Source organism: Natator depressus, chromosome 2 (genome assembly GCF_965152275.1).
Source record: "Natator depressus isolate rNatDep1 chromosome 2, rNatDep2.hap1, whole genome shotgun sequence".
NCBI lineage: Eukaryota > Metazoa > Chordata > Testudines > Cheloniidae > Natator > Natator depressus.
Window position 1 is genome coordinate 231,262,224 of NC_134235.1, and position 72,089 is coordinate 231,334,312.

General features: G+C 43.2%; 1 protein-coding gene across 1 annotated transcript; it reads left to right on the forward strand.

Annotated features, from left to right (window-relative positions):
- The first annotated feature begins 20,251 nt into the window (after positions 1-20,251).
- Positions 20,252-38,259, forward strand: LOC141981931 (phthioceranic/hydroxyphthioceranic acid synthase-like). Its single transcript, XM_074943551.1, has 8 exons — positions 20,252-20,344; positions 20,841-20,928; positions 21,812-21,890; positions 25,329-25,482; positions 30,082-30,242; positions 31,334-31,537; positions 32,207-32,388; positions 32,683-38,259. Exons 3-8 carry the CDS (start codon positions 21,833-21,835, stop codon positions 38,257-38,259), a joined length of 6,336 nt encoding a protein of 2,111 aa, XP_074799652.1. The 5' UTR covers positions 20,252-20,344; positions 20,841-20,928; positions 21,812-21,832.
- Positions 38,260-72,089: the final 33,830 nt, after the last annotated feature.

The following is a 72,089-nucleotide window of genomic DNA, read 5'->3' on the forward strand; positions in this document are numbered from 1 at the left end:
GTAAAGTTACTCAGGGATCCCCTCTGCTTGCATCCTCATATCTCCCCCCCACCCCGCGGGGACCTCCGAAGGGAGGGTGTGGCGTGTAGAAGAGGAGAAGATAGGAGGAAGACTCACCAGGCAGCAGCAGCAGCAATGGGAGCCTCAGGGAAGGGTCAGAGCAGGGAGGGGAAGAGGCGATGGAGGGGGGGTGGGCACCACAGCCCAGGTGTCAGGCAGCAGGGGCGGCCTCCCCTTGCCTATTATACAGATATTTCAGGTTCTTTCAGGGTGACCGATTGAACATTGTAATGAGAGCAAAAACCCATTGTATAGCCTTACTCACTTTCACATGTCCTTTGGATTAATTTTCCTGATATAATAATTTTCTCAGAGCATGATGGCTTTTAACAATTACTTTACTTGCTCCGATAATTGCCTGTGCCTTTTGTAGTGTGCAGTAGGCAGCAAGAGCAGATCCTAATTTGCTCACAGATTCCTAGTTTGCTTTCTGGAGATGTTAACTCCCTGCTATAGTATGCAACAGGTCTTTCCCCAGCACCAGTATCCTGTGTGATCATGTTGACAATACAGAAATTACACAACATGAAGGGGAACTCATTGTTAGGGGAGGCCAAAGTAGGAGCTTTCATTAGCCACTTTTTCAGAATTTTCCATGCACTAGCTGCTTCCTCCATCTAGGTCCATTGCAGTCTTTGAAGAGCTTCACACAAGGGATCTGCCTTTCTGTATATCCCATCATAAATTTTCGGCAAAAGTTACTGAGGCCTAAGAAAGACTGCAAGGATTTAGTATCTACTGGCATGGGAAGGTTAACAATGCATTTCACTCTCTTGTTATCTACTGCTCTTCCCTCTGCACTGAGTCTAATTCCAAGATACTGCACTTCTCTGTGTTTGATCTGGGATTTAGAAGGGTCAAGTTTCAAGCCATATGCCTGGCAGCAACCCAGTAACCTCTGCTCATGCTCCTCTTACTACCAAGATATCATCCACATACTGAACTATCTTTCCAACATGGAATATTGTGGGTGCATCGCAGTACCCCATAGGCAAAACGTTCAAGCAATACTGAGTACCCTGGATTAAAAAAGCCATTCGATACTGGGATTCTGGGCTGAAAGGTAAACTCCAGAAACCCTTTGCCACATCCAGTACAGAAAACCACTTCATTTCAGGGGATACCACCTCCAGCAGTTCAGGTTAAGCAGCTACTATGGGCCCCCCGTTTAGCAGTTTTGTTTAACCCTCGATAGTAAATAGTTAATCTCCATGTTCCATCTGGTTTTTTACTGGCCAGATTGGTGCCACGTTAGGGGCCGAGCACCTCCGGATTAATTTCCCTTTTTCCAGTTATTCTATTACTTGTCTTAGTGATTCCTTTGCTTCCTGGGTATTGTTTAATGTATGGAGGCACATCTCCTTCTAGTGTAACCAAAGTCTGTACCTTTCCTGTGTCTAACGAGTCTGTAGCCCATATATTTTGTATTTCAGTCCACCACATTTCCCAGCCTTTTGGTGTGGGAGGTGGCTTTTTCGGTTTTATTGCCTTTACAGTTTGAGTAGCAAGCCCCATGGGGATCAGATTAACATAGTCCTTCCCGTCTCCTACCATAAGGCCTTGTCTGATACACATATTTGGGAAATCTATGATTATTCCCAGTTGCTTTATTGTTTCAGCTTCAATTAAATTTTCTCTCTCTACGATGGCACACTTCTCCTGACTGGCATGTGCACCAAACTGGAGAGGTAGTGTTTTTACATTATATGTTTGCTTGTTTCCTGATATTCCCTGCATTTGTACAGAGTCTGTAACTGGGTACGCACTAAATATGCCTTTTACTATGGGAATTCCTGCCCTGTATCCAATAGAAAATCTACAAGCCCATCTCCGACTCGGATGCTTAAGTGGGGGCACCCCCAGACATCTATTGTCATGGGTTGCTGAAAAATGCATTCCGAGTCTCAGGGCTGGCTGTCCTATGCCACCTGATTGCTGACCACAGGATCATTCAATCCAGAACCCAAAGCAGTCACTTTAGCAACCTTTATTACAGCCTTATCTTCTCCTTCCTTAAAATGTCTATTAATTATGCATGCCTGCAACTGTGCCTGTAACTTCTCATTCTCTTCTTTAAGATCTTGATTCTCCTGCTTCAGTATTCCAAGCGACACCTATTCACTCTCTTTGTTCATTCCTCTGCCTCTATTCATTCCATGACCTCTCCGGCCTCTGTTTCCATTTCTGTCCCCATCCTTGAGGCACTATAAAATCACGTGAAGTCTGTTGTTGGGTAATAAGGGATGGGACCTCTTTCTTCTGCAGGCTTTCCACAGCCGTTTCCAATTGTTTATTCTCCTACTTTATTTGTGTGAGCATATCATGCGTCTGGACTGCCTGTTGACCTGCTAAAAGAGCTTGGGCTTTCCAGTGCTCGACAGCCTGGGATGCTTCTTCAAAAGCCTGGGTTACCTCTTCTACTTCCCTGTTTTTTTCCATTATTTGCATGGCCAGTATTGTGGCATGTTGTTTAAGCCATCTTACTGCCATGGCCATTAATTGCAATATTCTACATTTTTTTACTTTTGTTATTATTTTTCAAAGCTTCAGTTTATGCCATTGCTTTACATATTTCAGCCCATGTTTCCCCACTTCCTTTTAAAAATTCATATGGGCCCCCTTACTGGCAATCCAGCGGTCCAAATTTCATCAAACTCTGTGGGGATGTACAGGGAGGGGATAAGGGGGTTCCCTGACAAAGTTTTCTGCCATGTTAGATCACGATTCTTACAGAGGGCAGCTTGCTTACTTACCAGATCAGTGGTAGGGGGCCACCAGTGTCATCAGATGTTTGGCTATATGTGTGTTCTCTCTGTATGCCGTCCCAGTTCTGCGCAGGCAGTTGGCACAGCAGACCTTGATTGAACCACCCAATGACCACAAGATCCATTAAGGTAGGAAGGCACTTGGTCATGTTTATTGTCAACGAAGCACAGTCCTAGTTCCCCGGATCAATGTCTACAGTTATACTAGCAGATGTATGCCCATCACAATGGACACAGCTCAGTGAATGGTGGGATCTTCCATTCCCCCGCTACGTTGGCCAAAGACACTCTCTCTGAGATACCTCTTTATACACGATACAAATTACGTATTGCCCCTCTGACATGGCTAGGTGCCACCCATTGCCTTGTACCTGTTGGTTCAGTCAAAACATCTCTGTCCATCATGCTGTCATCCTGACCTTATCTTTAGCGTGTTCCTGTTATCTTTGGGAAATGTGTTGGTTTCGAAGTGTTCTGGTACCACCCTTCTGGAATGTGTTTGCATGAGTGCTCTGTCCTAGCACCTCTTAGGAATGTGTGTTTCTGCAATATCAGCCCTGTTCGTGCCAGGTTCGGTGAGCAGAGCCTGCCTCTTGCTCACAACCTGATTTTGCTTTATATCAGCAAAGCTTTGACCACTACTTTAGCCCAGGCCTCAGGCCTCTGATACAAGGACTTATGTTTCAGGCCCTCTTCCTACTACACTGCCCTCCAGCCAACTGTTGAGTTCCAGAGATTGGGGTTTCTGACCTAGACCCTTGTGCTATACCTGTTCTGATTAGTACATGTTTCCCTTCTGGGAGGCCCTGCAGGGGCTGAAACCCATGTCAATTGGTAAAGGATAAGTGGGATGAGTTCTAAGCGGGGTCACAGACGCCTCTTCCAAATGGGTCTCCCAAGCCCAGAACCTGCCCTTATTGGTCAAACCTGCTCTTAGGGAGGCCCTAAGCAACCCAGTAGAGGGTAGTTGAGGGAGTTCTTAGAGATGGTCACTTGCCAACTCTTGCTTCTAGTCATGTGTCAATCTTGGCCCCTCAAGTAGTACCCCAGGGCTAGCGGATTACAGTGACAGGTGTGTGGTCCTTAGGAGTCAGGGGGCAGTGTCAATATTTGATTGACTTAGACTGTGAGGGGGGAGGGGAGACTTCCTTAATCTTGGACACCCTTTTAACAACAAATTTATAAGCATGAGCAGAAACAAAAGCAACAAGATTTTGGAAGAGTCCAAAATGAGAACCCTTAAAGGGACCTTGGCTATCAGAGGGCATTCAGACACCCAGGATCAGTAGCCACTCTTGAAAATTTAAGCTCAGAAAAATTCTCCCCCTGCCATTATTAACCAACTTCTCTCTTCTTTCAAACCTTTAGTCTGTCAGGGTGCTTTTCTCCAAATGAGGCTACTGAATTTTTTATGATGTCTCATTTGAGACACTTTGGGGCCAGATGTCCCCAAAATGCCCAGGGCTGGATTTCCATGTGCTCAGAACCCATAATCTGAGCAGTGTGTGAAAATGAACTGTGTTCACTTGAAATTCTATGAGATGAGATGTTGTGATAGGATATGGGCTGATGGTAAGCCAACAGGTATGAAGGAGCACACGGTTCAGACAGAGACATCCTTTAGGGGAGGATGTATTAATGGGGATTCTCTATATCCTAGTAAAGAAGAGAGGATAAGAGCTAAAGAGAAATAATCAAATGAAAAAGTGTCCCATTCAGTTACATCACATGAAGGAAGAAAACAAAATATTGACAAATTTTATAAGTGCTTATATACAAATGCTAGAAGTCTAAATACTATGATGGGTGAACATGAGTGCCTGGTATTAAATGAGGATATTGATATAATAAGCATCACGGAAACTTGGAATTATGATAATCAACGATGCATGATATTACCAGAATACAAAATATATAGACATGACAGAGTAGGTTGTGCTGGTGCGGAGTGGCACTATATGTCAAAGAAAGCATAGAGTCAAACATAGTAAAAATCTTAAGTGAATCAAACTGTAGCATATAATCTCTATGGATAGAAATTACATGCTTAAATAATAAGAGTATAGCAGTAGGAATATACTATTGAAACCAACTGACCAGGATGGTGAAGGTAATTGTGAGATGCTCAGGGAGATTAGAGAGGCTATAAAAACAGAAAACTCAGTAATAATTGGGGGTTTCAACTATCCCCATATTGTCTGGGAACATGTCACTTCAGGACAGGATGCAGAGATAAAATTTTGAGACAGCATTAACGATGGCTTTTTGGAGCAGCTAATCTTGGAACCCACGAGGAGAGAGGCAATTCTTGATACAGTCCTAAGTGGCACGAGGATCTGGATCAAGAGTTGAATACAACTGAAACACTTGCCAATAGCAACCACAATGTAATTAAAAATAACATCCTTGGGACGGGGAGGGAGCATTTAACTTCAAAAAGGGAACTACACAAAATGAGGAAGCTAGTTAAACGAAAATTAAAAGGAACAGTCACAAGATTGAAAATGAGGAGTACTTGTGGCACCTTAGAGACTAACAAATTTATTTGGGCATAAGCTTTCGTGGGCTAAAACCCACTTCATCGGATGCATGGAGTGGAAAATACAGTAGGCAGATGATATATACACAGTACATGAAAAGATGGGAGTTGTCTTACCAAGTGGAGGTCAGTTCTAACGAGACAATTCAATTAAAGTGGAAGTGGGCTATTATCAACAGGAGGAAAAATCACTTTTGTAGTGGTACCAGAAGGGTACCCAGAAGTCACCTACTACAGGACGGGCCCAACAAAGAAAGTAACAGAACGCCACTAGCTGTCACCTTCAGCCCCCAACTAAAACCTCTCCAGCACATCATCAAGGATCTACAACCTATCCTGAAGGACAATCCCTCACTCTCACAGACCTTGGGAGACAGGCCAGTCCCCGCTTACAGACAGCCCCCCAACCTGAAGCAAATACTCACCAGCAACTACACACCACACACCAAAAACACTAACCCAGGAACCTATCCCTGCAACAAACCCCGTTGCCAACTCTGTCACATATCTATTCAAGGGACACCATCATAGGACCTAATCACATCAGCCACACCATCAGGGGCTCATTCACCTGCACATCTACCAATGTGATATATGCCATCATGTGCCAGCAATGCCCATCTGCCATGTACATTGGCCAAACTGGAGAGTCTCTGCGCATAAGAATAAATGGACACAAATCAGACGTTGAGAATTATAACATTCAAAAACCAGTGGGAGAACACTTCAATCTCCCTGGACACTCAGTAACAGACTTAAAAGTGGCAATTTAAAAAAAAAATCCTTCAAAAATAGACTCCAACGAGAAACTGCAGAACTGGAATTAATTTGCAAACTGGACATCATCAAATTAGGCCTGAATAAAGACTGGGAGTGGATGGGTCACTACAAAAACTAAAAGCTAAAAACTAATTTCCCCATGCTAATTTCCCCCTACTGTTACACATACCTTCTTGTCAACTATTTGAAATGGGCCACCCTGATTACCACTACAAAAGTGATTTTTCCTCCTGTTGATAATAGCCCACTTCCACCTTAATTGAATTGTCTCGTTAGAACTTATCCCTCACTTGGTAAGGGAACTCCCATCTTTTCATGTACTGTGTATATATCATCTGCCTACTGTATTTTCCACTCCATGCATCTGATCAAGTGGGTTTTAGCCCAAGAAAGCGTATGCCCAAATAAATTTGTTAGTCTTTAAGGTGCCAAAAGTACTTCTCATTGTTTCTGCTGATACAGACTAACACGGCTACCACTCTGAAACCAGTCACAAGAGTGAAATGCCTGAAAATTGCATGGAAACTATGTAAACTGCCTAAACCAGTTTTTCACAGACAATGATACAAAGGCACCCCAGCCAGGTATTAGAGAGCTATCACCTGCTTTAGCAGCCATTCTCCAATAACAGGAAGGTGTAAACAAGAAATGTACATTTCATCAAAGGGACAGTTCAAACCTCACATCCACAACAGACTGTGTGTAACCATGACTCAGCAAGGTTGTTTCTAGCACAAGAAATTGAATTATAAATAGGGGAGGAAAACACTTGACTGTGCTCCTTCTCCAATCTCTCTGCTCATGACATCACGTAATACCTGAAGAACATTGAACTAAAGGGACAGGGTACCAGGCTGAGAGGAGACCCAGACTGTGAAATTTACTCCAGCATATGGTGAGACAAAACTTTTTGCTTTTAAATTTACTTATCTTGTTAAATTAGGGCTTAGCTTGCATTTTACTCTTTTATTTTCTTTTGTAACCAATCCTGACTTTTATGCATCATCACTTGTAATCACTTAAAATCTATCTTTTTGTAGTGAATAAACTTACCTTATTGTTTTATCTTAACCACGGTGTTTGGTGAAAGTGTGTAGAAAACTCCATTGGGGATAAAAAGGTTGGTACATTATCATTTTTCTTTAATTGAATGATGGACTTTCTATGAACTTGTACTGTTCAGAAGGGTATTGAGCAGTACAAGATGCACATTTCTGGAGAGACAAGGCGGGGACTAAGAATTTGTGGGTTTCATCTTATATGTAATTCATGAGTGACTGATCAGAGTGCTCATGTATTTAGGTGGGAGTGAATTTGCATGCTGAAAACTGTGTGAACAGGCCAGGAGTGGATGTTCTGACAGCAAAGCAGTGTAAAAGGCACCTGAGGCTAAAGAGTTAACAGGACACCACTATTCAACAGTTCAGACTGTACCCTGGGTAATGTTACAGGATCTCACAAAACTGGAGGACTGGGCAACAAAATTGCAAATGAAATTCAGTGTTGATAAATGCTAAGTAATGCACATTGGAAAACATCTATCCCTACAAAATTATGGGGTCTAAATTAGCTGTTACCACTCAAGAAAGAGATCTTGGAGTCATTGTGGATAATACTCTAAAAACGTCTGCTCAATGTGCAGCAGAAGTTAAAAAAAGCTAACTGAATGTTAAGAACCATTAGGAAAGGGATAGATAACCAGACAGTAAATATTGTGATGCTGTACAGTGGCATTACAATATTTACTATCTGTTTATCTATCCCCATGATACACCCACACCTTGAATTCTGTGTGCAGTTCTGATTGCGCCATTTCATAAAAGATATTTTAGAAATGGAAAAGGTAGAGAGAAGGGCAACAACAGTTATTAGGGGCATGGAACAGCGTCCATATGAAGAGAGATTAAAAAGACTGGGACTATTCAGCTTGGAAAAGAGATGACTAATGGGGTGTGAGAGAGGTGTGTAAAATCATGAATAGCGTGGAGAAAGTGAATAGGGAAGCGTTATTTATGCCTTCACATAACACAAGATCCAGAAGTCACCTGATGAAATTAATAGGCTGCAGGTTTAAAAATAAAAGGAAGTACTTCTTCACACAGTGCACAGTCAACCTGTGGAATCGTTGCCAGGGGGTGTTGTGAAGGCGAAAGTTATAACTGGATTAAAAAAAGAATTAGATAAATCCATGGAGGATAGGTCCATCAACGGCTATTAGCCAAGATGGTCAGGGATGCAACCCCATGCTCTTGGTGTCCCTAAGCCTCTGACTGCCAGATGCTGGGACTGGACAACAGGGGATATCATTCAATTATCACTCGATAATTGCCCTGTTCCGTTAATTCCCTCGGAAGTATCTGACATTGGCCACTATTGGAAGACAGGATACTGGGTAGATGGGCCATTGATCTGACCCAGTATGGCCATTCTTATGTTCTTAAGTGTTGTCAAGTAGAATTGTAGAATCGGGTATGATACCAGATGAAGACCCAAAGAACACATATGATGTGGTGCCCAGGGCGCAGGGTATGTCTACATGGGGATAAAATCCACTTGGCATGGCTGCAGCCGGCCCAGATCAGCTGACTCAAGCTTGTGGTGCTCAGTCTCTGGGGCTAAAAATTACTGTGTGGATGTTTGGACTCAGGCCCAAATGTCTACTCAGCAATTTTTCAGCCCCGTAGCCCAAACCCCACAAGTGTGAGTCAGCTGATCCAGGTCAGCCGTGGGTTGTTTATTGCCATGTACACATACCCACAGAGCTTGGACTCCTGGATTAAAGCTCCATGCAGACTGCCCGGAAATAAGGCATAAATTTTTAAGAAAGAGTAAACAACTATTGGAACAATTTATCAAGGGTTATGGTGGAGTCTATCACTGACAACTTTTAAATCAAGATCCTGTGGGGAAAGGGGATGGTTTTTGAAAGATGCACTCAAGGTATTATGCTGGGGGGAAGTTCTCTGTCTTGTGTTATACAGGAGATCATCAGAACTGCTGTGTATACAATGTGTAGCCAATGACTTTAGTTTCTTGATCATTTATTGTGTGATGTTGTCAGGGTTCCCTCCCCACTCTGAATTCTGGGGTACAGATGTGGGGACCTGCATGAAGGACCCCCCTAAACTTATATTCAACCAGTTTAGGTTAAAAACTTCCCCAAGGCACCTTTTTTTGTCCTTGGACGGTATTGCTACCACCACCAAGTGATTTAAACAAAAATTCAGGGAAGGGTCACTTGGAGCCCTATCCCCCCAATATATCCCCCAAGCCCCTTCAACCCCTTTCCTGGGGAGGCATGAGAATAATAATCCAACCAATTGGTTGGCAATGTGAGCACAGACCAAATTTTCTATTTTTAGGACACTAAAATCAATCAGGTTCTTAAAAGAAGAACTTTATTGTAAAGAAAAATGTAAAAGAATCACACCTGCAAAATCAGGATGGAAGGTAACTTTACAGGGTAATAAAAAGATTTAAAACACAGAGGACTCCCCTTTGGACTCAACTTCACAGTTACAAAAACAGGAACAAAACTACCTCTTAGCATAGGGAAAATTCACAAGCTAAAACAAAAGATAATCTAACGCATTTCCTTGCCCTTACTTACAATTTTTGTAAGCTTCGATGGATCATTTCAGGAATGCTTTCAGGAGATGTTTTACCTGCGTGGTCTCTCTTTCTGTCCAGAGAGGGAACAACAAAGAGAGCACAAACAAAACCTCCCCCCCCCATAGATTTGAACGTATCTTCTTTTCTCATTGGCCCTTCTGGTCAGGTGCCAACTAGATTATCTGAGATTTTTAACCCCTTAAAGGTAAAGTGATTCAGAATAATTTCCCAGGAGGGATTTTATGTTACCCTTATCTCTATGTTTATGACAGATGTTATGATTAACTAACACGTTATGTCATATATAAACATTTTATGCTAAATAGAGTTAAATTGTAGGATTATAGAAGTATGAAATTGATCAGTAGTTAGAAGGGATAATTATGTATTAGGTATCTAAGTAAATAGGGCTGAAATACAAGGCCTGTAGGCGGAGGTCTGTGAGATTTTAGCTTAGCCTTTTAGGCCTTGGAGATAAGAAATGCTGATGTAAGTAAGTGACCAAAGAATGACATGATGCTCTAAGATTATGGGAAAAGATGTACCTGTAAGCAGAGTCAGGATGAGCTCCACCCTGACATCTGGTGGTGAGTTGTGGCAAGTTGTGGAAAAGAACTTCAGGGGCTGATCTCATTTGCATAGGCACACCCACCCCGCCTAGCATGAGCCCATAGCTGCCCAAATGGTCTGCTGTGGGATCCCCAGTTTCTCTATTATTGGGCCAGGAAGAATAAATTGTTATTATCCTGATTATGTGAATCAAGGACAGTGGAACTGTACTTGGTCTTTTGTTATGATGGAGGGACTCACCATCAACTAAGTAGCACTCACCAAGCAAGGGATATGGGTTCCAAAACTCAGTGAATGGAGAGAGGCTGAGGACAGGTATTAATACCTGGTGGTATAGGCTCCTGGTGAGGGCCTTACATGCTAATTGCACTTCATCCTTTCTCCACTGTGGAATATCAGAGCTAATTTTGATTCTATTAGGAGTCTAGTTACAGGCTGCTGAGCTGAATTCACTTTGGGCCAATGGTGCACCAGCACTGAGCTGAAATCACTGAGCTGAAATCACTGAAAGAGCTAAGCTTACTAAGAGCTGAAATCACTAAGAAATTACTAAGAAATTCTTAGTGAAATCACTAAGAAATTACTAAGAAATCACAAAAGAGCTAAGCTTACTAAGAGCTGAAATCACTGAGTGTTGCGTTAAGTAATGGGGGAACCTGACAATATATCGAGGAGCAGTTTGCAGGATGACTGGCAGAGCAGAGCGGCTCTTGGGATGGCTGGAGTGGCTCATGGGATGGCTGGCAGAGCAGAGCGGCTCTTGGAGCAGAGTGGTTTGCAGGATGGCTGGAGCAGCTCATGGGGGCGGCTGGCAGAGCGGGGCAATTTGTGGGACAGCTGTGGAGCAGAGCGGAGCCCTATGGAGAGGTTGGGGCAATCTGCTTTGGACCACGTAAGGTGCCCCTTAACCCTCTCTGCCCCATCTCCACCCAGGTTGCAGATAAACTTTTGAACTCTGGGGCTGCACTGACCAGGGACAGAGATTTTGGGTTGTTGGACTTTTGGGACTTTGGGTTGCTGGACTCAAGAACCAAAGGGAAAGGTCACGCCCCAATTTGCTTGGGGTGGGTTTTTTTGCTCATGGGTTGTGTTACGAATCCTGTTGGTGGTGTTTCCCCAACATAATGCCACATTGTTTCTCTCTGTTATTAAAAGGCTTTTGCTACACTCAGACTCTGTGCTTGCGAAAGGGGAAGTATTGCCTCTTGGAGGCGCCCAGCGGGGGTGGTATATATTTGTCCCAGGTCACTAGGTGGGGGCTCAAGCCGGTTTTGCATTGTGTTATTGGAATGAAACCCCTAGATACTGAACCCAGCCCTTGTTGCTGCCAACTCTGATGGGCAGAAGGGTTACATACCAATGGATGATATTGTGAAAAATTAACAGTAAGAGTAATTCTTTGTTTAAAAGATACCTGGTAGTCACATTTTTCTAACATATGCCCTAAGCACAGGATGCAGGATATGCAGAAATGCTAATGAGGTATAGTCAAAATCACATTATAAAAAGTGGGTGCCAAGAGCAGGAAAATTGAGCTTCTTATGGGAAACTCCAGCAGCAACCATCCCCCTACTAATGGCCAATACATGAGAGACCCATCAGCATGGGTGGCGGGTATTGTAGGCAGGGGGAGGCTGTGCCTCCCCAAACAGCCTAGTGTGTCCCCACACATGCTTCGGAGCACTGGGGCTGAGGCTGCCCTGAGTACTGGGGCTGGGACCTCGCCGCCTGGTGCTGGGGCTGGGAGGCGTGGTGGGGGTGCTCGGGGCTCCTGTGGGAGAGGGGGGAAGAAGGGGAGAGGAGAGGCCTCGGGTATGAGGGGAGGGGCCAGGGGCTAGCCTCCCCCAATGTCCAGGTCCCCAGCTGCCCATGCCCATTAGACCCTAATATTAGCTAGGAGGATGTGAGTATAACTATATTTGTAACTTGTGCATAGGTCTTTATAGACTTTCTATATGCTTGGGTAATCATAACTTTAATAGTAACTTCAATAAAATGTGTAAAACGCACTAGACCTTGTACTTGTAAATATATGTGTGTGGTCACTACTCTTGGTCTTTATGTGTTCCTAGAGACTCTAAATTTGAAGAAAGTAGCAAAGGTAACTTTCACTCTGTTAAGCTTGAAACTGTAATCACCAGAGCCAAACCCACAATGGTGTAATACCATATCACAAAATTCACTTTAAATAAAATAAAAGGCTACAGAATTGGCGTGGATCTAGGGAACACAGAAAAGACGACAGAAGAAAGACCTCTTTAGACCTTATTGGTGTAATTAATTGAAGACAAGTTATTTCATGTAGATAAAAAGAAAAGTGTAGTGCTTTCAGGAAGAGGGAACTTGCTGCTTTTGCTTATGCCTGCTGTTTCATTGTGTGGTTCTACATAGTAATAAATAAGTTCAGGAAAATTTCAAAGGGGAAGTATCCTCTTATTCATACTGAAAGTACTGAAAATAATTAAGATGTCTTATTCATGAGTAATATTTAAGGGGAAGATCATCACAGAGTGGTATCGAATAAAAAAATAGCAATTGCGTGTAAGGGTCCTGGCACTCACGTATAGGTAGAAACCTTCTCAGGCATGGCAGAGTGAGTCAGACGGTTCACCATCATCAATAAACTCCTGAAACTTTATTAATAAGCTCCTCAAACTTTGGACTTCTCTGGACGGCACCCCTGACAGAGGATCAAGTAAATCTTTGTGGAGTTACGTGGTCACCACCCCTCCTCTCCGTGTACTCCAGCTGTTAACAGTAGAAGAGGAAGGAAGCACCAGAAGCACTTCTCAGCAGGGGTAATACCTTACAGAATGTATATTTAAATTAGGAAGCAATTAAGGGAGGGATACCTTTCTAACAGAGAACTCTTAAGAGAGTCATTGAACAAGGTCAGGTGCCAATTCAGGCAGTCACCCTAATGGCCCCACAGAGAGTGGCATAATAGCCACTGAGCCGACGGGGCCCATGCCCAGGAGTCCTGGCCAATTGGGGGACCCCAGAAAAAACCTGCCGCTGGGTGGCGGAAGCCCAGAGCCCTGGCAAAAGTGGCAGACGGGGCAGGGCAGGGGAAGACCCCATGCCCCATCCCCGGTCCCTGGGCCCCATGCCTTCATCCTGGTAGCAGCGCCGGGCAGGTGGGGCGGGGGAAGCCCCTGCACCCTGACCCCACTCCCTGGCAGAAGCACCAGGTGGGGTGGGGCAGGGGAAGCCCCAGTGCCCAGACCCCACTCCCCAGCAGAAGCACCGGGTGGCAGGGGAAGCCCCAGCACCTGAACCCCTGGGACTTGATGCACTCTCGCTTCCTGCTGTGGCCTCAGGGCTGAGGGAGCTCTCAATCTCCGCTGCAGCCCTGAGGCCGTGCCAGGGGAGACAGAGCTTCTCCAGTCTTTGGGGGGCAGAAAGGAGCAAATGGGTTGTGGGCCGCAGCAGATGCAGGGGGACAGAATGAGGTGGGATCATGGGTGGAACGGGGTGGGGCTGCAGGCGGAAGGGGCGGAATGGGGTGGGATTGCAGGCGGAAGAGGTGGGGAGGGGCCCCACTTGCTCTGGCCGAGGGCTCCACAAAACCTCAATCTGCCTCTGCCCAAAGACACCCCTCAAGACTTTTGTCCAGGACTACACTGAAAGCTATGGAGAAGGGTCAGCAAAAATGTTGAATAATCATGTCCTTATAGATCACTCAGATCCGTGGAACTTAAGGTGTTCCATTTTTGAGAAAGAAAAATTAAAGAGAAAATCTCAGGAGGTGAAAGAAATGATTATGTATATATAGTGTATGTAACACTTTAGAGAGAAAATTAAGAAGGAAAATAAAGCAGCTGGCTTAGGCACAACAAGCCTTATCCCAGGAAAAAGAGATTAGTAAGAAGTTAAGAGAGCAGCTTATTCAGACACTGGAAATAAATTCAGTGTTCATTTATCAGAGAGATGGTCTTGCAAAAGAACTGACTTGCTTCAAGCAGCAATTACAAAGAGCTGATTATGAAATTACAATGTGGAGAGATCAATCAACAATGGGTCAGAAATGTTTATTTGGGCAAGAAGTGAAAATAGCAGAATTAGTTCAGAGAATTGAGGTGTTAGAACAAACCTGTAATATTCCAGAAAGCGTGTATCATCAGATAGTAAATATAAAAGGTAAGATTGGGCAGGAAATCCAAAGTGTCCCAAAGATAGAGCGTGAGAAAGATGTATGCACAGAGATGCAGTTGCCACCTGTAGATGTTGTTAATATAATACCAGGTAACACCACTTCCCATATCCCGGTTGCTATGGTGGAACCTGGGAAAGAACAACCAACGTTAGGACATAGACCCTCACCTAGACCCTCACCCCCACTTACCCGGGGGAAAGCTAAGAGCAGACAGGAAGAACAGAATAAACACTCTGGTGAGTTAGAAAAAGAGGCAGTTCTAGACACAGAAAATTCAGGGGGAGTGAAAAGGGGATTTGTCAGTAGTGAAGAAAGGGAAGGTCTGTTACAAAAAGTCTACCAAAAAAAGGAAAAATCAGGACATGCTTCAGGCCCTTTCACAATTGTGCCGCTTATTACAAGAAACCCAGGGATCTATAAAATTTGCTGTAAGTACATGGAAGGAGGCAGTCTTAGGTATTGATGCCTCCCATGAAACACCATCTCTGCAATTTGTGACAAACTGAGTCTAATACCTTTAAACCAATTGAGTCAGAAGCAATAATGAAAAGAACAAGTGGCATACTTCACTCTAATTCCCATATGACCACTTTACACCAAGAGGTTTGGCCAAAAACAGAATCCCCCCAGGAAAACATGCCAATGCCAGACTTTCACAAGATGCAGGTACCTACCCCAACCAAAAGAAAATGCAAAGGGTTAAAGCAAAAACTCCCCACCCAAATTGCCCACTGTGGAAGTGGTCCAAACATGGGAGACACCGGTTCCTTTGAAAAAAGAGGGAAAGGAAAAGCCCCAATATAATTATAAAGAAGGGAAAAGAGTCAGTTTCTAAACTGGAAGCTTCAGGCTTAAGTAGTCATGTCTCCTCAATAGCAGTGATAACAAATGTAAAAACATTAAATGCCATTGCAAAAATGGTAGGGCCAATGAAAAAGAGATCCAGTTGTAATACATGCAGCACATTTTGAATCATAGTAAAATTATCTCAGTTAGATAAAGAGGACTTTGTTAAGATTTTACAGCAAACTGTAGACAGAGCTTTGTGGAATACATTGCTACCAGAATTTCAAGAAGGGGAAAGATCATTTAAGGACACTGTATATCGGTTAAAATGGAATATGCACCCAGGACAGGCAGGGATCACGCTGGTAGCTAACATGAGACAATGGGAGGGAGAATCCCAATTTGCATTTCATAATAGACTCTGTGCAGCTTGGAAATTTAATGAAATGCTTGGAAAGGAAACAACCTGCCCAGTATATTAGTTTGCTAGTTAAGAATTCTTTGCCAGCAGTTCGGGGTAAGGTTATGATGCATACACACCCCAAAAGTACTCTTCCAGAAGTTTTGGACTTATTGTCTAAAATATGGTTTTAAAAATGGTTTATAAAATTTGAATATATGGTTATATTCAAATCCAACAGAAAAATTCCAAGAGAACTCCCCCTCCTGTAGCAACTGCTCAAAGAGCCTCAGGCGGGCCAGTAATTAAAATAAAAGGTCCACAGGGTATGGCACAAGGCCAACAAGCTAACTCAAGAGGGTTGGGTAATAATAGAAATCAATCAGATCCAAGGGGGGGCCATATCATGATGTCCCCAGATCAAAAATCCACAATATAACCATCAAAGGAATCCAAATGAAGGACCACGGTCACACTTCTTACTGTCTTCACCAACCACAATCGGAAACAATTCATGCCTGATATGAATCACTATTGCCCCCACCCGAGAAGCCCAACCTTTCAACCCCCTAGTACATCAATGGACATGATTGTCAAAGAACCTCACCAGATAGAAACAACACTAGACTCTCACAAGGGTGAAATGCAAGAAATGCAGCAGCAAATGAACTCCATGATATTGAATTGCTAACATACCTCACCTCAACCCATTGCAGTAGCTACTGGAACATCATCCTGGACTTCAACTCCACTTATGGAATATGAAAGCCAGGAACTGGGGTGGAGAGAATGAGGCGCCATAATGACAGATAGCATGAAGCCAACAGGCCCCGTGTAGTTTTTTTCCCCAAAGAAAAACAGTGCAAAGAGAAGGGCAAATGTGCAGTCATTAGTGACTAAATATATAGATGCTTTTGCTAAACGCAACATGAGTGTGAAAGGATGGCAGTGACTACTGTAATCACAGGAGTAAATTTTCCTCCACAGAAGTTTCTTTTTTAGGTATTACCTTGTTGTGAGAAGGTGGAACACCAGCCCAATGGAAAGCAGATGGAATTTTAGAATTGTCCATACACACTGACATAACTTCTTTATGATTTTTTTCCCCCTAGGATTGTCAGGACACCATCAAGACTTAATTCCTAACTTTGCTTCCTTTGCAGGTCAACTGTATGAACTTCTGAAAAAAGGGTGTCAAGGTTCCTTCCCCACTCTGAACTCTAGGGTACAGATGTGGGGACCTGCATGAAAACCTCCTAGGCTTACTTTTACCAGCTTAGGTTAAAACTTCCTCAAGGTACAAACTATTTTACCCTTTGCCCTTGTACTTCCACTGCCACCACCAAATGTTTATCTGGGTTTATTTTATTAGGAAAGCTTTGTTTGGAAATGTCTTTCCCCCCAAAATCCTCCCAACCCTTGCACCCCACTTTCTGGGGAAGGTTTGGTAAAAATCCTCACCAATTTGCATAGGTGACCACAGACCCAAACCCTTGGATCTTAAGAACAATGAAAAAGCATTCAGTTTCTGAAAAGAAGGATTTTAATAGAAGAAACAGTAAAAAAGAAGTAACAATAAAAAGAATCACCTCTGTAAAATCAGGGTGGTAAATACCTTACAGGGTAATTAGATTCAAAACATAGAGAATCCCTCTAGGCAAAACCTTAAGTTACAAAAAGACACACACACAGGAATATCCATTCTATTCAGCACAACTTAATTTCTCAGCCATTTAAAGAAATCATAGTCTAACGCATATCTAGCTAGATTACTTACTAAATTCTAAGACTCCATTCCTGTTCTGTCCCCGGCAAAAGCATTACACAGACAGACTCTTTGTTTTTACCTCCCCCCAGCTTTTGAAAGTATCTTGTCTCCTCATTGGTCATTTTGGTCAGGTGCCAGCGAGGTTATCCTAGCTTCTTAACCCTTTACAGGTGAGAGGATTTTTCCTCTGGCCAGGAGGGATTTTAACGGGGTTTACCCTTCCCTTTATATTTATGACAAAGGGGTTGCTTGGGCCAGGACAGAACCAGCATGTGAATGCATTTGTCAAATTGAAGCAAGCAGTAATGCAAGCACTTATGCTGATCACTCCAGATCTCAGCAGCCGTATCACTTAGCGGTATCTGTGAGTGCAACTGCACTTGCAACAGTCACTTCTAAAGAGAGGCATGAAAAATGTAGGCCAGTAGCCTAAGCTCTAAAAGAATGAGCCTAGTGGAAAAATATTTATTGGTCACCAGCTGGACTACCCAGCATTTTGCATTTTTAATTGGTTTAAACCCAATAGCTCTACATTCCACATACACTCCACTCCAGTTCTTGCTTTCTAATCGAATCAAAGATGGACAGGTGTTTAATGCTCGACTAGCACACTGGACTTTGTTGTTGCAGGACGAAGATGTAACAGTGATCCCAGTATGGACCCTATCTCCGTTGCCTGGTGCCCTGCTGTATTCTGGGAACCCTTATGTGTGCCCAGATGTTGATTAAGGGAAAACCTTAACCCAGTTTTTAATACCACTAATACCTCCCAAAATAAAAATCATAGAAGCATATTGCTTTTTCATAGATGAGTCCAACTGCTATGATGGGAAGAAACCAATATTTTCTTGTTATTGATCCATTCTCTAAATGGGTGGAAGCATGTCTCCTTAAGGCAAATGCTGCTTTAGCCACAACAAAAATCTTGGTGGAACTTGTCTTCTTTCATTGGAAACTCCCCACCAGGGTAGAGTCAGATAGAGGAACACATTTTATGGGGAAAGTATTCCAAAAATGTTTACAATTGTTGAGAGTGAAGCAAATTTGCACATTCCATATAGATCTCAATCATCAGGGATGGTAGAACGAATAAATTGCACCATCAAACTAATGCTGCGGAAACTGGTAGATGCCAATGGATCCAATTTGGATACCCTGATTCCACTCATTTGAATGATACTTGGGCAACTCCAGCTGCCTTCAAAGACCATACACCCTTTGAAGTGATGACTGGGCAAACCATGTGAATGCCGGAGCATCTTTTGTGGCATATCAGTGGCACCCAGGTAGAGGAAGTCAAACTGGATACCTATCTGCAAGCATTACAAAAACATTTGAATCAGATTCACTTGCAGGTAGCTATTAAATAGGGAAAATCCAAACAGAAGGCAAAAGCCTATTTTGATACAGGCCAAAAAGAGAATACTTGGAAAAATTGGAGATCAGGTGATGCTCCTATCATATGCTGTACCAGAACACAATTTATGTAACCAATGAATAAACTCAGTTCCTCGGTATACAGAATCAGAATAACACACACAAACTCACAAAAGGTAAATAACATGATTAGCATGATAGAATTAAAGTTGTACCGTAAAAGAAATATTTCTCCACAGACAGAGGAACCGGAGACATTGACTACAAAAGAGGAAGTAGAGGATCAGAGAGAGCCAGTCCAGTAGCAGGAAAAGAAAAAAATACGTTTTAAGAATATTGATGTCTTAATACTGCATTTCATACTGAACAACAGACTGGTTCCAATACAACAAAAAACAAGACTAGTCAAGGAAAATCAGGAGTTTATGTTGGGATTGAACTCCTGCTTGCCTATTGCTCAGGATGCAATTATAACAGCGATCTGGACGCAAGAACGAATAAAACCAGATCAAGGACTGAAAGATCAACGCTTTTCAACTGAGATTTTCTTCTAATGGAATTATCAACCAGCACAAGGACAATTTATAAAAAAGACTTGGGATAAAACATTGTTTTCCGCGTGGACTAATAGTACAATATTGAAAATACATAAAGTACAGAAAAACGAGGAGTCCGGTGGCACAGAGTACAGAGTCATATGTCAAGTCTGTATAAATTGGGCATTGAAGGATAAGTGAAAATTTGTATTGTGAAAGTATTTTCCATTAGAAGAAAGTATGTGCATTATTTAAAAATAATAAAATAAAATTAGGTTTCAGAGTAACAGCCGTGTTAGTCTGTATTCGCAAAAAGAAAAGGTGTACTTGTGTCACCTTAGAGACTAACCAATTTATTTGAGCATAAGCTTTCGTGAGCTACAGCTCACTTCATAAAATTAGTTGGTCAAATATTTCTTCCAACCACTCATAACAAATTTTATCAAAAGATGAAAATAGTAATATGTAAGAAACTTGTTCTTAAATATAATGTAAAAGCAAATAAGCAAACACCTTTTGTGTATTGGAAAAAAAAAGAGAAGTTGTAGAATTATAGAAGTATAAAATTGATCAGTAGTTAGAAGGGATAATTATGTATTAGGTATCTAAGTAAGTAGGACTGAAACACAAGGCTTGTAGACTGAGGTCTGCAAGATTTTAGCTGAGCTATTTTAGACTTTGGAGATAAGAAATACTGACATAAGTAAGATTATGGGAAAAGATGTACCAATGGGTGATATTGTGGCACAATTATCAGTAAGGTTAATTTTTTGCTTGCATAATACCCAGTAGTCACATTTTTCTAATACATGCCCTAACCACAGGGTGCAGGGTGTATGTAAATACTGATGACGTATAGTCAGGATCACATTATAAAAAGGGGTGCCCAGAGCAGGAAAATTGAGCTTCTTATGGGAAACTCCAACAGCAACCATCCCTCTACTGATGATCAATACAGGAGAGACCCATGAGACCCTAACACTATCTAGGAGGATGTGAGTATAGCTATATTTGTAACTTGTGTGTAGGTCTTTATAGCCACCAGAACTGATGCACGGTGGTGTAACATCACATCACAAAATTCACTTTAAATAAAATAAAAAACTATGTCTTTAAATAATATCTGAGATTTATTGAGATAAAGGGCAGACACCTTTGATCCATTACTTTGAAAACAGTTGTGCTTAGCTGATTTGTTAAGTTCAGAGCACTTTGAGGGTTAGTTTAATGTGAGGATAATATCTCCTATTTAGGACACTAATTACTGCAAAAGCATCATTTGATAGTATGTGGACTTTATTATGTATTTTAGCAATCTGATATTTTAGTCACTGTAAAACATGAACATGAAATCCATATTTACCAGTGCAAGAACATTCCACTTATAGAAAATGGTTGGAACTTCAGTCAAGGTCACTCCCTATTCCAGTTATTCATTTGGTTTCTTCTTCCTTAAAGCGTGTTAACATTTCTTTTCCCCATTTTACTAAGGTTTGTTGAATTTGAAACTTCTCAGATGACTATATAAAGGCTTTCAACAAAATCAACATTTAACACCATTCAGGAGAAATGAAACAAGGTAAAAACAACATATCTCATTTAAGAGAGAAGAATGCTATTTAATTTGAAATATGTTATGTTTAATTGTGACTGTTATTTTTCCGTTGGAATTGTTTATACACTACATAGGTTCTAGTTTAACAACAGCAATCAGTGATAAGTATCTTTGTGTTAGTGTCTATACTAGGCTTTCCAGCTTTAGGTTAAAAATGATATAACTCAACTGGATCAAAAAATTGAGGCCAGATTTTTATAGAATATTCTATAAACCAAAACCAACAAAACATTTACCATTTTTGTGATTGTAAAGTCTCTCTCTGTTTCCTGAGAGAGCATGTCCAGGCTTCATAAGGGGGCAATTATTGAAAGAATATGAAGAAAACAATATTTAAGATACAAATAAAGACAGATTTTTACTTCTGGAGGGCCACATTCTGACCCCCTTCCTCAAGGGTAGCACCTTACACAACAGTAGCAATGTGACTATTTGTGGGGCTACTCAGCATGAGTGAGTGTATTAAGTTAATTTTTAAACTTTAAACATACGAAAAAAGGAAACATCGGAAACTAACTATAAACAACCTACAGGGACCTAAAACAGCAGAGTCTGAGCTCAGTTACACCAGTGTCAATTTGAAATAATTCCACTGTAGACAGTGAGGTTTCTCTGGCTCTACACTGGTGTAATTCAGTTGCAAAAAAGTTTACTATCAGACAGACTGGGATAGTAGCAATCTGGTCACCATTTGGGGGTATGAATCCCACACAGCCCACACAGAATTAATCAAGCTTTGGCTGGATGCGTGTGATTATGGCAAATTCAGCTTCTGCAAGAATATTTATTTAATGAGAGAAATATACTTTCATTTGAATCATGTGACATCTAAAAGTGTATTTTGCAGTTTAAGAATAGATTTGAAAAAATGACAGCGACTGGAGATGAAATTGCCATTGTGGGAATAGGATGCAATTTTCCCGGAGGTAAGTTTTGAATAAATACAAATCACAATACTGATAGAATATCGAAGAGTGCTATCATTCAATCCCCTCTTTGTTTTACTATGTGAGAAGATATCTACAGTAATTTTGCGCTACTGTGCAATATGTAGTAATATATGGAAGGGATTGCATCATTAGTAGGTTCAAACTACAAAATGAGGATCTGGGTTTAGATTTGGAACACTCCCTGATGTTTTAAGTTCAGAGAAGACATTTAGAAGTTAATACTGTAAGTCTCACTGCTCCAGGAAGTAGTGTGACTGACTGTGTTACTTCCTGTTTATGATAAATAAAAGGCTTGATCCAAAGCCCATTGAAGTTACCAGGAATTCTCCCATTGACTTTATTGGCTTTGATTAGGCCCAAAGCATTAACCTCTGTGAGTACACATTCCTCTCTGTGCTCCTGGCTTCTACCTCCATCACAACAGGATGGGACCCAATCTCTACTAATTGTTTCTTCGCACCGGTAAACATGAGACAGATTTTCATTGCTTTGAGATTTAGAGCAAACCTAACCCAAAATGTTATTTAAGAACAGCTTGTAAAACTCATGAGTTTTTTAATATGACTGTCAAGAGTTGAGTTCAGAGCTCTGTGTAGCTTGAAAGCTTGGCTCTTTCACCATTGGAAGTTGGTCCAATAAAATATATCTCACCCACCTTATCTCTCTGATATCCTGGGACCAACACAGTTAAAACACTGCAAAGAACTGTTCACCTGGACTAAAAAGTGGGGTCATTTGTAGGCTACAGGCCATATTGAGACCCGGGGTAAGCAGGTTCAACCCACTGAGATCCATGCTTTATCCTGAGTCTGCATTTTCCTGTAAGCTGCTAACTGAAAAGAATGTGGTGGTGTTATTCTGTAGCTATTAGAGGAACAGAAATACTCCTGAAAATCTGAGATCTGTGGGGATTACTAGACAAGGTCATGCAGCAATCAAGAAGTATGTGTCAGCTTTCAGATAACGTGGTTGTTTTATGACATATTATCAGGGTTTGCCATTATTCTTTCTCTCATACACAAACTGTTCTGGCAACTTGAGGTATGGCAGAACTTTATAAACTATACTAGATTTATGGAGTACTTGAGAGCACTAGAAGGCTGGTATCTTAATCTAGGTGGACTTGTCACTACAGGAGAATGAGACATACACACTTTGCCAGTGGGTTTCACAGCTATTTGTGAGACAGCAAAGTAATGTTGAGACTCAGGAGTAATAGGTTCAAATCCAGTTTCTTTAGGGGAATGTTCTCTAGTGGTTATGGATCCTTCTGCCCTGCTTCCTGTCCCATTCCCATCCCCCACTCCCAGTTTGTGCACCTGTCTCCTCCCCCTCTGCTATCCCTTCGCTCCTGCATGTCCATCCCCCGCCCCATACAGATTCTTCTGCTTCTTTCCTCTCACTTCTATACTCTCATCCCTGGTTCCTGCATCCCCCCCTTTGTTCTTTTCTCCCTCATCTTCTGACCCCCCACCACTGCTCCTGCTCCTGTCCCCCCACTCCTAGCTATTAACTGCCTTCCCTCCCTGCCCTCCATCTCTTCTACCCCCACTTCCCATTCCTCTGCATTCAAGTCAGGCTGTTTTCTCTTTCTCCTTGCTGCCTGGCCACCAGAAGTGGGAGCATTGAGCACAGAAGAAAGACAGTCTCTTTACAGGTCTGCAGCAGCCAGAAGCAGCAATTGCAAGGGAAGTTCTGCTCATCCTTGCATCCCAGGATTGGAGCATGCTCAGTCACTTGGCAGGGATAGCGCATATGCCAGGGTGGCCAAACTGTGGCTCACGAGCCACATGCAGCTCTTTTATAGTTAAAGTACGGCTCGCGGAGCCCCCCCACATTCTTCACCTAGCAGACTGGGGGGGGAGGCGCTCGAGACCTCTGCCTTGCAACAGGGTGGTGGGATAGGGGCTTCTGTCCAGAGGGGAGGGGGGCCTTGAGACTTCAACCCCGTGGGGTGCTCCTGCCAGGCTCAGGTCTTCAGCAGGAGTGGGGCTGCAGCCCCGAGCCCTGGCAGGTGACTCCTGCAGGGCAGAAGCCCCGAGCCCTGGCAGGCACACCCAGCTTTTGAACTTCTGAAGATTGTTGTATGTGGCTCGGAGGGTCAGTAAATTTGGCCACCCTCAGAATGTGCAAACTGAGATTTTTCCGAAGGTTATACTTTGGCCAAGTTTGGGGCAAATTTTCATGGGGATGGGAAAAGGCACATACCTGTCTCCAGAGTGACCATGGTGTCTAATTTCAAGTCCTTTCTCCAAAGCATTGAGGTTCAAGAGCTTCTCCATTAAATGATTATAAGATTTTACATTATTGTTATTTGTATTATTGTAGTGCCTAGGAGCCCAGTCATGGACCAGGATCCCATTGTGCTAGGCACTGTACAAACACAGAATAACAAGGCAGTCCCTGCCCCAAGGAGGCTACAATCTAAGTATAAGGCAAGAAACAACAGATGGATACAGACAGACAGACGGGGGAGTAAAAGGAAACAGTGAGACAATATTGATCAGGATGATAGGTTGTGGTCTTAGCACACCAGCAGCCTAAGCGACAAAACATGGGCAAAGTTATAAATAACTGACAATAGAGGCTTACAATGGGAAGTGTCACTAGAGGAGTCACTTACCTGTGCAGCCTATCGTTTTATTAGCCCTCAAGAGATGGAAAGCACCGTGCAGTCAGTGAAAAGACAACTAAACCCTTTATAGATCATCTCTGTGCAACTGCAGCTCTATTTCTGGGAAGACAAAACTTGACCTCTACCCCCAATAAAACACCAAGGACCAATATTTCTAGAAACAAACCAGACAGTGTAACCTAGTGTATGAACATGAAACTTGCCTTTGAAAAGAACAAAGACTCTACATTACAACGAACAGCGACAGGCCACATCACAACAGTTTTACATCTGTGTAAATGCCATTGACTTCAAGGAAGTTAACTTATGTCAACACAACAGTGGACAGGATTACACATACCATGATGCAGGAAAGCAGGTAGTTTGTGCACACTGATAAATATCGAATTGTGATCGGTATATATTGTATATGCTTCATTGCAGACGTGAATGTCTCTGATGCCATTAATAGCTAGGAAAATAGATAGATAATTAATAGCTATGAAAAAATCCCAATGCTTCTCAAAATGGAGACGACAGGATTTTGTGGGGTTTGCTTTTTTGTTTTGTTATTTTGTAAATACTCGGCATGCAAGAAGTAACAGAAACACCGTTCATTTGCAGAACTTTGAATTCCTTGTCACTGCGGAATTTACATTTCCTTGTCTCCAGTCATTTTTTAAAAAAAGACACTATAAAATTTTACTTTTACAAGGTAGATCTAGAAGGGTTTCTATGTTGGTATGTGCTGTTGAGGGGGAAAACATTTAATCTAGTTTTAAAAAATATTGATGCAACAGGAGAAGGAATTGAAAATTTCTGGAAAGTACTGGTGGAGGGCAGAAACTGTACCGTAGAAATAACCCCAGAAAGATTCAATACCAGAGAATGGTATGATCCAGATGATAACAAACCAGGAAAAATATGTACGACGCGAGCTGCACTTCTTGATGGGTAAGCCTGTTTCCATGCTCCTAAACCATTAGTCAAATTTCTTACATTAGATGTTAAAGTGTAATCCTGTTCCCAGTGAAGTGATTAGCATTGGCTTGAAAAGAGCTACCAAAATGTACACCATCTGAGAATCTGGCCCCTTGTTCATAAGATGAGCTGGTTGAAACTCAGAATTTCCATTCCACAGGAAATGCTGACATTTCAAAATGTCTGAAATTCTGAAATTTTCTGTTCTGGAAAAATCAAACTGTTTCCATTCATGTTTTTTCTAAAAAACAAAAACAAAAACAGGGCAGTGGAGCCTGACTCTATGGGACACCCTAGGAATCCTCTGCCCGGGTTCCATTGGAACTTCATTGGTACCAAACTGTCTCTGCAGATCATTTTGATTTTCACAAATCAGCGAATTCTGACTAAAAAAAAGTTTCACTGGAATTTTTCTAACCACCTCTAGTGTGAAACCTGACAGTGTTATTTCGATATCTAATGTATATCTAGTTATATAGATATATTATTATTACTTATTATTTATTATTTATAAATGTGAATAATAATCTTATTTCTCTCGATTAGTGGTATAACATTTTAAAAAATATTTTTCTCTTAATATTTTTTTCTTCCATTATTTATTTCTTTATATAGTTGGTTTTTTAGTGAATCCCTCTGGCTATTTGGTAAATATATTGTTGTAAAGATAAATATTTTTGGAGGTAGTGCTTAACACAGATAGAAGAACAACACAAGAACAGCCAGGCTGGGTCAGACCAATGATTCATCTAGCCCAGTATCCTGTCTTCTGACAGTGACTGGTGCCAGATGCTTCAGAGGGAATGAACAGAACAGGGCAAATTTGAGTGACCCACCCCCTGTCGTCCTGTCCCAGCTTCTGGCAGTCAGAGGACTAGGAACACCAAGACAATCTTCACTAATAGCCTTTGATGGACCATGAACTTATTTAATTCTTTTTTCAACCCAGTTATAATCTTCACCTTCAACTACACCCCGGGCAATGAGTTCCATAAGTTAACTGTGCATTGTGTGAAGAAGTACTTCCTTATGTTTCTTCTAAACCTTCTGCCTATTCATTTCATTGGGTTATCCCTGGTTCTTGTGTTATGTGAATGAGTAAACAATGCTTCCTTATTCACTTTCTCCACACAATTCAAGATTTTATAGATCACTATCATATTCCTCCTTAGTCATCCCTTTTCTAAGACGAACATTCCCTAGGGTGACCAGATGTTTGGGACTGTCCCGATATTTAGTTTGTCCCATGTCCTGACCAATGTATGGTCGGGACGCCATTTGTCCCGATATTTTGCTTCAGTGGCACTCCAGCTTTTTTTTTTTTTTTTTTTTTGCTTGGGGCGGCAAAAATCCTAGAGCTGGCCCTGGGGGTGGGGTGGGTGAGCCTGTGGCTGCCCCCCCATGTGTCCCGATATTTTGTTCTTGTCATCTGGTCACCCTAACATTCCTAGTCTTTTTAGTCTCTCCTCATATAGAAGCTGGTCCATGCCCCTAATCATTTTTGTTGCCCCCTCAGTACTTTTCCAGTTCTAATATATATTTTTTTGAGATGGGTCGACCAGAACTGCACACAGTATTCAAGGTGTGGGCATACCATGGGTTTATATAGTGGCATTATGATATTTCTTGTCAATATTTTTCCCTTTCCTAATGGATCCTAACATTCTGTTACTGCTGCTGCACATTGAGCGGATGTTTTCAGAGAACTATTCATGATACCTCCAAGATCTCTTTCTTGCGTGGTAACAGCTACTTTAGATCCCATCATTTTGTATGTTTAATTGGGATTAGGTTTTCTAATGTGCATTACTTTGCACTAATCAACATTGAATTTCACCTGCCATTTTGTTGCCCAGTCGCCCAGTTTTGTGAGACCCCTTTGTAATTCTTCAGACAGCTTTGTACTCAAGTATCTTGAGTAATTTTGTATTGTCTGCAAACTTTGCCACCTCACTATTTATCCCCTTTTACAGCTCATTTATGAATATATTGAACAGCACAGTTCCCAGTACATATCCTCGGAGTCCCTGCTATTAACCTCTCTCCACTGTGAAAACTGACCCATTAGTCTTACTCTTTGTTTCCAATCGTTTAACAAATTACTGATACATGAGAGGACCTTCCTTCTTATCTCATGACTGCTTACTTTGCTGAAGAGCCTTTGGTGTGACATCTTGTCAAAGGGTTTCTGGCTCATCCTTGTCCACTTCCTACTAAACTCCCTCAAAGAATTATAATAAATTGATGAGGCATGATTTCCCTTTACAAAAGCCATGCTCAATCTTTCCCAACATACCTTGTTCATCTATGTGTCTGATGATTTTGTCCTTTTCTATAGTTTCAACCAATTTGCCTGATATGGAAGTTAAGCTTACTGGCCTTTCATTTCCAGGATCACTTCTAGAACCTTTTTTAAAAAATCAGCATTCTGTTTCCTGTCCTCCAGTCATCTGGTACAGAAGCTCGTTTAAGCGACAGGTTACATACCACAGTTAGTAGTTCTGCAATTTCATATCTGGGTTCTTTCAGAACTCCTGGGTGAATACCATCTGGTCCTGGTGACGTATTACTTTCTAATTTATCAGTTTGTTCCAAACCCTCCTCTTCTGACACCTCAATCTGGTACAATTCCTCAGATTTGTCACTTAAAAAGAATGGCTCAGGTGTGGGAATCGCCCTTACATCCTCTGCCGTGAAGACCAATGCAAAGAATTCATTTAACTTCTCCACAATGGTCTAGTCTTACTTTAATGCTCCGTTAGCACCTCAATCATCCAGTGGCCCCACTGATTGTTTTGCAGGCTTCCTGCTTCTGATGTACTTAAAATTTTTTTTGCTGTTAGTTTTTGTGTCTTTTGCTAGTTGCTCTTCAAATTCTTTTTTGGCCTCCCTCATTATACTTTTACTTGACTTGCCAGAGTTTATGCTCCTTTCTGTTTTCCTCAGTAAGATTTGACTTCCCCTTTTTAAAAGATATCATTTTTCTTCTAACCACCTCTTTTTGTCATGGTGGCATTTTTTTGGTCCTCTTACTTTTCTAAAATTTTGGATATACATTTAGTGTGAACCTTTATTCTGGTGTTTGCAGGCATTTCATTCTTATGACAAAAAGAAAAGGAGTACTTGTGGCACCTTAGAGACTAACAAATTTATTTGAGCATAAGCTTTCGTGAGCTACAGCTCACATCATCCGATGAAGTGCGCAGTAGCTCACGAAAGCTTATGCTCAAATAAATTTGTTCGTCTCTAAGGTGCCACAAGTACTCCTTTTCTTTTTGTGGATACAGACTAACACAGCTGCTACTCTGAAACCTATTCTTATGACCGTTTCTTTTAATTTCTCTTTAACTAGCTTCCTTTGTAATTTTCCCTGCTACAAGGATATTACATTTAATTACATTATGGTCACATTTGTACTTTGTACATTTGTAGCTTAACTGGCATGCTAGTTTCTGATGTGAAATTTTCCTGGAGGGATACAGAGGTTTGGCTTGTCATTTAATCACAATTGACTATGCAACACAATAAACTCTCTCATAGTGCATGCTGCATATATCATAGAATCATAAAAATGTAAGGCTGGAAGGGACCTTGAGAAATCATCAAGTCCCGTCCCCGGCACTGAGGCAGGACTTAGTAAACCTATACCATTCATGATAGGTATTTGTCTAACCTGTTCTTAATAACCTCGGTAATGGGGGTTTCACAACCTCCATTGGAACCCTATTCCAGAGTTTAACTATGTTTAGAGTTAGAAAGTTGGCAAGTAAAGCAGGGCAATTACTTCATGTGTGATGTATACTCATATTAATACACCGTAAAATGATATTAGCTTTTTTCACAACTGCTTCACATTGTTGACTCATATTAAATTTAGAGACTAACCAATTTATTTGAGCATGAGCTTTCGTGAGCTACAGCTCACTTCATCGGATGCATATGCATCCGATGAAGTGAGCTGTAGCTCACGAAAGCTCATGCTCAAATAAATTGGTTAGTCTCTAAGGTGCCACAAGTACTCCTTTTCTTTTTGCGAATACAGACTAACACGGCTGTTACTCTGAAACCTGTCATATTACATTTGTGATCCACGATAATTCCCAGATGCTTTTCAGCAGTACTACCATCTAGTCAGTTATTCCCCATTTTGTAGTTGTACATTTGTTTTTTTTTCCTAAGTGCAGGACTTTGCACTTGCCTTTACTGAATTTAATCTTGTTCATTTCAGACCCATCCTATAATTTATCAAGGTTGTTTTGAATTCTAATCCTGTCCTTCAGAGTGCTTACAGCTCCTCCCAGCTTGGTGTCATCCACAAATTTCATAAGCATACTTGCCACTTCATTATGCAAATCATTAATGAAAATATTGAATAGTACCGGACCCAGCACTGACCTACATGGGACCCCACTAGATATGTTGTCCCAGTTTGATAGCAAACCATTGCTAACTACTCTTGGATTACACTCATTCAACCAGTTATTCGCCCACCTTATAGTAATTTCACCTAGACCACATTTCCCTAGCTTCCTTATAAGAATCTCATGCCATTTCCTGATTTGTATGTCCTAGATTTAACACATTTGACAACAAGCTGTTTGGAATTAATGATCTGGAAGCGGAGCGCATGGATCCTCAACAAAAGTTACTCCTGGAATGCACGTACAGAGCACTGGAGGATGCAGGAGTCACGATGGAACATGTCAGTGGCAGCAAAACAGGGGTTTTTGTTGGTAAGCTCGCAGCCTAGTGGTGAACCAATTCATACATTTAGCATCTTGGAAAATAGTACACATTTTCATATACTTTACATAGTTATCTAACTTTATTCATCTAATGATGGAACATCTAAAGCTACCATGCTCTGAACAATGCTGCATGGTGTATGTTACGAACAGTTCACATTGTCTAATGAATTAATTGTATTGTTCATTGTTACATAAATGATATCCTAAGTCTAAATCACAAACAGCACTGCCTGGCTAAGGAGGGGGTGGACACTGTGCTCTCTGGATGCAGGTAGGGCTGTGGATGCTTCCCTTGCACTCCTGACGACTCTGGCAGCTTTTGTGCCTCCAGCTCCTGGTGCTCCAGCTGGACTGGTCCAGCTCCTCCCACTGCAGGGCTGCATGCCCACAGATTCAGTAACACGGCCCCTTTCCCCTCACCTATCTGCTCACAGGAAGTCTATTGGGAGTGCAGCTCCTCCTCTTGCCTCACTCAACCCAATGTCTCATAAGCCAGCTAAGCCCTGCATGGCCACATGGGATGGAGATGGTACTTATATGGCCTCACTGCCCTGCTCAGCTGCACAGGGCTGTGTCAATATCGAGCACTAAGGCCTGGGCTACCCAAGAAGGTTGTGCTGGTTTCACTAAAGGTGTGATTTTAAAACCCATTCAGTTAAAATAGTGCAAAAGTTCCATGGACTCTGTTTTAGTTTTAACCCAGGCTCATTTTGGTTTAGTTTAAGTTAATTAGGAATCCGTTTAAGCTAAATCAAAATAGGGGTTTGTCCCAGTGTCACTGAATCAATTTAGAATCACACCTTTAGTTAGACCTGTGCAACTTTCTCTTGCAGACAAGGCCTTCATGTCATTTAATACCTTCAGACAAATTTCAAGTGTCAAATATGTAGATAAGGAGTGAAATCCTGGCCCCACTGAAGTCAATGGGAGTTTTGCCATTGACTTCAATACAGCCAGGATTTCACTCTAGGTGTGGCACAGGATAAAACTACGAGAGCGAAGAACACCACTAGGTTTGGATCTGATCATCTATTTTAATCCCTCATGTTAACATGAAACATCTGCTGTTTTTACAGGTCTTATGAATCGAGACTATGAGATCATAACAAGCAGAGCAGTAACTGAAATAAATCATTACGATGGAACTGGGGTAGCAGTAAGCATAGCTGCTAACAGAATTTCATACACTTTTAATCTGACTGGACCATCACTTTCCATCGATACTGCATGCTCATCGTTTCTTTTTGCTTTGCATTACGCCTCACAAGCAGTTAAACAAGGTACTGGAACGAAAAGTAAATAAGCAAATAAATTAGGGTTGATACTGTAGTTAAGTTACTAAGGTATATATGTGCAGTGTCTCACTGGAATTTGACTAATGCCACAGCTGGTAAGGGCTAAAAGCATTTGTTTTTTACCGTTACCAAAATGAACAAAATGAAAGTTTGCACCCTCAATTCCACCAGTACGGGTTACAGGGCTTTATACCAGCTGTGACAGGCAGCAGCAACTGTCAAACATTATCACTGATTTTTGGTACCCATAGAAGATGTAGGCCTTTGTTTTTCAGGGAGCTGCTAAATTGTTAGTGACTGCCATTCTTCCAAATCACATGGTCATGATTCATGAAGGGGTGGATGTTTTTTGTTCTTATAAAAGACCAAGAGGTGTTTACTCTCTCAATGGCTCCTATTAATATGCTGCTGTCTACTCAGGCCCTTTCCAAACACTGAGAATTTTACCATCTGTTGGGTTTCAGGGCCTGAAAGTTTGAATATGTCTATGAACTTTCACTGGGTCAGTTCTGTTTTTATAATCTCTCTGCAAATTCTTTCATTTTATCACTAATGGGCAATGGTAACGATTCAATATATTACTGCAGTGTATTAATGGAAATCTGTAGAAACACACAGAAGATGGAAAACAGTCAGACATTTATTTTACTACAGGAGATTGTGAAGCGGCTCTGTGTGGAGGAGTGAACTGCATTATAGATCCCCGCACCTTCGTATCTCTGAGTAAAGCAAAAATGATCTCTCCTGAGGGGATGAGTAAGCCCTTTTCTAAAAAGGCAAATGGTTATGGAAGGGGAGAAGGCTGTGGTGTTCTTTTACTGAAGCCACTAAAAAAGGTAGGTTTATTTTCATAGAGCTTCCAAAAATAAGATTTCCAGGTAACCAGGACTGTATAATTCCCATTCTAATATGTCCTCCTATAGGAGGACATATTCACAGCTTTAGATGCAACTCTTCGACTGTGAAGTTAATATCCAGGGCTAAAATATTTAGGCACTTATCCTAGTGTAAGAAAGAAGAGTACACTGAACAGTTAAACAAAATGTTCTGTCTGCTCTTGCTTTTGTGGTCTTCTTTACATTGTAAAAATTCCAAATGATCCCATACCTTAATTCCTTCTTCTGAAACAGGCACTAGAAGACCACAACAGAATATGGGGAGTTATAAACATCAGTGCAGTAAATCAGAATGGCAGATCCGTGACTCCAATCACAAGACCATCTCAGACAGCACAGGAAAAGTTACTACGCAGCATTTATCTGACTCATGTTGACCCATCAGTTGTGCAGTATGTTGAAGCACATGGCACAGGAACTCCTGCTGGAGATCCTATAGAAGCAGAGAGCCTAGGTAGCATCATTGGTAATAACAGATCTCCTGAAATGCCTGTTCTAAAGATTGGTTCTCTTAAAGGGAATGTTGGCCATGCTGAATCAGCTGCTGGGGCAGCTGCGTTAATTAAAGTTCTTTTAATGATGCACCATGAAACAATTGTTCCATCTTTGCACTACAGAGAGGATATTAGTAGCATAAATACAGAGAAATTAAATCTATCAATTCCAACAACTGTAGAGAAATGGGAAGAGTCGAGAGAATTTGGAAGAGTAGCTGGTGTCAACTGTTTTGGATTTGGGGGAACGAATGCCCATGTTGTTGTCAGACAGTTCAAGCAAACACAGGTTCTTCCCTCTTTTAAACGACCGATTGAATTATTTGTACTCTCTGCGGCTTCAAGCAAATCCCTCAACTTGACAATGGAAGACACAGCTGAGCAGTTAAACAAAAGCACCTCAGTAACTCTCCCAAATCTGGCCTATACATCTGCCTGTAGAAGAAGCCATGTAAATTACAAGTACAGAAAAGCATTTGTTACAAACTCTCTTCGACATTTACAGCAACAAGTTGCATTAGCAGCTAAAACAGAAATAACTCCGTCAAAGACTATTCCACAACTAGTTTTTGTGTTCTGTGCTAATGGAGTAAATTTCAAAGGGATCTGCAAGACATTATTGAGTTCAGAGGCAGTATTCAGAGACAAATGTAAAGAAATAGAAATGTTATTTCAGCAATATGTACCCATCAGCCTCCTGGAATTAACAGAAAGTGAATGTGAGGATTTCTCAAGGCCAGAAATTGCTCAGCCATTGCTTTTTACTCTCCAAGTTGCCTTAACTTCTCTTCTGAAACACTGGGGAATTAAGCCAGTGGCTGCTGTTGGCCATTCAGTTGGAGAAGTTGCTGCTGCCCATTGTGGAGGGTTTCTTTCCCTTGAAGATGCCGTCAAAGTAATTTATCACAGGAGTAGGTTACAGGCGAAGGTTACCGGAGGCAGAATGTTGGTAGTTGGTAACATCCCTGTTCAAGAAGTATCAGAAGCCCTCGGCCCGTATTCTGGGAAGGTGTGCATTGCAGCTTTTAACAGCCCTTCTTCCTGTACCTTGTCTGGAGACGCAGACTCTGTGAGTGCCCTTCAGAAAGAACTAGCTCAACTATTCAGCAAGAGAGACATATTTCTTCGTGTTTTACATGTCCCAACTGCGTACCACAGCCACATGATGGATCCAATAGTAAAGGAGATGATGGAGCATTTACAGTATTTGGAAAAACAGAAGCCGGAAATTGAAGTGATTTCAACACTGACTGGGAAGGCTGCTTACGCCAATGATTTCACTACAGGCAAGTTCTGGGCCCGACACGCTCGAGATCCTGTTGCTTTCACACAGGCCATAGTGACTTCAGCTAGAGAAAAGGACAATGTTGTGTTTGTTGAAATAGGCCCTGAAAGAGCATTACAGAGGTATATAATGGAAACGCTAGGCAAACAAACTAGAGTTTTCTCCTCCTTACAAACTGATAAAGAACACCAGACGCTTCTTACTCTTGCAGGGAATCTGTTTGAACTGGGATATAATCCTGACTGGCATCACTTTTGTGAAGGGTATCAAAGCATTCCAGCAGCGTTTCCCAGGTACCAGTTTGATCATAAGAAGCTAAAGACCTATTTGGACATCCATCAACAAGCAAATCGAAGAGCTGTAAACTCAAATCATCCTTTGATTTACAGTTTGAACAACGACAACACCGAATTCAACTGCCCAGTGTCCCAGGCATCAGCACCCTATTTATATGAGCACAAGAACAACGGCGTTGCTTTAGTTCCAGGTGCATTTTTTGTAGAGCTCGCTTTGGCGTCTGTGATGAGTAGCTCGAGGCCGAAAGTGCCTTTAAGTACTTGTCAGATTAGTATCAATTTTTTGGCACCATGTGTTTTAAACCAGAATTCCCATGATTTAAAGATAGAATTGGCATCACAAAAAACAGTGACAGATTTCAAAGTACTGTCATCCTCAGCTGCAGTTTATGCATCAGGACAAATTACAAAGAAGTCTGAAGCTGCAGTGGAAGAAAATAGCATCTCCTTTCAAGACATCTTTCAGAGGTGTAAATCAGTAGTTACAGCAGATGCAGTTTATGAAACACTGTCTCAAGTTGGATTTCAATATGGTTCCATGTTCAGACAGTTAAGGGATGTATTTTATTGTGAAGAGCTAAAGGAAGCTATAACCAGCATAAAGGTGAACAGAGAGACCAGAGAAGAGATGTCTGACTATTGTATCCATCCAGTGCTGTTAGACTGTTTTCTACAGATGACCGCTGTCATGACGACAATAACTTTCCAAACCAGAGCAGGCTTTCCTTCTGGCATAGGCAGCCTTGTAGTTTTCAGACCTTTGGAGGAGGAAATGATGATATATTTGAAAACAAGCAAATCGACTAGGAACTACTTAGAGGTCTGTGGATGCTTTACAGATAAACGTGGCTCTGTTTTGGCAGAACTGAAATGTGTTGGGATCACTTTTATGAAGCCAACATCCCCAAGAGACAATGACTTGCTGTTTGAAAATAAGTGGAAAGAAATTTTTCCCGCTCAGACCATAGGAAGTTTAGGGGAAGCACCCAGAGTCATTGTGTTTGCTGACAAACTTCGAATAGCTCAGCAGCTCAAAAAATACTTACACAATGAGTCGAGATATGTTATGTATGAAGATTGGGAGACATTGCTGGAAGCCAAGAGTTCAGAAATGACTGCACAGCATAAAATGAAAAGGGAGCTTGAAGACTACCAGGAAGTTTTGTTCATGTGGGGAATTCAGAAGTTAAATGACAAATTCCCAAGCAAAGTGGTGGCGCATTTAGCTAAATGTTGTGAGGCTTATCGCCAAATTATTGTGGCATTAAGAGAGAAAAAATCCAGTTGTTCAGTTAGAATAATCACCTACAGAACAACAGATAGAAATGTAGATCATCTTAACCCTGGATTTGCTTTGTGTGGCATGACGAGAACCTGCATAACTGAAATTTCAGGAATCATATTTCAGATGATTGACATCAGCTCTTCGAGTACACTAGACATCTCAGTCTTAGCAGATGTTATTGTAAAATATAAAGGACAGGATCATCCAGAAATCTTGATCAATCAAGGAAGAATTTACACTTCAGAAATCAGACGCACACCATTTAAAGATGTGGATTACAGTCAACCGTCGAAGTCTTCTCAGAACTCAGAGATGTTCACTTTATACACTACAGATCCTTACCAAGTGAAAGATTTATCTGCTGAAATAGCCAATAATACCATTACTCAACTTGAAAATCACAGTGTTGAAGTTCAAATGGATAAAATATGCATCCATTCAGAAGACTATTTTCCTGTTAGCGTTTCAAGCTGTAACTTTGGGAATACATTGTATTGGAATTCATATACAATAGACAAACATAAGCTTTTAGCTCTGGACTTCAGTGGCACAGTAACTGCAGTAGGCAGTGAAGTGAAAAAAGTTAAGGTGGGAGATCAGGTGGCTTCATGTTATCCTGTTATTTCATCATCAAGAGTCAAGGTTCCAGGGACAGTTTGTTTCAACATCAAGAAGTTTCCATGCTTTAGAAATGTATCTTGTGTGTCATACTTTATGGTAGCATGGGAAATTTTAAATCAAACATTACCAAAGGTGAAACACAGTGGGACTTTAGGTATTATTTCTACTGAACCACAGTCAGTTTTGTGCAACGTGCTTACTCTGACAGCACAGGAAACGGGCTGGAGAACAGTACTTGCAACACCTACGTCTGATCAGTGGCAACGTGTAAATCAGTGCAATGCCCTTGTTTATCTGCCTCCAGTAGATGGAATGTCTAAGGAATTTCTAGTCCATCTTTCCCACCTCCGAGACCTTGTGATAGTACATGGTAATCAACGGTCTGAATCTTTTCGATACCTACTTGGAAGTGATCAAGAAAATATCCGTGTTCATGTACTAAAACTTATCAGTATCTTTCAGAAAGCATCTCTAAAACAATCCCTAAGTGCTGTCCAGGGCTGGATCAAATCAATGCAAATGAAACAATTTCAAAACCTATCGTATTCTGTTTTTCAGCAGACTGAGAACTTTGAAAGTGCAAACACTGCAGCGACCTCCTATTTCACTTGCAGATCTATCCCACTTGCTGTGCTGAAAGGGGATGTGAAGACCAACAGGATTTCAGACATACCAGTGTATGAAGCACAGAAGAAAATGTTTAAGCAGAATGCAGTTTACATAGTGGCAGGGGGACTCACTGGGCTTGGATTTGAAACTGTGAAATTTATAGCCCAGAACGGAGGGGGCTGTATTGCGATACTTTCAAGGAGCAATCCAAGCAGTGAGAAGCAAGAAGAAATCAAGGCTTTGCAAAATCAGTGTGAAGGAAGCAGAATAGTCAGTTTGCAGTGTAATGTTATTTCTAACTCACATGTTGAGAAAGCTATCAGTTCAATTGACACAATCTTTCCAAAGAGTCCAATCAAAGGTGTATTCCATAGTGCCGTGGTTTTGCATGATGGACGTCTTGAAGCTCTGAACCTGTCTCACTTTGAGAAAGTGTTAAGTCCCAAAGTTGCAGGGGCAATAAATCTCCACCGGGCTACCATAGGGCAGGAACTTGACTATTTTGTGTGTTACTCCTCTGTTACTTCATTTATTGGAAATTCAACACAAGCAAACTATGCTGCTGCTAATTCTTTCCTGGATGTTTTCTGCCACTACAGGAGGAATTGTGGACTTTCAGGACAATCCATTAATTGGGGTGCCTTGAATCTTGGATTATTGCTAAATCAAAACAACATTCAAAATATTTTGGAATTCAAAGGCATAGATATTCTGCAGATACATGAAATTTATGAATATCTTAAAAAAAGCTTAATTCTGAATAACCCTCAGCAAGCTGTAGTAAAATTAAATTTTGGAACTCTAAGCTATCATGTTCTTTCTCGAATAGGATCACTCAAAAGTCGCTTCCGTACACTCATGTCAGAAGAATTCGGCAGTAAGCTTGAGCTATCTGAACAAGGAACCCCTCAGAATTTATCTCCAGTCAATTCTCAAGATTATATCACCTCACTGGTGAGTTATCTCAGTAGTACAAATGCAAGTGATCTTACAATGAACACATCACTTGCATCACTGGGCATGGACTCTATGTTAGCCATGACGCTACAGAATCGTATCTTACATGAAAGAAGGGTTGAAATCCCCCTTGTGAAACTACTTGATCCTCACACAACTATGTCAAGTTTAGTACTACTTTTAGAAGAAAGTTCTAATGAAAGTGGGTCACTTGAGAAAACAACTCATGTAGCAGAAAGTATCGATGATGGAAACTGGTTATAGGAACCCATTTCATGTAGTAATCTGGTAACTTTGGAGTTACTAGGACCCTAGTGATATTTCAAAACACTCTTCATACACTTTGGATAGAATAGAGCTTTGAATGATAATAAGTTAGTTCTTTACCACAAAACCAGTTTAGTTTTGGTACTGCACTTTACTCACTGTATGTATCATACCTTCTGTATGTAGCACACATTTTTTGTTAACTTGTATTAGTAAAAATACAGTAAATTGATGTGTATACATCTTTATTTTGCAGATCTGTATATGAGATAAAATATAAGTAAACTGTATATTTTTTCTGTTTTGATATTAATGAATAATAGATTGATTTGACTGCATCTTAAATTATGAATATACTAAAATAAAACAACACAATATCTTAGCAATTGTTTGTGATTTATATTATTATTACTTGCCTATTACATATGTTTTTTATGAATACATATCATTTCTCTTCAAATGAAGAAGTGTCTTGCATGATACTACCACATATTGTTTGTACTGTTGTTGCCACCTTGGTCCCAGGATACACCCGTCTCGTCTCTTCACCATATATTGTAAATAAAAAAGTTGTCTCAAATGCTACAAGCTTACATTTTGTCTGTTTATTTATGAATGTTTACATATCCATGAAAAAATATCAGAATGAATATATATAAAAGCACGCAGTACAACAAGTTGATCTCAGTTCATTGTATCAATTATTATCCATCCACTATTAAAAAGCAAACGCATAAATACAGTAGAAAACAAAAGAAAAATCTAGTAAGTGTTTCCATTTTCCACTGCCTTATTTTAGTTCTTTTTTCTCTCCTCTTCCCCCCCTTTTCCCTCCTTCATGCTTTTAAAAAAGCCCTTATTTCACTCAGGGTAAAAAAGATAATATGGAAAAGTTGGTATTTTTAGAGGAGCCTGAAGAAGTTAGGATCCCAACTCTCAGTGAAATTCCCTTAGGTTCCTTGGAGCTGTCAAGGTTCCTTCCCCACTCTGAACTCTAGGGTACAGATGTGGGGACCTGCATGAAAACCTCCTAAGCTTATTTTTACCAGCTTAGGTTAAAACTTCCCCAAGGTACAAACTATTTTACCTTTTCCCTTGGATTTTATTGCTGCCACCACCAAGCGTCTAACAGATATATAACAGGGAAAGAGCCCACTTGGAAATGTCTTTCCCCCCAAAATCCTCCCCAAACCCATAACCCCCTTTCCTGGGGAAGGCTTGATAAAAATCCTCACCAATTTGCATAGGTGAACACAGACCCAAACCCTTGGATCTTAAGAACAATGAAAAAACAATCAGGTTCTTAAAAGAAGAATTTTAATAGAAGAAAAAGTAAAAAGAATCACCTCTGTAAAATCAGGATGGTAAATACCTTACAGGGTAATCAGATTCAAAACAGAGAGAATCCCTCTGGGCAAAACCTTAAGTTACAAAAAGACACAAAAACAGGAATAAACATTCCATTCAGCACAGCTTATTTTCTCAGCCATTTAAACAAACAGAATCTAACGCATATCTAGCTAGATTACTTACTAAGTTGTAAGACTCCATTCCTGTTCTGTTCCCCGCAAAAGCATCACAAAGACAGAGCGAACCTTTGTTTCTCTCCCCCCGACAGCTTTGAAAGTATCTTGTCTCCTCATTGGTCATTTTGGTCAGGTGCAAGCGAGGTTATCCTAGCTTCTTAACCCTTTACAGGTGAAAGGGTTTTTCCTCTGGCCAGGAGGGATTTTAAAGGTGTTTACCCTTCCCTCTATATTTATGACAGGAGCCAATGTTTATTATTGTCCTTTTTTAAATAATACCTCTGGGAGAAAGTGGTAGGTGTAGTATTTCACCAAAATAAGACAACAGCCTCTGAAATTCAACAGATGCTTCAGGATAATCCAGTTGGAATTCACTGGAGTTCAGTGAACTGCTTATGATGATTAGGCTTGGTAAGATTATATTTTTATTGGTAAATCTCAATAAACATTGATTTCACTGAACACACACAAACTGATGTCAAAATATTTTCACTGATTAATAATAATTGAAATTTACAAATATGCAAAAAGGAAAAATGTTGCTTTAGAAATTATTAGCCCTGGATTTAAGGATATTTATTTTGTATATTTTGACATTTGATGTTGACGATTTGTGATTTAACAGTAATAAAGCTATAAGTTTTTGAATCTGGATGTCTACTTTCATTAAATAATTGTCTGACCCCACCATAATTTCCTGCAACTGTGAAATTTAAATAGATAAAAATGCTTAAAATCCATAATTTTGCATAACTCTGAACATTTTAATTGATAAAAATCTTTTTTAAATGCTTAAAAATAAACATCGGTATTACCCAAAAATAAAATTGAATTCTGCCAATCTACTTATGAGCAAGTCAACTACAGACCCAGTGATCCTGGGGAGAATCCAACCACTAAAGAGTTAATATGCCTCAGATGATTGATAACTGCAGTATTATGTGGATTATGTACTGGAAGAAATGAATTTAAATAGTGCTCTTTAAACAGGCTGTCATAAATATAAAGGGAAGGGTAACCCCCTTTCTGTATACAGTGCTATAAAATCCCTCCTGGCCAGAGGCAAAATCCTTTCACCTGTAAAGGGTTAAGAAGCTAAGATGACCTCGCTGGCACCTGACCCAAAATGGCCAATGAGGGGACAAGATTCTTTCAAATCTGGAGCAGGGGGAAAGGCTTTTATCTGTCTGTCTGTGTGATACCTTTGCCAGGAACAGATCAAGGATGCAAGCTTTCCAACTCCTGTAAAGTTAATAATTAATCTAGCTAGAAAATGCGTTAGATTTTCTTTTGTTTTTTTGGCTTGTGAAATTCGCTGTGCTGGAGGGAATGTGTATTCCTGTTTTTGTCTTTTTGTAACTTAAGGTTTTGCCTGGAGGGATTCTCTATGTTTTGAATCTGATTATCCTGTAAGGTATTTCCCATCCTGATTTTACAGAGGTGATTCTTTTACCTTTTCTTTAAATAAAATTATTCTTTTAAGAACCTGATTGATTTTTCCTTGTTCTTAAGATCCAAGGGTTTGGGTCTGTGTTCACCTGTACCAATTGGTGAGGATATTATTTCAAGCCTTCCCCAGGAAAGGGGGTGTTGGGCTTGGGGGGATTTTTGGGGGAAGACGTATCCAAGCGGGCTCTTTTCCTGTTCTTTGTTTAACACGCTCGGTGGTGGCAGCATACCAGGTTTTTAACCTAAGCTGGTTCCCAAGGCAAAAAAGAAATCTGTGCCTTGGGGAAGTTTTAACCTAAGCTGGTAAGAATAAGCTTAGGGGGTCTTTCATGCAGGTCCCCACATCTGTACCCTAGAGTTCAGAGTGGGGAAGGAACCTTGACACAGGTGTTTCCATTTTTTCTTTTTCACTCAAAGCCAGGGAGACATTTATGCAGGGAGCAGGGCAGAGAGTTAGAATTTTTCAGGACACTGTATTTGGGGAGGGAAGGGCAGGAAGTTCTGAGAAGCATCTAAGGCTTGTGCTGGACTAGGGTGCACACGCAGCTATTGCTCTAATAAAGAGTCACTTCGGTTTCACTGACAATGTCTGAGGCTTACAGTTCTGTGGATGAGCCCCCACACACCCTATTGTGGGGTTATTGCTACATTACAACAGTGGGCCTTTCTCACACCTCAGTAACAGCAACATTTTTGCATGGCATATAAAAGGAAACCTAGAGGAAACGGATCAAGTACCAAAGGTTTGTGGAAGCCTTGAACCCCTGCAAAACTCTTATCCCTCAGACCACAGCCGTCCCAAATGTCTCTTCCCTGGGTGAAATCCTGGCCCCCATTAAAGTCAATGGCAAAACTCCCACTGCCTTCAATGGGTCAGGATTTGACCCCTCTGTTTTACATAAGAAGAAAACTATAGTCAGAGACAAAGGGATTGAGGTACAGCGGGGACTGGGATGGACAAAGCCTTAGAGGTCCCTTTTTCCTCTTTTCCCTCTAGGTCCTTGCCTACCCAGTCTGATGCGGATGGGTGGGTCCCACATCTCTAAACAAATCTACTGACACCCTAAGGCCTTCTGCTTTATTAGTGTCAGCTTCAATGAAGACACTGAAACCCTCAGGCACTTCTGGCAACTGTTGAATGTAAACTCACTCAAATAAAAAACACACTAAAATAACACAAACCTTCCAACTTCCCCTAAACCAAATGTCTGTAAAGCAGGATAATGATGCTGATTTTCTTTGTAAAGTGCTGTGAGAACTACTGATGAAAAGTTCAGCTGTCCCGCCCCCCACTGCCATGTGCTACTCCTGCCCTCTGCCTTGAAGCTGCTCCCAGGAGCCTCCTGCTTGCTGTGCAGGGGAGGGGGGAAGAAGGGGGCTAATGTCAGGATGTCCCCCTCCCCCCTACTCCTGCCCCCTGCTTACCCTTTCTCCACATAGAGCAGGGTGGGGACAGGACAGGGCTCAGGACGGAGAGACCGCAGCTGCTGTCTCAACTTCCTGATCTTACGTATTAGGTAAACAAAGGAATCAGGCGAAGAAGCAGCGGAGGAAACAGCTTAACAACCACACCAGGGCACATAGTTTACAGGAGCTCTTCCTGGCTCATGAAACCAAGACAATGGACTTTAGAAAATATAAGGGGTGCAAACAGACATTCTAGTTATCCATCACTTAGGAAACAAAGGGGAGAGTACCTTTTAGCTCTGTGAAGGTTGGGTCCTCTGGCCTGGAGGGCTAGAGATGCTGGTAACTTGATGTAAGTAACAAAACTCCTTAGGCAAAGCTTCTAACTTGCTAAAATTAAGTTTTAGTCACTAGGAAGTGGTTTTTATTTTGTTTTGAACTGTACCTGCCTCTTTTTCTCTTGCTTAGGAGCACTTAAATCTATGTTCCTTATTAATAAACTTAGTTATAGTAAAATTAAGAATATCTCAGTGCTGTTATATTGAAGTAAAGAGTGACTCCTCACTTAAAGTCGCCCCGGTTAACATTTTGTTGTTACGTTGCTGATCAATTTGGGAACATGCGCATATAAAGTTGTGCAGTGGTCCCTTATAACGTTGTTTGGCAGCTGCCTGCTTTGTCCACTGCTTGCAGGAAGAGCAGCCAGTTGCAGCTAACTGGTGAGGGCTTGGAACCAGGGTGGACAGGCAGCCGCCCTATCAGCTCCCTGCTCCTCTAAGTTCCCTGTGTAGCAGCTGCCCAACACAACAGGTGAAATCCAGGAGCTGTCAGATTCTTTAGTTATTCCCATATCCAGTATATTTTGTATTTCTTTACAAATTTTCTCCTGCACTTTAACGGTGGTTTGGTATGTCCTGAGAGGTGCATGTTGGGGTGTCACGGTGTCGATCCTATGGACCATTTTATGAGTCATCTCGGGCATGCTAGAAAGTATACGCTTATGACTTTGCAGCACAACCAGAATTTGTGATTCTTCACTATGGGTTAAGTCTTTGCATATCTTAGTGCTTTCAAGTGATGATTTATCCTGGCATTCAGCCATCAAATCAATGAGGTGTCGTGGCTCAGACTCCCCTTCATCACAACAAATCTTACATACACCGTCTGTGGGGCAAATTTGCTGTGGGGTCTTTTTACACGGTACATGACTTCATTCTCTCTAACCACAAACTCAAAAGGTCCCTATCATGAGTTTTGCATTTTGTACCTTTTTACAGGGAGAAGCATTAATACCAAACCTCCACCTCAAAAGAGCCTTCACAAACATTCCTATCACACCAGGCCTTGTGTGGGCTGGCTATCAGTGAGGACAGTTTGCACCACTTCCATCATGTTCCTTAACTTCTTTCTGAATCTTTGTAAATATTCAGTCACTAGTTCCCCTTCTGATTCAGTGCCCCAATCCCAGGACTCACTTTTGAGATTCAGGGGGCTATGATGGGGTGATGGGGTTAAGGTGGTCAGGTAAGCCTATTTATTGCCCAGACTGCACCTGAAGGAGAAGCCAGGGATGGCTGGGACCTAATTGCTGACGGTGCCCAGCTGAGGAGGAACAGGTGGTGGGGCCTATATAAGCCAGGAAGCTGGCAACAGAAGGGGGCTGCAGGAAGGAAGGTTAAGGTTACTCCCTGAGAGCAGGGCGTTAGGAGGTTGGTGAACCCAGAGAGGGGGAAAGTCAGGAAGGTAGGAGAAGTCTCAGGGGAAAGCAGCAAGGTAGGACAGTGCAGGCCTTGGCTGCTGACCAGAAGGCCCCTTAGCTGGAACCCAAACTAGAGGGCGGGCCCTGGTTCCTCTGCCAGCCACTGGGGATGTGGCACAGGCCAGGCAGAGGACAGCAGGCAGTTTGTTCTGGAAAGACTTTGTTACACTACCCCTAGAAAGGGAACATGTATGGTGACCTGGCCGGAGGACTGAGTCACAAAGAGGAGAAAACGGTTACTCACCTTCTCATAACTGTTGTTCTTCAAGATGAGTTGTTCATGTCCATTCCAATCAGGTGTATGCGCGCCACGTGCACGACAGCTGAAAGATTTCCCCCAGCAGTATCCATAGGGTTGGCCTGGGCACCCCCAGGTGTCACGACTTCATGGCGTTCGATATAGGGCCCTGCCGACCCACCACCCCCTCAGTTCCTTCTTGCTGGCTACTCCGACAGAGGAGTAAGAGGGTGGGTATTGGAATGGACGTGAACAACACATCTCGAAGAACAACAGTTATGAGAAGACGAGTAGCCATTTTTTCTTCTTCGAGTATTTCTTCAAGACAATTCCAATCAGGTGACTCCAAAGCCTGCGTTCCGGAGGCGGGGTCAGAGTTCAGGTGTCCACTGATTGGAGCACTGCTCTACCAAAGGCCGTGTCATCTCTGGCTTGCTGGGTGATAGCAGAGTGCGATGTAAAGGTATGTACTGAGGACCAAGTTGATGCCCTGCATATTTCCTGGGTGGGAGCCTGTGCTAGGAACGCTGCTGAAGAAGCCTGAGCCCTGGGGGAGTGCACTGTGAGTGGAGGGGAAGGCACCTCTGCCAGGTTTTAGCACTCTCGGATGCAGGACGTGATCCATGACAAAATTTGCTGAGAGGAGATTGGAAGTCCTTTCATCTTGTCTTTGGGAGGAAAGCTGGAAGTGGCCTGAGCTGAACCTTGTCCTTATAGAATACCGTGTAAGGAGGCTCTGATGTTAGGGCCTTGAGTCAGACATTCTCCTAAGTGAAGTTATCGCTACCAGAAATGCCACCTTGTACAAGAGATAGAGCAGGAAGCACATCACCAGCAGTTTGAAGGGTGGCCCCATCAGTTTGGCGAGGACCAGTCCCAGGCTGGGACCAGTTGTCAGACTTGCAGATATAGCCTGTTGAGACCTTTCAGGAAACGGCTGACCATAGGGTTGGAAAAGATTGAGCAGCCCTCTGCGCCTGGGTGGAAGGCAGAGATGGCAGCCAAGTGAACCCTTATTGATGACATGGACAGCCCCTGCTGCTTAAGATGGAGAAGATAATCCAGTATAAGTGGTATTGAGGCGAGCGTCAGAGATGGACAGTATTGTGCCGACCAGATTGAAAATCTCTTCCATTTGGCCAGGTAGGTAGCCCTGGTTGGGGGTTTCCTACTGCCAAGGAGGACTTGTCTGGCCAAAGTCCAAGCAAGAGAGCTCCATCAGGTTCAGCCATGAAGCTTCCATGCCGTGAGGTGCAATGACTTGAGGTTTGGGTACTGGAGAGGGCCATGATCCTAAGTTATTAAATCCGGGAAGAGTGGCAAGGTGATTGGAGCTTCCACGGACATTTCGAGGAGAGATGTGTACCAGTGTTGGCGGGGCCAGGCTGGAGCTATCAATATCACCAAAGCTTCCCTCCAGATCTTGAGGAGCACCTTGTGAATGAGAGGGATAGGTGAGAACATGTACAGGAGATGGCCTCCCCATGGGAGGAGGAACACATCCGCAATAGAGCCCAGGCTGTGATTCAGGAAGGAGCAGAACTGCTGGCACTTCCTGTTTCATCACATGGCAAACAGGTCTACCTGGGGAAAGCCCCACCATTGGAAGATGGAGTTCATGACATCCGGGTGTAGGGACCACTCGTGGCCATGGAACGACCTGCCGAGATGGTCCGCCAACCCGTTCTGTACTCCTGGGAGGTACGATGCTTGCAGGTGTATCGAATGAGCTACACAAAAGTCCCACAGCATGAGGGCTTCCTGGTACAGGGGAGAGGTTGTTATAAAACTTCGTCGTGTTGTTGTCTGTCATAACGGATACACATCTCCCTGCCAAGTGGGCTCGGAAAGTCTGGCATGCTAAATGCACCACTATCAGCTCTCTGATATTTATGTGGAGAGCGAGCTCCACTTGCAACCAGAGGCCTTGTGTCCTGAGGTCTCCCAGGTGTGCACCCCAGCCCAAGTCTGTCACCAGCGAGAGGGATGGCTGAAGACTGGTGAAAGGGACTCTCTCGCACACTGCCTGCAGGTCGAGCCACCACAGGAGGGAGTCAATGACCGGGGAAGGCAGAGTCACAACCTTGTCCATGCTGTCCTGAACCGGCCGGTACACCGAGGCTAGCCACAATTGGAGCAGCTGAAGCCTGAGCCTGGCGTGTTGCACCACATAGGTACAAGCGGTCATGTTTCCCAGAAGTTTCAGGGAATTCCTTGCTGGTAGTAGGGAACTGCCTGAGACTTCGAATGATGTTGCCCAGGGCCCGGAACCTTGATTCCAGGAGGTATGCCCTGGCCTGCTTCGAGTTCAGAACCGCCCATATACATTCTATCTGCTGAACCGGGGACAGCATTGATTTCCCCACGTTCAGGAAGAGACCCAGTTCTTCGAATGTCATTCTTATGAAGTTGATTTATGCCTCCACTTGAGCCCTGGAGTGGACCTTGATCAGCCAGTTGTCAAGGCACGGAAACATCTGTGCCTGCCGCCTGTGCAGAAAGGCGACCACGACTGCCATACACTTGGTGAATACTTGCGGCGCTGCTAAGAGGCCAAACGGGAGGACTGGGAACTGGTAATGGTTGTGGCTGACCACAAACCTGAGGTACCTTGTGTGGGATGGAGTGATTGCTTTATGAAAGTAAGCATCCTTCAAGTTGAGGGTGGCATACCAGTCCCCTGGATCCAAGGAAGGGATGATGGAGGCCAAAAAGACCATGCAGAACTTGAGTTTCTTCATGAACTTGTTGAGCTCTCGCAGGTCTAGGATGGGCCTGAGCCTGCCTTTGGCTTTCGGTATTAGGAAATACCGGGAATAGAAGCCCTTGCCCTTCTGCTCCAGAGGAACCTCTTCCACTGCTCCCAGCGATAGGAGCGAATGCACCTCCTGTATAAGGAGTTGCTTGTGAGAAGGGTCCCTGAAGAGGGATGGGGAAGATGGGTGCAAGGGCGGGAGGGCAGCGAATATCCCCCCTCTACCGTGCAGAGCACCCCACAGTCTGATGTGATATGGGCCCACGCATGGTAGAAAGGTGATAGATGGGACGAAAAGGTAAGGTGGGATAGATCCAGCCTTTGTACTGGTGCACTATCCTTGTGCGCATCTTCAAGTGAAGTTTTGGAATAGCCTTCCAAGGGAAGCAGTGGGGGCAAAAGATCTATCTGGCTTTAAGATTAAACTCGATAAGTTTATGGAGGAGATGGTATGATGGGATAACAAGATTTTGGTAATTAATTGATCTTTAAATATTCATAGTAAATAGGCCTAATGGCCTGTGATGGGATGTTAGATGGGGTGAGATCCGAGTTACCCAGGAAAGAATTTTCTTTAGTATCTGGCTGGTGAATCTTGCCCATATGCTCAGGGTTTAGCTGATCGCCATATCTGGGGTCGGGAAGGAATTTTCCTCCAGGGAAGATTAGAAGAGGCCCTGGAGGTTTTTCGCCTTCCTCTGTAGCATGGGGCACGGGTCACTTGCTGGAGAATTCTCTGCTCCTTGAAGTCTTTATACCACGATTTGAGGACTTCAATACCTCAGGCATAGGTGAGGTTTTTTGCAGGAGTGGGTGGGTGAGATTCTGTGGCCTGCGTTATGCAGGAGGTCAGACTAGATTATCATAATGGTCCCTTCTGACCTTATTATCTATGAATCTATGAATTCAAAAGACCTGTTTTTGGCCTGAGGAGGGTTTAGACTGGCCAGAGACTGACGTCTCTTTCTAGAGTTTCTATTCCTCCTGCGTGAACCCTCCTGCTTATTTTGAGGCTGGTAACTCCTCAGCTGGGGCTGTGGTCTAAAATGCCTCCACTGGTTGGCCGGGGTGTGAAGGCCAAGGGACGTAAGGGTGGCCCTAGAGTCTTTGAGGCTGTGCAGGTAGGAGTCTTTTCACTCTTTTCTGAAAATAAAGTCTGACCCTCAAAGGAGAGGTCCTGGATGGTCTGCTGGACCTCATATGGGAGGCCAGAGACCTGCAGCCAGGAACTCCTCCTTATGGCCACCCCAGTCACCATGGTTTGTGCAGCCATGTCTGCTGCAGGCAAAGCTGCTTGCAGAGACGCCAGGGAAATTAGTTTATCTTCCTCTATTAGCATGGAAAACTCTGTGTGAGAGTCCAGGGGCAGGAGTTCAGTAAACTTTTTCAAGGCCCCACATGTATTAGAGTTATGTCTGCTGACTACCACCTGGTGGTTAGCGATGCGGAGCTGCAACCCCCTGTCGAGTAAACCTTTCTCCCGAAAAGGTCCAACTTTTTGGCCTCTTGACTTTTCAGTGAGGGTCCCTGGTAGCCCTGGCGCTCACACTGGTTGGCTGCGTCCACTACCAGGGAGTCCGGCAGCGGGTGCGTATACAGGTGTTCGTACCTCCTTGAGGGGATAAAGTACGTCCACTCATACCTTTTTGCAGTGGGTGGCAACAAGGATGGGGTCTGCCACAGCGTCTCAGTGGTTTCGCTGATGGTTTTGATCAGCGGAAGAGAGATATGGGATGGCCCAGAAGGGGAAAGGATATCGACCATAGGGTTGGTCTCCTCCACCACCTCCTCTGTTTTGATATTGTGGTTCTGGGCCACCCATCTCAGCAGCTGCTGTAAGACCCTGCTGCCCTTCAGGGCCAGGGCAGTTGATGTGCCGGCCACAGCCTCATCCGGGGAGGAGGAGGAGGAGAGGCTGACTGGTACAGGAGCCTGCTCTCTGCCCTTGGCTCCTTTGGGGTCCCAAGGAGGAAGGACCTCCGATGCCACAGTCAGTGCCGCAGTCAGTGCTGGAGCTGTTGACTCTGTAGTCGGTGCCGCCGCAGTTGTTGCTGAAGCCATCGATGCTGCAGTTGGTGCCGGAACTGTTGACGCGGGTATGCGGGTCAGCTGGGTCACCACTGAAATCCCCGGTGGCCAAGGTGTGAGCGTTGGCGTGAAGGACACTGAGACTACCGATGCCGATCTCGAACTGTGGCTCTGCCCCGGCCTTCATGACAGGCCCAGGGCGTCCAGAATGGCTATTGAGGAGCTTGCCACCGGCCCGGTCACGGTGCCAGGCAGGTATGCCAGTCTCGGCGGGAGCGGGACCTCCTGCTCCTACTGGAGCATGATGATTCCACTTCCAACTCTGAGGTTTCTGACTGGAACGACTACGGAGGAGCGGAGCCCCTTGGTGCCGGTGATGGGTGCCGCAAACTGGGGGACCAGAGCAGCTCCTCCACAAGGGCGGCCAGTGCCAGGGGGTGATGCGTCGAGGACGGTGCGCTCATCACCGGCTTGCTCGTTGATTGTATTGGGGCTGGAACCAGTGCTGGCAACCTCTCCTGCTTTGGAGGGCTGTTGCATAAAGTGCCAGCAGGTCCGATGCAGCCTTGAATGCGTCTGGCATGGAGGGGAGCTGCAGCTCTTCTTGGTGTTGGTCCAGCAAGTGATGAAGGTCCGGACTCAACTGGGCCCCCTCTGGGACAGGAGTCGACATGACCCATGGCGGTTGGGCACCGGATGGAGGCTTACTGACCGTGTGGTCTTTAGACCTGGTTGGAGAAGTCCTCTGTCTGACTTCTTCTTTTTCTGGGGCACCGGGGATTGAAATCGCTGCCTTACAGAGGTCTGGGTTTTGTGTGTGAAACCATGGCGGTGCAGAGGGTCTCTAGAGGAGTCCTTCCTCAGCACCTTTGTCACTGTGATGCTGTGCTCAGGGCCCCCAGAACCACAAGCTACTGTGCTACCCCTCTGCCTCAGCAAGGGAGAGCTTTTCTGGAACTTAGCCCTGGTCTACACTATGAGGTTCGGTCGAATTTAGCCATGTTAGGTTGATTTTATAAGCAATGCAGCTACACAACCAACCCCGTTCCATCGACCTAAAGGGCTCTTAAAATCGACTGCTGTACTCCTCCCCGGCGAGGGGAGTAGCGCTAAAATCGACCTTCTTGGGTCAAATTTGGGGTAGTGCAGATGCAGCATTGTGCAATTTGACAGTATTGGCCTCCGGGAGCTATCCCAGAGTCTTCCAATGTGACCACTCTGGACAGTACTTTCAACTCCGATGCACTAGCCAGGTACACAGGAAAAGCCCCGGGAACTTTTGAATTTCATTTCCTGTTTGGTCAGCGTGGCGAGCTCAGCAGCACAGGTGACCATTGCAGTCCCAGAATCGCAAACAAGCTCCAGCATGGAGCGAATGGGAGACACTGGATCTGATTGCTGTATGGGGAGAAGAATCTGTGCAGGCAGAACTCCGATCAAAAAGAAGAAATGCTAATATATATGCCAATATCGCACAGGGCACATTGGAGAGAGGCTACACCACGGACACACAGCAGTGCCACGTGAAAGTTAAGGAGCTCAAGCCTACTACAAGACAAAGGAGGCAAACGGTTGCTCCGGGTCAGAGCCCCATACATGCCGCTTCTATGATCAGCTGCATGCCATTCTAGGGGGGGATCCTACTACTACCCCACCACTGTCCATGGACACCTGCAAGAGGAGAGTCTCGTGCAACAAGGAGGAGGATTTTGTGGATGAGGAAGAGGAGGAGGAGAATGTGCAGCAGGCAAGCAGAGAATCCATTCTCCCCAGCAGCCAGGACCTTTTCATCACCCTGGAGCCAATAGCCTCCCAAAGCAGGTTCCCGGACTCTGAAGGAGGAGAAGGCACCTCTGGTGAGTGCACATTTGTAACTACACTACAGGGGTTAAAAGCAGTTGTGTTTAATGTTTGATTTGCCCTGAAGAATTGGGATGCATTCGTGGCCAGTACAACTACTGGAAAAGTCTGTTATCGTGTCTGGGGATGGAGCAGGAATCCTCCAGGGACATCTCCATGAAGCTCTCCTGGAGGTACTCTGAAAACCTTTGCAGAAGGTTTCTGGGGAGGGCTGCCTTATTTTATCCTCCACGGTAGGACACTTTACCACGCCAAGCCAGTAGCAAGTAGTCTGAAATCATTGCAGCACAAAGCAGGGCAGCGAACGGTCCTGGGTTTTGGTCACATTCATGCAACGTTTGGTCTTTATCTTTCTGTGTCAGCCTCAGGAGAGTGATATCATTCTTGGTCACCTGGCTGAAATAGGGGAATTTTTGTAAGGGAACAGTAAAAGGACCCCGTTCATGCTGGGCTGTTTGTGCTTGGCTAAAAGGGATCATCCCAGAGAATAGCCACGCGGTGGGGGGAGGGGTGTGCTGCACATCCACCCCAAAACCGCAGCCCCTCCTTTTAAACGGCAAACCCAACTGGCATTGCTTGCTATGGGAAAGGAGAGCGCTGCAGTTTGAAGGTGAAAGACGTCAACCCCGCGTACCCTTTGGCTTACCATGGCTGCCTGGAAACCAAATTCCGTTGCCCAGCCATGTGTGATGTGTCACCATACCGGCAGGCACTCAATATAAAAGGCCAAATGTGACCTTGTACCTAAAGCACATGTGCTGTCTAATGTGAATTGCTTTATTCACTGTGAAAGAGTATCCCTTTTGTTCTCAGAAATGTATCTTCTTAAATTTTACTCTCCCTTTTTATCCCTCCTGCAGGTCCAAATGTTTCTGTGCTCCCCATCTCTGTCCCTGAGGTTATCGCAGATTAGAAGGCGAAAAAAACGCACTCACGATGACATGTTTTCCAAGCTCATGCAGACCTCCCACACTGATAGCGCACAGCTGAATGCACGGAGGCATTCGGTAGCAGAGCATTCAGTGAGCGTGATCAGAACACGCAGGAGCAGATGCTGAAGCTAATGGGGGAGCAAACAGACATGATGAGGCATCTGGTGGAGCTGCAGGAAATGCAACAAGAGCACAGACCGCCGCTGCATCCATTGTATAACCACCTGCCCTCCTCGCCAAGTTCCATATCCTCCTCACCCAGACGCCCAAGAACGCGGGCGGGGGGAGACTCCGGACACCCAGCCACTCCACTCCAGAGGATGGCCCAAGCAACAGAAGGCTGTCATTCAAACAGCTTTGATTTGTAGTGTGGCTCCAATAAGCCATGTGGCCTTGTCCTTCCCTCCTCCCCCACCCCACCCGGGCTACCTTCTCAGTCAGGGCCATCCTTAGGATTTATGGGGCCCTACGCAGTATTATTAAAGTGGTGCTCCTATGCCTGACAGCAGCCTGGGCTTGCAGCCCAGGGGCGGCGGGAGGGATGAGGCAGCAAAGGATACTAAGCCGCCCGGCCTGCCTCACGGAGGCGGAGAGTCACAGTTTCCTGCAGAGACCCCATATCCTCTCCCTCATGCAGAATGTGCGGCGCCGGTGCATTTGGCTCTGTGAATATGGCCTCTGACTAAGGAGACTGCAGTGTGCACTGGATGTGCGGGAATCAACCCGCTCTTACCTGCAGACATGGGCAGCGGGTGAAGCTGCCGCTTGGGGAGGCTAGATCCCCAGCCCACCTCTTCTGCCTGTGGCCCCGTCCCCACTCTGCCCAGGCCCCGCCCTCTCCCCACTGTCTCCCTCCTCCTCTTCCCTCCCCCTCCCTGATCACCCCCTTCCAGCCAAATCCCTGAACCCAAATGACACAAATGACATTTGAAAAAAACTCTTCTGCAATTTCTTTCCAAAGAAAATGGAGCATGTTTCCCACTGCATGCCAGAAGGTGAAGATTGGACATACAGAAGGTACCTAATTAAAAGCACTAAACTTGGGAATAAAAATGGCAGTCATGGGTTTTTTGATATACCCTGAAGTTTGTCAGAGATTTATTTGCAAAAACTTTGTAGTAAGGGCAAGACAGTTGTCCTGCTGAATACAACATTAAATATTATGGAATACATGATGCAGCTCTTCTCTGTTTTACATTTTCTTAATCAGTATTTCTAAGGTGAATTTATATTTTAAATGTACTCTTAACCCTTCATAAAGTAATCATTCCAGATTACTACATATTTAACTCACTGAATATTATTAACTACAAAAGATAGATTTTAAGTGATTATAAGTCAAAGCACAACAAGTCAGATTTGGTCAAATGAAATTAAAGCAAAATGCATTCTAAGCTGATTTTAACACTTTCAGTGCCCTTACAAACTTAGATGCTTCTCACCACAGGCTGGCTGGTTGCCCTTCAACCAGGCTCTCCGCTTTGATCAGCGCTTCAGTCGCTTGGTAGTGGTGTCTGTAGATGGAGGTGGAAGAGAGAGGAAGACCACTCCCTTTTATCATGTTCTTTCTTCCCCCTTTGCTTTGCCCCGCCCCCCCAGAGTCAGGTGAGCATTACCTCATCATAGTCCCAAACTGACCAACGGAAGGTGGGGGTGACTCACTCGAGAGTCCAACAGCTTTGTTGCTGCCTAAGCCAGTGTCCTTTGTTCCTGTGAGGCTGGGCTGGATTTGTCCCCTACATGCCCTGATGAGGTGTGAACTGCCCCTCTGCTCCTGGAGAGTTTTGCCTGGGCTTCTTTTAAGCCATGAAGACACATTTTCAGCCTCATAACTATATACATGAAATTACAACCTATAAAATTACTATAACAATAATGCTCAGTGCATTATGAGCCTTCTGAAGACACCCGGCATGATAAACTTTGCATTGGATACCACACGATCCTGCTATAAGGATGAACATGGGGGTACAGGGTGTTCCCCCGAGGTACAGAGTGTCACAATGGAAAAGGTAAACTTATTGTACATACCATCAGTATCAACTTCTAATGGAAAATAGCAAAATTGCAAAACAAGCAATCACTTAAGCTGAGCAATAAGCATTGTGTTCACACTAAGTGAAGTTATGGACCCAAAGAAAATAAATGCCACCCACCCCCTCCATATACAAGGTAATGTATTATATTTTCCCATGGTGAGATCTCTTTTGGTGAGATCTCTCTTTCTCTCTCACCACATTTTTCTGAAAGAGAAAGCACCTCTGGGACAATGAGGTAGATCCCTCATCCATGCTGTGGAAAATACAGAACTGCTTTTCGGAGCATGGATCCACCTTCAACCTCACACTGAGCTGAATGGCCCTCTGCTGCTGTACCTCCTGCTATAAACCATTACAAGTGAGCCCTTATTTTCCACGTTCTGCACTGCTGAATAACAGAATGGATAAACACCTCGAAAATGATTATCATACCCATTGGTCTTAACTTATAATTGTGCTGATCCCAGATTCATGCCACGTAAACATAATCTCCCACTAGGCACACTTTGCATTTCCATTTTTTCCATCAAGCCCAATTTCTTTTCACTTACCCAGTATAAGAAATGGTGCATTTGCTACAGTCATGTCAAATGGTATCCCACAGAACAGCAACAGTCCAAAGCTGCTAAGCACAGCCAACCCAGAAGACAGCACTCCACACGCTGCAACCCACATTTTATTTCGTACACAGTCAACCCTGGAAAATTGTGTAAAAAGCATCTTGTTTAGATTTTAAATGCTGTATTTTTATATTATATAATTATATTATATTATAAATAATATAAAATATGCAATGGCATGCAAAATCCTTACAATACATAAATTATAATTATCATGTTTTGTAAAAGCAACTTTGGTTACATGAGTCTCATTAATACTTTAATGAGAGCATCAGGTATTAACATTTTAAAGTCACAACATGGGCCAAATCAGTCCTTCAGTTTAAACTGCACAACCAGTGACTCAGTGTAGCTGCATGAGTTTAACTGACAGCAGAATTGTTGTAGCTCTCTATTCCCCCATCATACAACAATGAGTAAAAAGAAAGTATTATGATGCCACCTATTGGGAAGCAAAGATTTGTGAAACTCTGCCCTGATTATGTAAACCTCAGTTTTCTTTGACTCCTAGGCTCCTTGCCTGAGAAGTGTGGGGTCCTTTCTCCTTTTCTCTCCTTCCTTCTGCCTCTCTCTCACTAACTTGCAAAACACTAAGGAAAAAGAGAAGATAAGACAAAGGAAAGGAAATGACCAGAATCAAGAAACCTGAGGGCTCTCTTCCAGACTGGAGAGAGAGGATGAAAGGCAGTGCTCTGAGCTCTGCTGCTGAGCGCCTCTGTTTTGTGGGGAGGGAAAGGCTCAACTGGGGCAGCCATTCAATTGGACATTATGACGCCCACCTCTAAGGTGGATTCCAGCGTGTCTTGTCTTTGCCTCTCCTATGAGCAACAGGTGGGCTCCCCTGATAGGAGTACATGTGGCGGCAGCACAGTGCCTGTCTGACAGATTGATATGAGCACTCTGCCTGGGCCTGAAGTCCAGCTTCACAGCTTACACAGCTCTGTGATAGCTCCTCTACCCTCCACAGAGTTTAGGGGTCTCCCAGTTGGTCCCAGTGCTGGTGAGTCCAAATTTAACAAACTTTATCAGTAGGTACAGTAACTCCTCACTTAACGTCATAGTTATGTTCCTGAAAAATGCGACTAAGCGAAACGATGTTAAGCTAATCCAATTTCCCCAAAAGAATTAATGTAAATGGTGGGGGGGGGGGAGGGAGGGGGTCAGGTTCCAGGGTATCTTTTTTGCCAGACAAAAGACTATATATTTTTTTATATAAATTTTATACCAATAAAATAGAAATCAGCAGGTTCTTATTAAAGGGAATAAGGCAACATGCCACATTTATTGTGAATACAGAAAAAATCATAGTAAGCACTTCATTATAGCTATAACATTCCATTCAATTTCATATTTATTCACACATTCATTCGTACACACACACAGAGGTTCTGCAAGGTTCTTATGATAGTTACCAGCCTTAGAGTTGCTTGTGCCAAGCCACTGGCCAGGTGGCCTGGACACAAGGAGGGAGCAGGGCCTTATTAGATGCACATCTGATGCTCCTGGAAGTTGGTTTGCAGAATCAGACCCCAAAGTTCTCAGTTTCTAGAGTCCATTTTTATAAGAATTTATTCCTATGCCAGTTTATGGGAATTGCTTCATCATGCTGTTGCTGAATCAATCAGCAGATGGCACATTCCTAACGGCTCCGTGCTGCCAGATGTTATCTTGTTCTTCGGTTCTCCCATCCTTGAGGCTGTTGAGTGGATTCCAGTCTGCCCTCTGGGGGTCATCTGGTTGTCTCCACTCTGCGCATTCTTTGGCCGATCAATACTGAACTCCTAGGCTGGCACCTCCCTGATCGTTCATTTATTTTCCACACCAAGCATCCATCCACATACATCCTCTATCTGTATTTTAATCACAATTGTTAACAAAGCGAGAGAAATACAACAAAAGGGCGGGGAGTCTCTGTGTGCTGTTTCTGTTGTTACAAAGTATCGCTTTGAGAAGAGACTCTGTCTTAGGATGTACTAACACAATTAGCAGCTTGCAAGTTTCACACAGAGAGGGAGAGAAACAGTAAAAACAAGAGACCAAAAACCAAGAGACCTCTTAATTAGTAATACCTTGGAATTTAAACTACGGGGAATCAAACTCATTTGTGATTTTAAGACAGAACTTCTTTAATATGATCCAACATATACACACACACGAACACATATACACAGTATAAGTTTTAAACAAACAATTTAATGTTGTACACAGCAAGGATGATTGTGAAGCTTGGTTGAGGTGGTGAAGTCAGAGAGTGGAAGAGGGTGGGATATTTCCCAGGGATATGCCTTACTACTAAATGATGAACTAGCACTTGGCTGAGCCCTCAAGGGTTAACACATTGTTGTTAAAGTAGCCTCACACTCTACAAGGCAGCATGAATGGAGGCAGGGAAGACAGCATGGCAGAGAGAGACAGAGACATACACCGTGTGTGCGTCTGAGAGAGAGACACGCATTGCCCCTTTAAGTACGCTGACCCCACTCTAAGTACACTGCCCTTTTAAGTAGATCAGCAAGTTGAGACAGCAGCTGCTGCCAGCAAGCTCCCTCCGACCAGACTCCAGGGAGCAGCTCCAAGGCAGAGGGCAGGAGCAGCCCACGGCAGTGTGGGGAGGGACAGCTGAACTGCTGGCAATCGATAGCCTGCTGAGTGGCTGCAGCACAGGGAACTTAGGGGAGCGGGGAGCTGATGGGGGGCTGCCGGTCCAACCTGGTTCCAAGGCCCCACCAGCTAGCTCCAACGGACTGCTCTTTCTGCAAGCAGTGGACAAAGCAGGCGGCTGGCAAACAACGTTTTAAGGGAGCATTGCACAACTTTAAATGAGCATGTTCTCTAATTGATCAGCAATGTAAGAACAAAACAACATTAACCGGGACGACTTTAAGTGAGGAGTTACTGTAATAATTTTTCTTTTGGCCTCATTGTTTAATACATTGCTTGGAAAAGGAAACTATGCGAAGTTATGTTGGGAATGTATCTCTCAGTCTGGTGTGAAATAAATTATTTTAGTGCATCTGTGTCCTTCATAAATGAAAACACAGGGCTTGATGTGGCAAGGTCCTCAGGACCGTGAATCCTCTCGCTAAATTCAGCAGGAGTAAAGAAAACTCCATCTCTAGCTACAGAACCCCTATATACTATGCCCATCAAGGCAGTATCTAAGCATCTTGCAAGGGATGCTCACTGCCTTACAGAATCAACCTCTCTAGCAGATGCTATGAAAATGTCCTGCTGATCATTTACACATGACTAGTGCATGGCTATGTGAACTGTTTCTTTAAAGCTGTCACAGAAAACCAGGCAGGAAAGGGTTGGGAAAAGTTGTAGATAGAAACTCTATAGTGAAGCAGAGAGGGAAAGAGTGGCTTTAGTGCTAATATTGTTTTCCTTATTCGAATCAAGTTTTTTCTGCTTAGGGGACAGCATCTTCTTCTGTGAGTCCTTCTATTTGTCACACGACATAGTGTCAGACATTGACTAATTTTGGACATAAGAGGAAAAGAAAATGCCAAAGTTCCTTCTCTCTACAAGTCTTTCAGTCTGGCACATACATGGAATGGCCTGAGTGGAAGGAGCACATTACAAAATTGTAAGCCCTAATGACGCTTGCCACAGGGAACAGTAATGCCCAGGGAAGTTCACTAGGAATGAAGCTGTAAATGTCTATAACTGGATTAAAAATTCCCTGACAGCTCACAAAATGTAATTGCAAATAGGAACTCATCATCAAGCAAGTGTGTGTCTAGTGGGGTCCCAATGCGATCAGTTCCTGGCTCTGCACTATTTAACATTTTTATAATGACATGGAAGAAAACATAAAATCATCACTGATTAAGCTTTCAGATGACACAAAGATTGATGGAGCGGACAAGTCACTGAGAAGGAGCAATCTGAATCTTTTAGTAAGCTGGCTAGCAAACAATATGCATTTTAATAAGGCCAAAAGTTTACGCTTTAAGTTGTAAAGTTAAAAGTAAAGTTATACTTTTAGGAACAAAGACTGTAGGCCCTTCTTACAGGATGTGGGATTCTGTTCTGGGAAGCAGTGACTCTGAAAAAGTCTTGGGGGGGTCATAGTGGATAATCAGCTGAACACAAGTTATCAGTGCAACACTGTGGCCAAAAGGGCTAATGCGATCCTTGGATGTAGACATAGGGGAATATTGAGCAGAAGTAGACTCAATGGGCACCGACTCCATGGGTGCACCAGGGCTCCAGGGCTGGAGCATCCACGGGAAAAAAATAGGTGTTCAATGGCGTGCAGAAGGCACTGAGGGAGGAGGGGGAGGAGTGAGGGCGGGAAGAGGCGGGGCAGGGACAGAGTGGGGATGGGGACTTGGGGAAAGAGGTGGAGTGGGGGTGAGGCCTGGGGCAGAGCGAGGGTCCAGCACCCCTGGGGAAATCCCAAAGTCGGCGCCTCTGAGGGACGTTATATTACTTCTATATTTGGCACTGATGTGACTGCTACTGGAATACTCTGTCCAGTTCTGGATGCTGATAAACTGTAGAGGATTCAGAGAACATCCACAAGAATGATTAAACAATTGAAAAGTACACCTTATACGGACAGACTCAAGGAGTTCAATCTGTTTACCTTTACAAAGCGAACGTTAAGGAGTGATCTGATCAGTATACAAAAAAACAAGATAGCAAAAATGTGATAATGGGCTCTTTATACTAGCAGACAAAGGCATAACAAGATCCAATGGCTGGATGAAGTTAAACAAATTCACACTAGAAATAAGGTACATATTTTTAACTGTGGCTGTAATCAACCATTGGAACAACATACCAAGGGCTGTGGTGCATTCTCCATCACTGGCAATTTTTAAATCAAGGCTGTTTTCTAAAAGAAATAGTCTAAAGCGTTTGAAGCACTTGGAGGAGAGAAAGGTGATCAGAAACAGTCAACATGGATTCACCAAGAGCAAGTCATGCCTGACCAACCGGGTTGCCTTCTATGATGAGTAACTGGCTCTGTGGATATGGGGAAAGCAGTGGATGTGATATACTTTGATTTTAGCAAAAAAATTGATACAGTCTCCCAAAGTATGCTTGCCAGTGAGTTAAAGAAGTATGGATTGGATGAATGGGCTATAAGGTGGACAGAAAGCTGGCTAGATCATCAGGATCAACGGGTAGTGATCAATGGGTCAATGTCTAGTTAGCAGCCGGTATCAAGCGGAGTGCCTCAGGGGTTGGTCCTGGGGCCGGTTTTGTTCAGCATCTTCATTAATGATCTGGATGATGGGATGGATTGCACCCTCAGCAAGTTCGCGGATGACACTAAACTGGGGGGAAAGGTAGATACACTGGAGGGTAGGTATAGGTCCAGAGTGACCCTGATGAGGTTCAACAAGGACAAGTGTAGAGTCCTGCACTTAGGACGGAAGACTCCCATGCACTGCTATAGGCTGGGGACCAACTGGCTAAGCGGCAGTTCTGCAGAAAAGGACCTGAGGATTATAGTGGACAAGACTTTGGATATGAGTCAACAGTGTGCCCTTGTTGCCAAGACTAACGGAATATTGGGCTGCATTAGTAGGAGTATTGCCAGCAGATTGAGGGAAGTGATTATTCCCCTCTATTCAGCATTGGTGAGGCCACATCTGGAGTACTGCATCCAGTTTTGGGCCCCCCACTACAGAAAGGATGTGGACAAATTGGAGAGAGTCCAGCAGAGGGCAACAAAAATGATTAGGGGGCTGGGGCACATGACTTATGAGGAGAGGCTGAGGGAACTGGGCTTAGTCAGTCTGCAGAAGAGAAGAGTGAGGGGAGATTTGATAGGAGCCTTCAATTACCTGAAGGGGGGTTCCAAAGAGGATGGAGCTAGGCTGTTCTCAGTGGTGGCAGATGACAGAACAAGGAGCAATGGCCTCAAGTTGCAGTGGGGGAGGTCTAGGTTGGATATTAGGAAACACTATTTCACAAGGAGGGTGGTGAAGCACTGGAATGGGTTACGTAGAGAGGTGCTGGAATCTCCATCCTTAGAGGTTTTTAAGGCCCAGCTTGACAAAGCCCTGGCTGGGATGATTTACTTGGGGTTGGTCCTGCTTTGAGCAGGGGGTTGGACTAGATGACCTCCTGAAGTCTCTTCCAACGCTAGTCTTCTATGATTCAAATAGGAATTAATAGAGTGATGTTCTATGGCTTGTGTTAGGTAGAAGAGCAGACTAGAGTAGAAGATCACGCCGGTCCCATCTGGCTTTATAATCTAATGTGTGGTTTGGCTTCACTGAGAAAAGAGATAAGAATAACTATAACATAATTCTTAAAAGGACTGATGAGAAGTCAGTTAAAAAAAGGAATAGATTTTACACAAATGGGCATGCTCTTACCAAGGAGAAAGCATGGAAACCTTCATGAGGGCCCTCTATGTATAAGCAGAGAATTGTGACTTTGGTGTCACCAAGGATAAACACAGAAGAGATCATCTAGCAGTTTGGATTTTAGACAGAAATTTTCAGAAAAATACAGTTAATGCCTGAGTTATCTTTAGGACAAGCACCGCAAGTGTCATGACACTCTAATCTAAGGAAAATACAAGTCATTCAAGAAGAGAGTGGTGGAAGTACAAGAAGTGGCAAAGAAATAATTCCTGTAGGAAAAAGCAGTACCATTTAAAAATGCATCTTAAAAGCATGGAGTTCTCTGGCTTAAACTGTAGCAGTGTCTCATGGGAGAACACTGGACAGATGAAGTCTCCCCTCACAGTGGAAGCATATGTAGTAAAAGTAGGACTGTCAAGTGATTAAAAAAAATTAATCACGATTAATTGCACAATTAATTGTGCTGTTAAACAATAATAAAATACCATTTATTTGAATATTTTTGGATGTTTTCTACATTTTCAAATATATTACTTTCAATTACAACACAGAATACAAAGTGTACAGTGCTCACTTCATGTTTATTTTTGATGACAAATATTTGCACTGTGAAAAAACAAAAGAAATAGTATTTTTCAATTTACCTAATACAAGTACTGTAGTGCAATCTCTTTATCACGAAAGTTGAACTTACAAATGTAGGATTATGTACAAAATAATAACTGCATTCAAAAATAAAACCATGTAAAACTTTAGAGCCAACAAGTCCACTCAGTTCTACTTATTGTTCCGCCAATCTCTCAGACAAACAGGATTATTTACAAATTTTCAGGAGACAATGCTGCCTGCTTCTTGTTTACAATGCCACCTGAAAGTGAGAACAGGCATTCGCATGGCACTGTTGTAGCTGGCGTCACAAGATATTTACGTGCCAGATGCGCTAAATATTCATATGTCCCTTGATGCTTCAACCACCATTCCAGAGGACATGCGTCCATGCTGATGACAGGTTCTGCTTGATAACGCATTATTTTTTGTAAGCTTTGTGCCAATCAGAGTTGGCAGCAACAGGGGCCAGGTTTAGTATCAAGGGGTTCCTTTTCAACAATACAACACAAAACCGGCTTGAGCCCGCACCCAGTGACCTGGGACAATTACAACCCACCTCCTGGGCATCTCTAAGAGGCAATACTTCCCCTCTCGCAAGCACAGAGTCTGAGTGTAGCAAAAAACTTTTATGAAAAGGAGGGAAATAACTCAGCATTAATTTGGGAAAACATAAACCATGAGCAAAAGACCCACCACCAAGTAAGTTGGGCAGTGTCCTTTTCCCCTACAGTTCTTAAGTCCAGCAACCCCAAAGTCCCTTAAGCGTGCCCGTCCCTTCTCTGCACTGCACTCACAGTTGCTGTCCTTGATCAGTGCAGACCCAAACTTCAGAGGTGCATCTGCAGAGTTCACCTCCCACCCTGGGTACAAGGGGCGGGGTGTTAAGGAGGCACCTTACTCGCTCCATTGCTCGGGCACTCACTTGGCACCCCTCTCTGCCAGCTGCCCTGCCGTCTGATTGCCGCACCTCTCTGCGAGGCTCTGCTCTGGCCCTCTCCACCAGCCGCCCTGCTGGCCACTCGCCAAGATGTTTTCTGGGCCCAACACTTAACACAGCTCTCAGTGATTTCAGCTCTCAGTGACTTCAGATGTTAGTGTGGGAGCCTCACTGCTGGGGCACACTAAGCAGTCTCTTGCATCAGAGACACTGTACCAAAACAGGTCTAATACTTAGACCTACTTATCAGTGATTTCAGCTCTGCAGCATGTAACAAGACTCTCAATTGCTTCTAAATTAGCTCTTTTATTACACAGTGGAGAGAGGAAGAGTCAAATGGTGTCTAAGGTCCCTGAGCAACACGCACACCACCTGTTACAAGCATCTATCCCCACCCTCTCTCCACTCACTGGGAGTTGGAACTCATGTCCCCTGCCTTGCTTTAGTTGAGGGTAAGTCCCCCAATCAGGATCTGCCAGGTACAGTTCTGCTGCCCTCGATTCACACAACAAGGAAAACAACCCTTTATTACTCCTGCCTCAATAACAAGAAGAGGGGGATCCAACACCAGCCAAATGTGATCATTTGGGCAAGCAATCCCCTCATGCTGAACACCTAGGCAGGATGAGTGTGCCCATGCAAACGAGATCAGCTCCTGAAGTCCTCTTCTACAGCTCATCACTAGATGTCAGGGGAGAGCACATTCAGACTCTCCTTACATTTTTAACGAGCGTCATCAGCATGGAAGCATGTCCTCTGGAATGATGGCTGAAGCACAAAGGGGAATACAAATGTTTAGCATATCTGGCACGTAAATATCTTGCAACACTGGCTACAAAAGTGCCATGTGAATACCTGTTCTCACTTTCAGGTGACATTGTAAATAAGAAGCAGGCAGCGTTATCTCCTGTAAATGTAAAAAACTTGTTTGACTTAGCGATTGGCTGAACAAGAAGTAGGACTGAGTGGACTTGTAGAATTTAAAGTTTTACATTGTTTTGTTTTTGAGTGAAATTTTGTTACCAAAAAAAATCTACATTTGTAAGTTTCACTTTCATGATAAAGAGATTGCACTACAGTACTTGTATACAATGAATTGAAAAATAGTATTTATTTTGTTTTTACAGTGCAAATATTTGTAATAAAAATAATAATATAAAGGAAGCACTGTACACTTTGTTTTCTGTGTGGTAATAGAAATCAATATACTTGAAAATGTAGAAAAACATCAAAAATATTTCATAAATTTCAATTGTTAGTCTATTGTTTAACAGTGCTATTAATCATGATTAATTTTTTTAATTGCAATTAATTTTTTTGAGTTAATCGCGTGAGTTAACTGTGATTAATCAACAGCCCTAAGAAAAAGTAATAAAGGATATGGGAATGTGTCTACAGAAGCAAAGAAATCAGGGAAATATCCTAAGCAAGAGTGAGTGCCTATTTTCTGCAATGTCTGTTCAAAGACAGCATTCATGAACAGGTTTTTGATCTCAAGATTTACAATATTATTGTTAAATTTAAAAGTGATTCAGGAGCAGAGGAAACCTTTATTTGTAATGAGACTTTAACAAGATAAGTTCTACTCTGAAGTTGGACCAGCAGAAGTTACTGTGCTCAACAGCCCTACGTGATAAATAAGTTGATGAGTCAATTCAAAGTCTGTACTAGCTGTAACAATCAAGGAGTATGTGTTTGATCTGTTTGTCATTAGTGGAGTTATTGCAAGTAGCCTCATGGACAAACCATAATCCATGGAGATGGTTCTCACAAAATGCTGGAAAAATCAGTGTGGTGATCCAGTATAAAGCAGGACCTTAATCACAAGGTGGAATCATATAAATCTTAGAGAAAGACACAGCTAATTGTTGTCATTGAGACCCTACATGGTTGAGACTGTTCAGGATACCCATTCAGAAGTAATAGGGGGCATTTTAGCTGGTTCCTAACCCAAATGACTTCTTGTGTGACTGTAAAATGGTACTCACACCACAGTCTTAGAGCAAGGAGATAATCCTGTTGAGACGTGTCAATCCTAAAATGCCTCACACGTATTTCTTACTGTAAATTTTTCAACAGGTGAGCGATGGTTCTTCAGAGGACCTGGAGATTCTGGACACAGATGCCTCCCGTCAGAGGAGTCACTAGTGCGTGAACTGGTCTGTAGATTATGTGAACTGTAAAATTAAAGAAATTAGTGGTAATTTATGTGTGCAGAGTGTATTAAATGTCACATTGGGATATGCACTGCAGTGCCTCCGTTTAACCCAGGAACAGTTAGCTTTATGGTTGCCAACTTTCTAATTGCTGATAACTGAACATGCCCTTGTCCTGCACTGGCCCTTCCCTAAGGCCTTTCTCCTTCCCCACCCCTTCCCATCCCTGAGGTCTCATCCCCCATTCACTTCTCTCCCCACTCCCTCCGTTGCTCACTCTTCACTGCTCACTCACTTCCCCCTCTCCCAGGACTCACCTGCTGCCTGCAGAGCCAGGATGGAAGGAGCTGACGTGGAGCCTGCCCACCTGCCCATGGGGGCACAGCGGTCAGGCTCTTGCTCAGAAAAGGAGCAGAGTTAGCACCAGGGGTAGTTAATTATTTTTAGTCAAGGTACACGTGACTTGGTCAAGGTATAGTCAAGTTCCAGATGTCAGAAAAAAAATAACGATGATAATAAGTAAGTAAAAAGATTTCGGGATCCATTCAAAAGTGTCTGGAAGTCTGGATTTGGCCCGCAGTCTGCCTCTTCACTACCCCTGGTTAGCACACTCGCAGCCTTTTAACACTCTCCCTTCCCATTCCTTCTCTTTCAGTGTACAACTGTATTGAGCTTTACCTGATTTCACTTAATCTCCCCATTGATTTCTAATTAAATTAGAGCCTGGTAACATAGTATACAGGAAAATGATGGTGAGTTTTTATTGTTTGATCTGATCTGTGCAATAGTATTTGCATAAACCCTTACGCAGGCCACAGAATCTCACTCAGGGATTCCTGCATCCTACCTAGCAACTGGTGCTTGATCTGAGTATGTCTGTTGGAAGGAGATACCCCCCACCGCCTCAGTCTGGATTTAAAGACTCCAAGTGATGGAGAAGTCACCATGTCCCTAGGTAAATTATTCCAATAGTTAATGAATCTCACTGTTAAAAATCTGAACCCTTTTTCTCGCCTGAATGGATCTCATGCTGCCTGTTTGATTTCAGTGATTCACATTTGGCAAGTGTTATATAAACAGTGAAAGGAGAGCTTCTCAGGGATCCCCCAAACAGCCACCAACTGAGCGGCATTCCAGCCATTGTGGAGTCCATTTGTGCAATGCCATAGCGGTGGGTGCACAGTGCCTTAGAAAAATAAATGGGTAGTGCCAGCCCCAGGAGCTTGCACTGCCTGCGCCCTTTGGGGGCGATGCCAGTTTGGCTGTTGATGCCGAAAGGGAAGCAGGGTTAGGGTCTGATTTACTGGTAAAACCAACAAAAACTTCCAACCCCAATTCTCTGTGTGGCTCTCTGAGTCCCATGCGAAGGGGAGCGGGAGAAGCAGGTGCTAACAAAAAGCAGATACAAAGCGTCTAAGCATAAGTAAAGCTGGCTGGTGTGGCTGGTCTGTGACCCTCGCAAGCCCACAGCCCTGGGAACCTCTCCGTGCATTGGGAGAACCCACACAGGTAAAGGAGAAGCTCAGCGTTCATGGTAAAAGCCAAGTTTCTAGCCCATGGCTTTCTGGGAAGCCTGGACATGGTGAACCCACAGCTAGGGCTGAGCTATTGTCATTAATGTCTCCTAAGCATCACAGGGTTCTCCTGGTAGGGAGTAAGTTCTGGGGCCATGTGTTGGGGGAAGGAATTTTTGGGGTCTTCTCTTCTGTGCCCCACAACCAGCTCTTCACTGCACCAGATACAGTCCAGCTCCCCCTCTCTCTCTGACCCTCATGCCGCCCAACTTCCCCTGCCTGCCCCCCTCTGTTCTCCACTGCCAGTCCTGGCCCCAGCCAGCGCTGCTGGCTCCACCCCCAGGGTGCCTGGGAGGCAGCTTGCCCTTGCCGACTGCAGTGGACAGACTGTATGGACCAGGCACCCCTGCCTCAGGTTCCTGGCCAATGGGAGCTGTGGAGCAGGTGCTCAGCGCGGGGGCAGTGTGCAGAGCCCCCGTGGCCATCCCTCTGCGTAGGAGCCAAAGACACATGCTGGCTTCTTCCGGGAGCTGTGCAGAGCAGGGCAGGGAGCCTGTGAGCCCCGTTGCACAGCCAACCGGACTTTTAACGGCCTGGTCAGCACTGCTGACCGAAGCCATCAGGGTCCTTTTTGACTGGGTGTTCCCGTCGAAAACCGGATATCTGGCAACCCTATGCTCTAACAAGGGCCTCTGGGTGCTTGTGCATGAAGTATATACGCTGTTGGGGCATCTGGGTCTTTGCAAAGAAGCCCCGAAAACCCTATTAAATCATACCATCTTCTGCTTCAGCTGTGTCTTTTAATTTTCCCCCAGGCCTTCTGCATTAGGACTTTAGTGATCATGACATCTGTTTTCAGCAATGTCTCAGGTCTCTCTTCTACTGGTTCATATTTTTTAATGCTGTAAAGCATCTGCAGTTACAGTTTGCATAAAAGTGTCATATATAAAAAACAAAAAATAATTCTCTAGGGTCTCTAGACAAGGTAATAATAAACAAAATTGTAATTGCTACTTTGTAGCAGTGTCTGTAAAGTATCTCCAAGTACATAACCAAGCAAAGTTTTTGTTAATCTTATTTATTATTTCTGATAGTCCTTTGGATGGGGAAGATAATATCTCATAAAGCAGGCACGTGTTTCTGAATGACAAATGCTTGCCTGTGCAAAAGCATAATAACAAAGAATGGCTGCCTAAAACACTTTCACTCAGTGGTTTAAATCAGTTATTAATATTCCCCTAAAACTCAGGACAGTTCTTATCTCCATGTCCTGTTCCCTATGTTTGTGGTTTTTCTTTTTACGTTTTTTTTATCATTGTAAAACCCGTTACATGTGGGGGGGTTTAAGTGTATCCCGGGCCTTTTAAAGCTTTCTTTACAATTTACTTATCTTTTTTTATTCTGGTCAATTCATTTTGGCAAAACTTTAAAAAGCAAGATGGTGTATTTTTTGTTGTTTTTTCATGTTAGCAAAAGAATTCCTGGGACATCTTTTATGGCCTGTGGTCTTCCTGAGGGTTTGTGTTTTTAACCCTGGGATGTCAGACTTTATCTTTGTCTTAGCAGAGGGGCCTCTCGTTGTAAAAGTTGTATAATTTCTTTAAAGAATTTTTTCATGTTAGGAAAAGAATTAAGAAAAGGCTTTGTTTCTTCAGGGTCAGTGTTTATCTTACATACTGGGGCAGGAGCACCATTTGGGGGGGGGGCAGAGGGGTTCTAGTCCCCGTTTCCCCCCCCCCCCGCCCCCAAATTTTGTACCTGAGGTCTGTTCACAGCGCACACTCTAGTCCCAGAAGGTGCTCTTAACTGCAATACAGCTTGAGTGTGATCTGTGAGGAGTTCTGTGCTGCTCCCAGCTTCAGCCTTTGGGGCAGGGAGTTTGTTTTTAAACAGAGGCAGGGTGATTAAGATAACAAAAGGTTTGTCATTAAATTACATTAAGGATGGTTAGATAATCCTGAAAGCATTGCCAGGCACTCCAGTTAGAAGATAGGAAACAAAGGGTAGGGATAAATGGTGAGACTGGAGAGAGGTAAATAGTGGTTTTCCCGGGGCAGAGGGGGTCTGTACTGGGACCTGTGCTGTTGAACATAGCTATAAATGATCTGGAAAAGGGATAAAGAGTGAGATGACAAAATTTGCAAATCACACAAAATTAGTCAAGATAGCTTTAGACTTAACTGACTGCAAAGAGTTACAAAGGGATCTCAAAAAACTGGGTGACTGGGCAACACAATGGCAGATGAAATTCAATGTTGATAAATGCAAAGTAATGCACATGGCAAAATACAGTCCCAACTATACATACAGAATGATGGGGTCTAAATTAGCTGTTACCCATTGTTAGGGGGCTTATTCCTTCACCCACTTACTTCCCTGGTCCTTCTCGCATGAACAGAGAGCAACAAAACCCGAAGTCCAAAGGTGCAAACAATTCAATGTTTATTGGGGTGAACTTCCAGCAAGCATGATTCCAGTTTCCTTCCTTAGTGTCCCCCTTCCCAGCTCTGACACCACCAAGACTTACCTGTGTCCCTGCTCCCATTCCTCCCCTTAGCCAAACATGATTCCAATTTCCCCACCCCCATTCCCTGTTCCCATTTCCCCCTTTAGCAAAACATGATTCCAATTTCCCCACCCCCATTCCCTGTTCCCATTTCCCCCACACACACCCCCCCACCCACTTCCTGATTGACTGCAGACTATATAGTAAAACCTGAGTTCTGCTTAACTATACCTTAACCAATCATTTTACTGAAATTTAACTAACCAATCCTAACATATTGGAACATGATGATTTAACCAATTATATCCCACCACCTTAATTAGTTTACACCCAGCAAAATTAATTATACAGCAGACAGAAACAATCACAGAACCAGACAGAGATTATACAGACAAACAATGGGGAAATGGGGACTACAGTGATAGAACAAACACAGAAATGAGGATTTCACATCCCACCTATTGATAAGTGAGCTCTTGCCAGACAGGATGCTATCAAACTAAGTTTCCTTTTACATTTTCTAGGCACTCCCCTTTCTCTGGAGGTGATAGGCACTATCAGGACGGGATTGTATTCCTAACAGCCCAATAGCACCTTCTTTCAATGTGACTAGTTTGGAATGTGAGGAGGTGACCGGTCGCTTCCCAGCTTATGGCTGCCTCTGTTGCTTATCATAGAATCATAGAATATCAGGGATGGAAGGTTTGCCAAAGGCCTTAGCCTAAGCACAGGGCCTCAGACTGTCACAGGAAGAGAAGGACCTTACACTGGCAGACAGTGATTTTGATTCTCTCTTTTATACCTCTAACTAGCCAAGTGATAAGAATACACCTAAATTCTTAGTGTATAGGCCTTTACAGGCAGGCCTGAATATCTATATCCTAACACCCATCAAGAAAGAGATTCTGGAGTCATTGTGGATAGTTCTCTGAAAACATCCACTCAATGTGCGGTGGCAATCAAAAAAGCTAATAGAGTGTTGGGAACCATTAAGAAAGGGATGGATAATAAGACAGAAAATATCATATAGCCTTTATATAAATCCATGGTATGCCCACATATTGAAAACTGCGTGCAGATGTGGTCGCCCCATCTCAAAAAAATATACTGGATTTGAAAAAGATTCAGAAAAGAGCAACAAAAATGATTGGGATAGGAAACAGCTTCCGAATGAGGAGAGATTAATAAAACTGGGATTTTTCAGCTTGGAAAAGAGACAACTAAAGGGGGTATGATAGGGGTCTATAAAATCATGAATGGCGTGGAGAAATTGAATAAGGAAATGCTATTTACTCCTTCTCATAACACAAGAAGTAGGGATCACCAATGAAATTAATAGGCAACAGGTTTAAAACCAATAAAAGGAATTATTTCTTCACACAACACATAGTCAATCTGTGGAATGCTTTGCCAGAGGGTGTTGTGAAGGCCAAGACTATAACAGGGTTCAAAAAAGAACTAGATACATTCATGGAGGATAGGTCCATCAATGGCTATTTTCTCAAAAAATACACCAGCTTGCTTTTTGAAGTTTTGCCGAAAGGAAAATTTCTGTAAAGAAATTATACAAAACACACACACGCAGAGGCTAACTGAAAAAGAAAAACCAGCTTATGTGAAAGAGTTAACACTTTTCTTTTTATACACCAGAGATAAGGAGTCTTTTTCCCCACCACACAGCCCTTTTCTTTCCTAACTTTTTAAATGCACCAATCTTTAAAGTTTTGTCTAAAGGCTTTAGATTTATGCAAAAGATGAAAAACAGTGAATATATATGCCCATCATTTACAATAAAAGTTATATCAAACTTCCTTATTTAATTTACTGGAAACTGACTTTAGCTGTAAGCTTTGTAAAGGGAGAAAGTCCTAATCCCAGCGTTTACAATAAAAGGCTTGAATAATTGCATGATAGGATTAAAGCTATATTAGCAGGCTTTTATACTGAATGATACTCAGAAAGTAGTTTATTCAAAAATTAGCTACTTTTTTTAAATTTAAAAGGAAAATCTGTTGCTTTTTACAAGAGCCCCCCATCCCTCTCAGGGTCGCCATTTCAGATTTTAATGGGGGACAAATTTAACTGATTGCAGCGGCTAGTTAGGCACCTGAAAACTCTAGTTTTTTGGCAGATAACTTAGCAATTAGCTGACAGGAGCACTGTATCTAATTCCTATATAAAAGAAAGAAAATTAAATAAATATTAAACCCACTCAGCTCTAATATTAACATAGCACCAAACGTGTACATGACCCCAGAAATGGGGCAGATGGCAAGACAAACTATAAAAAGGGGTATGTAAACCTGTCCAAATTACATGGTGATGACTCTTATTGAGTGGTTTACGACTGAGAGCCCATTTCTTATCTTTTTGCACACATGCTACCTTGTGGGTTATGGTGAAAGCAGAAGCACTTTTATTCTCCTGCCCTTGTGGGGTCATCTTTGCTTTTAGGATGGACTATTTTTTAGCCCCATCCCAGTTAGGGCTTTTTGCTGCTGCTTCCAGGTCACCTGCTGGAGAGCACATCATTGTCTTTTCCTAATCTACTTTGGTTTTCTCCTCAGTGGGTGTTTCCATTTCACTAGCCTGGGGACTTTTCCCTTCTGTAGGGGGAGGAACACTCTCACACGACCCACCTTTTACTTGACCTTCGCTATAGCTTAAACCTTTGTTCTGAGCTGCCTTCTCTCCGGCCAATAGTTCTACTTCTTCATCCTGGGCCTTGATGATTTGAGACTGGTGGAAGACTTCTGTATGAAGCTCTTCCAGGTCTTTCTTCAAGAGCAAACACTGTTGGTCACCATTTTCTTTTATTGTCCTCAGGTGGGACAACTGCTCCCGTTTTATAGCTTGATCCAGGACCTGAATCCTGGAGGAGCATTGCTCTTCTAGCTCTACAAGGCCTCTGCTTTCTGAGCTTGTAGGGCATCCATCTGCGTCAGGATGTCAGCCTGGTCCTCACAGCTCCAGTAATTTCTTCTTCCAAACCTTTCCAATTTTTTAGAAGATGGGTTTTCTGGGTAACTGTAGAGGTTATCATCATCATCATTATAGCTTCTATTTTAGATACAAACTCTGTATTTATGCCTGTCGAAACCCAGTCCTTTGGTGGGCAGTCCAGTTCTTCCAGTGCCTCAAGTTGTTTTGCTATGAGACT

What these genes read in the sequence shown, in the direction of transcription:
- LOC141981931 (XM_074943551.1), top strand. Translation starts at nt 21,833, where the DNA reads ATGACAGCGACTGGAGATGAAATTGCCATTGTGGGAATAGGATGCAAT. An exon ending in AGGATGCAATTTTCCCGGAG is followed by an intron (nt 21,891 to 25,328) that starts GTAAGTTTTGAA and finishes TTGATGCAACAG; the next exon opens with GAGAAGGAATTGAAAATTTC. An exon ending in CGAGCTGCACTTCTTGATGG is followed by an intron (nt 25,483 to 30,081) that starts GTAAGCCTGTTT and finishes TGTATGTCCTAG; the next exon opens with ATTTAACACATTTGACAACA.